Source organism: Thamnophis elegans, chromosome 16, assembly GCF_009769535.1.
Source record: "Thamnophis elegans isolate rThaEle1 chromosome 16, rThaEle1.pri, whole genome shotgun sequence".
Classification (NCBI taxonomy): Eukaryota; Metazoa; Chordata; class Lepidosauria; order Squamata; family Colubridae; genus Thamnophis; species Thamnophis elegans.
In genome coordinates this window covers 1,719,197-1,782,863 of record NC_045556.1, presented here as the reverse complement: position 1 = coordinate 1,782,863, position 63,667 = coordinate 1,719,197, and the positions used below count along the sequence as shown (strand labels likewise).

The following is a 63,667-nucleotide window of genomic DNA, read 5'->3' as shown; positions in this document are numbered from 1 at the left end:
GCTATAATATTGACCTGCTCCAGGCCTTTACTTTGCTCTGAAAAAAAAAACACTCTGTAGAATCACATTTTTCCAGCCCCAGTGAGAGCCGTGAGCCAATTTGTCCATTTCCACAACATCCCCAGTTGGGCTTGGGGTCATCTTTAACTTGCTTTTTCCATGGTTTAGGTTGTGTGAAGACCCTCCGGTGCTTAGTGTTATGAATCAACGTATTGAACAAAGGAAGAATAAGGGTTAACTCAATAACCAGGTTAAGAGGGATCTGTGACAGCAGCCATGCGGGTGAAGCCAAAGCTGTTGTTGGGATAATGGTTTAAGACAGTGGTCACCAACTGGCAATCCATGGACCTCTGGTGGTCCACAGAAAAATTATTTGCATTTTTTATATTGCACTAAATCAGGGGTCCTCTAACTAAGTCCCTTAGATGGATACGTGCAATGAACGCTTGTGTTGCTGTAGAGAGTCTCCCCCTTCGGGGCCTTTTTGTGGGGGTCGGAGGAGGGGCAGAAATTCAGACTTGGGGTCTGCTTCAGCCTCCTGGTGGGGGGCTTTGGGTGAAGGCTGGAGGGAAGAGCCGCTGGTGGCGAAGAGCCGGAGGGCCTCGTTCCAGTGGGATTGCATCATGGCCTGGAACTGGCTGACTATCTCAGCCCACTGAGCCACCAGGCGCCGGTACCTGGCTTTGCACTTCTGCAGGTCTTCCCTCTGCTTGGAAGCCTATGCTCCTAGTCCTCAGTGAGGTGCTTCTGCCGAGCCTCCTTCTCGGTCAGATCCAATTTGAACTGAGCTGTTTTGCCAACTCTTTCTCCTGGGGGCTGCTTAGTTCCAGCAACTGCTTCCTGTGGGGGCCCTAAGGAGCCCGGGCGGAGGGGCGAGGAGTGGCTGGCAAGGCACCCCTCAATGTGAGTGACATTGGGTTGGCCACACCCATCCAGTCACATGACCACCTAGCCACGCCCACCCAACTGGCCATTAGGCAGATCATGTTAGTGGTCCACGGGATTTAAAATCATGGATTTAGTGGTTCCGGAGGTTCGAAAGCTTGGTAACCCCTGGTTTAAGAATTGTCCTCCATGACGTCTGATCTTCCGAGTTTATTTATTTATAAATCAAATTTACCTAGCTGTCCTTCTCGGGAGAGGTTCCAGGGAGGAAGAGTGGAGGCAGGCATGATGTGAGGTCTCCAGAGAGTGTTGATGGAGCCATTGTGTGCAAATAATGCCATTCTCTCTGAATAAAGACCCAACAGCTGGAACTCGAGTGATAGAGCTGTGAAAGGATTCTCTTTGCATTTCCAACTATTCCCGAGGCTGCTATATTAGCAACCCAAAAACTTAAGCAAATGTTGTTATGGCATTCCTCTGATTAGAAGCAATGTTCTAAATTAAACCAGCTTCTCTTGGGAAAGCATAGCAATGCCTGTACCACACCGTGGCTCCCATCCATTTTAAGTACTTGAAGTGGGCTCTCAGAGAAAGCTTTTGATGGCTTACTTAAGGGAACGGAGCTAGCTGGAGATGGTGGCTGGCATACCAAGTTGCAATGATTCATTGCCGATGCAAGGGAGGAGGGGAGGCAGATGGTCTATTGGTGAAGACTGCAAGGGACCTTCCTCCTCTCCTGTGGACAAGGGAGCTCAGGTGTGGAGATGGATCTCCCGTGACTGCTGGCCCACCTATTTTCTCTTTGGTGTCGGTCAGTGTTTCTCAACCTTTCTCAACTTGAAGTTCAACTTCCTGTTGCCGGTTAGGGAATTTTGGAAGTTGAAGTCCTCACAGCTTAAAGTTGAGAAATACTGGTTGAGGGGATAGACTATCACCATCGTCATCGTCATCATCATCAACACCACCACCATCTCTTCTACCAAGGTTGAGAAATACTTGTCTGGAGGACAACCTTGGGTGATGGAAGGCTGAGAAAAGATCTCCATTCCAGCTCTTTAATTGATGTAATTGTTGTCATCTTGCTTTGGATACACAACAAATGGTCCTCAGTGTCTTCAGGCCCAAGGAGAAGGCAGAAGGTGATAGGGAAAGACTGCAATCTTTCCTGCTCAGATGGACTGCCCAAGGGGTCGTGGGGATTAAGACACAGCTGCTTCTTTGGTTATTGGAAAATGGTCCTGGAGGAAGCAAGTACTTCCTAAGCCCTTTGAAGGGCCAGGTTTTTCCTCTGTTGTAGAGTGGACAAGTTGATGTTCCTCCAGAGATTGGACCTCTCAGCTTGCAGGGTTTGAACATGGTTGAAATGCTGCTTGTACATGCATTATCTAGAATCATCTGTTCAATATTAGGACTAGGTGAGAAATGGATGGGGTTGGGTTTACAGAACTCTAGAACAGGGGCCTCCAACCTTGGCAACTTTAAGCCTGGCGGACTTCAACTCCCAGATTTCCCCAGCCAGCAAAGCTGGGAGATGAAGTCCTCCAGGCTTAAGTTGCCAAGGTTGGTGACCCTTGCTCTAGAACAATGTTCTGCAATCAGGTGCCCTGTTGGACTCTTCAGATCAGATGATTCTTGATCCCTTCCAGATCCATAATTGTATCATCTCTACCAGCATTAATGTATTTGCTGGAAGGTTGTTGGTGGTAGAACCCATGTGAAGGCCACTTGTTGAGTTGGGTTACTCCAGATTAAGCTGGGAGATAGAATCCAACTGAATATTAACATGGTTTCAGGATCTTCTGTAGCATCCAAAACACAATGAATACAGAAGCAGAGTAGAGACAAAACTTCATCAGGTGAGAATATCTTATTTCTTAGTGAGTATTGCAATATAAAATAAATCAATCTTCTTCCTCCTCAGATAACCTTTTTCATGCTGCTGTCAGCTGTCTGCGTGATGCTAAATTTAGCTGGATCCATTCTCTCCTGTCAAAATGCTCAACTCGTGAACTCTCTAGAAGGGTGTCAGTTGGTGAGTAATCCGAATCATCTCTCTCTCTCTCTCTTTTGCACGCCGCTGATTTGTTTGGAAGTAAAACATGCTAAAACACATGCTGGCTTTCCAGTGGGAATTCAGATTCGTTCACATCTCAGAGGTCAAAGTGGGAGTCTTCAAATTCCTCTTTGCTCGCTCACTTTCAGAAGTTAGAGGTTAACCTGGCTTCCTTCGGAAGGGTTAGGAGGACATCAGCTCCAGAGGTGGGTTCCTACCAGTTCGCACCTATTCGGTAGAACCGGTTCGTCAAATCTACCGGACTGGTTAGAAGAGATTCCACCAGTGGACCCGGAAAGCAGGCCACACCTACAGAAGAGGTTCCAAAAATTTTTGAAACCCACCACTGCTAAAGGGTTAGGGGTGCAAGGATCTTGTAACTTGACAGCTTTAAGACTTGCATGCTTCAATGCCAGAGTTTCTGAATAGCTACTTGGACCGACCTAAGTACTAATTCATAATTTCATATCCGGTCACATGGGCGGCAAGCCACTCCCATCCAGTCACATGGGTGGCAAGCCACTCCCACAAAGGAGGCCACACCCACAGAGTAGGTTCGAACAGTTGTTGAAACCCACCACTGATCAGCTCCCAGCTGACCTCCAATTCTGGGCATTGAAATCCTAGGACACCTGAAGGGTGTTAGCTTGGAAACATGGTTCTGGCAGAATGGGAACTCTTGAGAGGATGTTAGGAATTCAGTATGGAATATGAAAGTTCTTGTCTTTAGACCAGCCCTGGTCATGTCTTGGCTGGTGTATTGAGAGACATCAAGAGTGGATGATAAGTCTGTTGATTGTAGATGACTCTATGACCTCCTAGACATGAACCCTAAGACATTGTTGAAGCAACCACTAGCTCTGTGATCACCATCTCTGCCTCCTTGCCATTTTCCCTTTAACTCTTTGCCTTCCAAACATTTCTACCTCTGCAGAATCCAAGTGTTGGAAGGGAGGCTCCTATCTATCCATCTTTCTAGGCTCATCTAGTTTGTCTTTCATCCCCTCCCCCTCTTTCTCTGAAATTATTCTGTTCAGTCTCACCGCTCTTTATGGCCCACCTTCAATTCTGATTTATCTGGAACTCAGCGGAGGAGGGGAGAGAGAGGAAAGGGGGGAGGGAGAAAGGCTGCCAAGTTAATTTGCAAATGAGCTTCCGTTTACTCTTCAAATTATTATTTTTTCCCCCCTTTATTCTGTGAAGGATGGACATTCCGGGCAAGTTAATATCCTTCTGACAGTCTGCCTTATTTATTCTTTTGAGACAAGGTGTTAAAGGCTGTTTCCTTCCCCAAGATAACAGGGCAATGCTAATGAAAGGTACCTATGTTACTGATGCATTTATATTTCAGCCCTAGATGGCTCCCCTCTTCGGGGTATGGAGGGAGGTGTTTCACAGAATGTGCTAGTTAATATGAGTGGTTTAATAATATCCTGTTTTTTCACGCTGGTTTGGCATTGGATGCACTCCTTCCAAGCATCAATGTCCATTTGGGGGATGTAATTGGACGTCCCAATTTTATAGAGCTTGTAGAATATGACAGAAGGCCTATAATTTTTAGACGTATTCTCCTCTTCTGATTTCTTTTGTTTCGATGCCTTCTGAATTCACTTCCTTAGAGAGCTCATTCTCAGGAAGATATTACATTTCCCCTTCCCGATGGTTAAGCTATTATATATCTCAATTTTCTGATAGGTTTTCCATTTTCTGAGAAATTTCCTGGCAGGTTGAACAATTAATCAGCGGAACGACTTCCCTCCGGAAGTTGTGGAGTGCTCCAACAAGGGTGGTTTTTCGGAAGAGATTCAGAAGAGCCCTTTGTCTGAGATGGTGTAGGGTTTCCTGCTTGACCAAGGGGTTGGACTAGAAGACCTCCGAGGCCCTTTCCAACTCTACGATTCTGTTACTTTGACTTCTGCTGTCTGCAAACAGAGACTTAAAACAGGGCAAAGTTTTCAGCTTTTCTCTGGGGTGTGTCTATCTCCATGTCCTTCCTTGACCCCACACCTGGTTTCCTCCTTGTGTGCGTGTGTTTGTGTGTCTGTGTGTGTGTTTGTCTCTTTAATAACTCCCGGGGACAAAATGAGATCAGAATCCCTAGTTCCCTTTGCATCCGTGCGTGGCTCCTTAAAATAGAAGCGCGGAAATAAAGAGAGCCAATAAGACAAATCTCATTTTGTTGTTCATGAAAGCTGGCAGGAGCTGCGGTCTCAATGCACAAAAGAAATAAGCCTTCGTCCTTATTTGGCGTATTTCTGTCAGGTTTATTCATTTTTAGAGCTCATGGAAGGAAGAGGCTCCTCTTAGCGGCCAAGTACCTCTATAGTAAGCCATCGCGGCCTATCTCAAATACACATCTGACTTTAAAGAACAAGAGCCAGCCCGGATGATAAATTAGGAGATCCACTAATCCTTTGAAGAGGAGGCGTTTGGGGCTGAATGCAGCACCTTCCCCCTAGCTTTGATTGAGATCCTACTCAGAAGGATCTCTTCGCTGTTATCTACTCCACTTGCAAAATCTCGGACGCCTCCCCCTCTTACGAATGTAGAGAATCACCATCTCACAGGTCGGCCACTGGTACCAATGTTGGTTTTTATTGGTTTATTTATATGTAAGATTTATAAACGGGCGAACTCTACCGGTTGCAGGAGGAGATGCGTCAGATACAGATGTCCTACCCTAAGGGCAGGATTAGGCCACGAAAGGCAGGATAAAAATCACACAAGGAGACAGTCGCATTTGGGACTTTCAAGGGTGGAAGCGATGACCTTTGTTTCTTCTGTGGAGTCATCGCTTCCATTAAAACTCGTTTAACTATTTTGTAACACTGGATTCCAATCTGAGCAATTTACAAGAATGCAAAGATAGAATGAAGAATGTTAAAAGAGGTAAGATAAAGGTAAAAGTTCCCCTCGGATATTTGTACTAGTCGTTCCCGACTCTAGGGGGAGATGCTCATCTCCGTTTCAAAGCCGAAGAGCCACCAGCACTGTCCGAAGACGTCTCCGTGGTCATGTGGCCGGCATGACTCAACTCCCAAAGGCGCACGGAACGCTGTTCCCTTCCCACCAAAGGTGGTTCCTATTTTTCTCCTTGCATTTTTACCTGCTTTCGAACTGCTAGGTTGGCAGAAGCTGGGACAAGTAACAGGAGCTCACTCCATTCTAGGGATTCAAACCGCCGAACTGCCAACCTTTCTGATCCGCAAGCTCAGCGTCTCAGCCCCTGAAGCCACCGCGTCCCTGTTAAAAGAGAAAGAAACCCCAAATCCTAAACCCGGTTAATTTCCAAGCCATGGTTACTTTGAGGGAAACCAACTGCCGAGGAAGGGCCTTCGTGTCATGACTGCTTTCTGGAAGCATCAGCAGGGTTAATGCTTGCTTGACCTGGTCTCGATCTATCCTGATGGCCTCCTCTCCCCTCTGTTCCTTCCACAGATTAAATTTGACAGCGACAGCGTCTGCGTGTGCTGTGAGTTGCAACACCAGGCGTCTGGCTGCAGCCTTGGGGAGATGTTGAAGTTGAACCCGCTGCAGGAGTGCAACACGGTCAGGTTAACCCTTAAGGTAAGTCTCCAAAAAGCCATCTTCTGGGAAGGAGCAAGTCTTGTGGTTGGGCTGCAACCGCCTACTGGGTCACCCCGGATCTTCGAGTCCAATCAAACTGAGACATTGCTGTCTTGTAAGTCAGAGCCCACAAACCAACAATGCAGATGTATCTTTACCAGAGGTGGGTTCCTACTGGTTTGGACCGGTTCGAAGGAGTAGGTAATAATTCGGCCGGACACACGCCCGAACCGGTTCTATTCTCGGTGGCGCCATCTTGATTTTATTTATTTATTTATTAAATTTATAGGCCGTCCAATCCCGGAGGACTCCGGGCGGCTTTCAAAGAAAGAAGAAAAAGAAAAGCAAAATAAAAGAATAGTTTAACAATTCCCAACACGCGCACGTTCTAATCGGGGCTGGACCTTAGCAATAAGGTCAACAGCCCCAGGCCTGCCGGAACAGCCAGGTTTTCACAGCCTTCCTGAAGGCCATGAGGGTGGGTGAGGTCCGGATCTCTGGGGGTAGCTGATTCCACAGGGTCGGAGCAGCCACAGAGAAGACTCTCCTCCGGGGGCCTGCCAGCCGACACTGTCCGGCTGACGGCATCCGAAGGAGGCCCAATCTCTGGGATCTTATCGGCCGTTGGGAGGTATGTGGCAGTAGGCGGTCTCGCAGATACGCTGGTCCTAAGCCATGGCCCCTCCCATAGGAAATAAGAGAGGAGTGAAAGGGGAGAGGGCTTTTGCAGGAAACAATTCGTTCGTTCTGTCGTTAGATTCATTTCAGGAGTGTGAAGATCTGTCCGTGAATCTCAGAGACTCTGTGCCCAGTCTTTCCTTGCACAGCTCCTCACTTGGAAAATATTTACAGGGCAGCTTTCCAAGACAGATAAGGTCTGTGGTCATAAATATTCCTTTGAAAGACTGTTTGACGGGCCTTGGCTGAATGGGAATGAGAGGAATTCACATCCGTTGAATAAAAGGGGTTTTAAAAGGGGACCAGGATTCTGCCTCGTGCTTTTTGGGGAAACCCAAATCAGAACAACTCTCTCCTTGTGGGAGGTCTCTTGTGTAGTTCATGTTGTTGTTTTTTATTATGCCTTTGTTCTGGTAGCATTTAGAACAGTGTTTCTCAACCTTGGCAACTTGAAGATGCCTGGAATTCAACTCCCAGAATTCCCCAGCCAGCGAATGCTGGCTGGGGAATTCTGGGAGTTGAAGTCCAGGCATCTTCAAGTTGTCAAGGTTGAGAAACACTGATTTAGAATGAATATCGGGGTTTGTTAGCAGGTTTGCTTACATGGCTGTCAAGCTGAAAGCTTCTCCTTCGGATGACAAGCATTCTCAGAGATCGTTTTCCACCGAGGGATTTCAGCATCTGCTTTGGTTAATTAGAGATGCATTTTAGCTGGAAATCCTGCAGAAAAAGAGGCAGCACCCTGTTAAATGGCAAAAACCTCATTTCCCCCGCCAGAATATGGACTCTCAGCATTCTTGGTTATAATCAACCCTCTCAGAGAGAGACGTTGTTATGGTACAATAACTGAAAATAGTCTTCCCTCCAGTTCCAACAGGCGTTTAAATACACAATAAGCATATTTTCACCGCCTAAAAGCCATAAAGAAAAGGGGAAAAAAATAGAAAAGAAAATCTTCTGTTGGCCTTGTTAATTCCCAAGGGGTCTTTTCCTATTGTTAAATATTGGATAAACTCTGGAATTTATGCCCCCTCGCTTTAAAAGTCTCATTAAAAGCGTTCCCCAGAGGAGGCGCAAAAAAGCATTGTGTCTAGATTATAGCAAGGACCGGTTTTCAAAATCTCCTGCGCGTTAAAAGCAAAATTAAAACGTGAACGCGAAACGGCCATTATTCCCCCCCCCACACACACTAGAAAAGCTTGAAAAATTATTTCAGCCTGAGATTGCTCTGAAGGAAAGAAGCGGCTTCTGGCGCAGAAGAAGCCTGCTCGGGATTCTAGTCCTCACCATATGTGCCAAAGACCTCCTTGGGGAAAGGTCGAATAAATTCTCCCTTGTTAGAAGAGGCCAATGGTTCAACGGGAGAGCAGAAAAAGCAGATTTTCCCATGAAATGCAGTGCTGAAAACTCTTCTCTACATTTAAAAAAAAAAAAACTACAGGTAGTTCTTAAGTTGTGACTATTTGTGTAGTGACCGTTCAGAGCAGTGGTGGGATTCAGCCGGTTCGCACCTATTCGAGAGAACCGGTTGGTAACTTTCTAAGTAGTTCAGAGAACTGATTGTTGGAAGAAGTCTCCTTTTGTTTTTTTCCACTTTACAGGGCTAATCCTGTAAGTAAGTAAGTAAGTAAGTAAGTAAAGTAAGTAAGTAAGTAAGTAAGTAGGGAGGGAGGGAGGGAGGGAGGGAGGGAGGGAGGGAGGGAGGGAGGAAGGAAGGAAGGAAGGAAACATTCTGGTGTTGTTTCTAGCCTAATCTTTATTGACCTGCTTACAGAAACTGCCTCTCCGGTTAACCCTTATTACATTAAGAGCCGAGGTGGTGCAGTGGGTAGAGTGCAGTACTGCAGGCCACTTCAGCTGACTGCTAGCTGCAGTTCTGCGGTTCAAATCTCACCGGCTCAGGGTTGGCTCAGCCTTCCATCCTTCCGAGGTGGGTGAAATGAGGACCCAGACTGTGGGGGCGATATGCTGACTCTGTAAACCGCTTAGAGAGGGCTGAAAGCCCTATGAAGCGGTATATAAGTCTAGCTGCTATTGACCTACCTACCTACTTACCTACCTATCTGTCTCTGTCTCTGTCTCTGTCTCTGTCTCTGTCTCTGTCTGTCTGTCTGTCTGTCTGTCTATCTATCTATCTATCTATCTATCTATCTATCTATCTATCTATCTATCGGATTGTTGGGGGCGATATGCTGACTCTGTAAACCGCTTAGAGAGGGCTGAAAGCCCTATGAAGCGGTATGTAAGTCTAACTGCTATTGCTATTGCTGTCTGTCTGTCTATCTATCTATCTATCTATCTATCTATCTATCTATCTATCTATCTATCTATCTATCTATCTATCTATCTATCTGGGTGAAATGAGGACCCAGACTGTGGGGGCGATATGCTGACTCTGTAAACCGCTTAGAGAGGGCTGAAAGCCCTATGAAGCGGTATATAAGTCTAACTGCTATTGCTATTATAACAGCTAAGGCAGCATGTGTTGTTTCTCTCCCAACTCCTAAAAAAACAAAGCTTCTTTTGTGGGAACGGGATCATCTGGGGAGATCAGGAGATCAATTTTGAGGCAGATTGTTTCGAAAGGTTGGTCTGGCTTGCTTATATTAAAAAAAAAAAAATCAAGCATGCTAGTCAGTTAGCTCGCTCTTATTTGCAATCTAAAGCCAGGTCTCGAGTTCCTCAAGGTAAAAGAGAAGAGGCAGAGCAATTTCATGGGTGAGAAGACTTTTGCTGTTCATTATCCCCTTTCATCAGGCGATTGTAGGGATCTGAGCAAGGAAGGCCCGTTACCGAGGTCGATCAAGCAGAAGGGAAGCGACCTAGATCGCATCTCCCAAAACCCACTTGCACCTCGGATGAGATGCTAATGAGGCTCTTCCTCATGGCACTGTCAAGTTGACCAAATCATCCAAGGGCCTCTTTATAGCTTCACACCCTAATTTTGCCCTTGGCATGTTGATGGGATGAAGCCCTCAAAAGCTCATGGTGTGCAGAATTGACAGGCGCCTTATTTTCTCGTTTGGAAGCCAATCGGTTATGCATGGAAGCTGGGTGAGATGTTCCTCTAACCGTGTTCTTTGGGCCTTGTTGCACCGAGAGGCAGATGACATGCTTAGATTGACAGCTCCTGTGGATCTTAGTAATGGCTAGGAGAGTGTTAAGAGCTTGTTGGAGTAAACTAAAGGCCATTTAGTCCTCTTCCTGCTTTCCAAGGTAGCCCACTCAGATGGCTCCAGAAAGTCCACCAGTAAGAGACCCACAGCCATTCAACGTTTCCCATTATTGCTCCACAGCACCTGATAGATCTCAACTTTCTCATCAGCCTGTAAATGGGATGGAGTAGTGGGGAATTCTGGGAGTTGAAGTCACGCCATCAAGGTTGAGAATAACTGCTCTAGAGTTGTGCTGGAGAAGCTGAGAATACCATCTCTTGCCACTAATAGCCCTTGGACTTATATCCCGCTTCACAGCGTCTTAGCCACTGAGCCACCGCGTCTTTATTTTCTTTACTCTTATTTCTTCTCAAAACCAATTCTTTGATAGAGTCTGCTCCTTCCCTGGGATCTTAAAAAGAACAGGTTTTGAGAAGAAATAAGAGTAAAGAAAATAAAGACGCGGTGGCTCAGTGGCTAAGACGCTGAGCTTGTGGATCAGAAAGGTCAGCAGTTCAGCGGTTCAAATCCCTAGTGCCGCGTTAACGGAGTGAGCTTCTGCCAAACTAGCAGTTCGAATGCACGTAAAATGCAAGTAGAAAAATAGGAACCACCTTTGGTGGGAAGGGAACAGCGTTCCATGAGCCTTTGGTATTGAGTCATGCCGGCCACATGACCACGGAGACGTCTTTGGACAACGCTGGCTCTTTGGCTTTGAAACAGAGATGAGCACCGCCCCCTAGAGTCAGGAACGACTAGCACATATGTGCGAGGGGAACCTTTACCTAAGAATAAAGAATCCAAGTCGTGGCTCTTGGCCAACATGCCGGACGTGCATGAACATAACCAAGGCCAGATTTAACAGCCGTGCCACAATCACAATATTAAGTTGTCATTTCTCTGCAGAGGAGTTGTTATGGGATGATTGCATTTGGATTAACTGTAGGTAGCGCTTCACAAAACACAGCCCTGTGGAAACGGAGACTCCTGTCTATTGAAATTTCCCAAGCTGCGAAAGACATCTTTGCAATTTGCTTCTTCTTCAAACTATAGCTTGCCCTCCTTGCAAACGTTTAAACTCTTCAAGCCACGAGCTAATTTCAGTTTTCCCTTTGTTGGGCTCTAGTCCTACACACGGCTCTAGTTGGGTACGTGTGTGTGTGTGTATGTACAAGGACAAATTTGAGTGGAGTGGGGTGGGGTGGGGTGCCCATAGTGTGGGGAGACTGCCAAGCTGCATTTCCTGAAGTGCGGTAAAATCAGCAGTGGGATGAACAGGAGAACAGATGGAAGAAACAGCTGCTCTTTATTCCATTTTGACCAATTTTGCACTTGGCTCTGCTTCCAGAACCTCCTTTGGCGAGTCTTCCCTTAAGCCCACCTGGTGGCATTCCCTATGTCTTAATCTAACATCATCCTAGAACATGAGGCTGGTAACCGTCTTGAGTGCCAGGTGCCAAAAGAATGGAAAAGGCCTTCAAGGTTAACAAACAATGACTGGTTTGATACAAGCCTCTTCTGGAGTCTTTCTTGACTCCCCGGTTTGGCCTAGAACCCTGGAATTCTCTGGTAGCGTCTATCCATGTCCTTGTCAAATTTGACCTCATACAGCCTTTGAGCCCAAAGGAGATAGGCTAAGACTGGACGTGTTTCATGGTGTGATCTATTGTGGATCACAGTGTGAGATGGTGTGTCCTTGCAGAGGCCTTAGATGTATCAGTAGAAGCTATCAAAGACAGATAGTATTGACTGAGTCACCAAAGGAAGCTCTTGGTTGAGTTGAACATGACTTCTGGAACAAGATTCTGTCATTTTCTTAGCAACAATCTAGAAGTAATTGTAAGAAATTTGCAATTCCTTCCTTCCTGGAGATTATTTCCAGTCTAGTTTACAGCCCTGGATGTCTCCCCTCCAAGTGGCAACCAGGCTAATGTCTTCTTAACTTCCCAGGTCAAGGTAGAGTTCACAATTTCTCACCTCCTTCAGGTTTTGGGGTTGTTGCTCCTGAATCTTGGACCATTATGGGGAACTGTCCCTGGTGCTGAAGCTTTAATCTCTCTCTCTCTCTCTCTCTCTCTCTCTCTCACACACACACACACACACACACACACACACACACAATCTCTCTCCCTCCCTTCCCCCCCCCCCCTCTCTCTCGGATACTCCTAAGAAGACTCACTAGATTCTGGAGTGAAGCCTCTGAAAACTGCCTATAAAAGAAAGGCACAAATAATTGTTGGGTTCTGATGAAATGCCTGAAGGCTAGTCAAAACCATGATATCATCCCTGCTTCTATGGTAACAGGAGTTTTAAAAAAAAGGAGATTTCATCAACATTGCTTTGGCCCTTTGAGTAGGTACCGAAAGAACGTGTCCGAGCATCTCCTGAGCAATTCCCTTCACAGCTGGATAGCTTGGGTCCGCACCAAAACACATCTGGGGGGTTCCGAGCCTGGATCTACAATAAGTAAACTAGCATCTTGCTTTATTCCCTGTGTTGTGACGGTTAACATCTCTGGGCTGTATGTTGATTTAATTCCGCTTGAGTAAAACTATTAGCTGCTCAGAGTCATTTTTCAGAACAAGATGAGTAGCATACATCTTTAGCAAAGAAATAGTTAGAAAAGTTGCAACCCCTCCAAGCAATTCGAAGAGCCACCAGCTCCAGTTTAATTTCCATCCTTCAGCTTTTATCAAGTTGCTTGATTTCTCCCTCTACTCTTTTTTTTTTAGCCAGCTTCTTCTGATTTATGAGTTTCTTCCAAGTTGCCCTAATGAGGAGGCCAAATCGAGAGCAACCCGGGCCAAGGGGAGCGATCCTTCACTCTGACCATCAGCAGGCTTTGGTGGCCTGGGTTACGCCAGAGAAAGCAATAAGCAAGAAGAAAATTTCACTTAGTTCTCACTGAGCTTTAGAACAAATCCATCATCTCGGACATGACTAGCATAGAAAAGAGGAATTTCATCTAAGACGTTGTTAAGGGTCAGAGCTGCTCTTAAGGGCGGAAACTTGTTGCCTGCAGATTTTGGGGCTGTTTATTTGCCAGAAAGGAGCCAAGTTGATCCAGGACCATCCAGCTTTTTGTCCCTATCTTGGGCAACCAGAGCTCTCTAAATCTACACCAGTGTTTCTCAACCTTGGCAACTTGAAGATGTCCGGACTTCAACTCCCAGAATTCCCCAGCCAGCATTCGCTGGCTGGGGAATTCTGGGAGTTGAAGTCCGGACATCTTCAAGTTGCCAAGGTTGAGAAACACTGCTTTAAAGAGCTCCCCTACAGCAGGATAACAGAATAACAGAGTCCTTGGAGGTCTTCTAGTCCAACCCCCTGCTCAAGCAGGAGGTCTTGTACCATTGCAGGCAAATGTCCAGTCTCTTCTTAAAAGCCTCCAGTGAGGAGCACCCAAAACGTCTGAAGGCAAGACGTCCCACTGATTAATTGTTCTCCCTGTCAGGAAATTTCTCCTCCTTTCTAGGTTGTTTCTCTTCTTGATTAGTTTCCATCCGTTGCTTCTGGTTCCGCTTTTACCTTCTTCCAAACGATTGGCAGTTGTAGCCTTCCTGGCTTTCTCTAATTATTATTTGTTGGCATCTAAGCAGATGATTCACATCACCAATCTGTAATAGGAGAGGATCCATCTCCTTCCTTCCTTCCTTCCTTCCTTCCTTCCTTCCTTCCTTCCTTCCTTCCTTCTTTCCTTCCTTCCTTCTTTCTATCTTTCTTTCCTTCCTTCCCTTTCTTTCTTTCTTTCTTTTTCCCTCCTCCCTCCCTCCCTCCCTCCCTCCTTCTCACCCTCTCTTTCTGTTTTCCTCTTTCTCTCTCCATTGCCTCCTTCTATCGTCCTCACCAGGCTGATCTGGGGTCTCAATTGATATGTCAGGAAGGAAAGACAGGATTTCCCCCCCTGCATTTGAGAAGCCTCAATGCATATGAGAAGCCTCAAAGTGGAGCATTTTTGGCTGCCAATGCTTTGCCTGGTCCTGCAGCTTCCATTCTGCTCCTTCTATCTGAGTTCAGACCGATGATTTCTTGTAAGATACGACTGAAAAGAAGGAAGAACCGCTTCCTTCATCCGGGAAGTGGCATGAGGGTGAATTCCATATTTTTAGGCGCAAGAAAGAGGAGGATGCCATATTAAGGGTAGCTTTAATTTTTCCGGCTGTTTCTCTTCCCTGTCGTGTGCCGGAGAGTGGCGGAGAATTGGGCACCGAAGCCATTAGATATAATGGGGTTAATTCTGTTTGTACGGCCAGGCGTGGCATAGATCAAATATCTTCCTCTGCATCCTGAAGAACATTTATGAGAGCGTCTTTCATAATTATGCTTCCAGAGGTATATGACCCCAAATTAATATGGGCAGTTGTATTCCAGCTAAACCCTGCATTCAGCAGATGGGAGAAAACGGGGGAGGAATTGAACTGGCCAGACCTTCGCTGATGAGAGAGGCATAATAATCAGGACACTGATTGAAACGGCTGCTTGTTTGCAACGGTCTCGCTTAGCCGCAGAGATGTTGGTCTCAAGCGTGGTCATAAGTCGAGGACGACCCTCTGAGATGTCCACGCCGGTTTGTCTCTAGATGCTTTGCGCATCGAGCCAGCAGCTGGACACTTCAGAGTTAGCCCTGTGCAAACTTGAGCCCTGTAAAGCAGTGGTCTCCAACCTTGGCCACTTTAAGACCTGTGGACTTCAACTCCCAGAGTTCCTCAGCCAGCTTTGCTGGCTGAGGAACTCTGGGAGTTGAAGTCCACAGGTCTTAAAGTGGCCAAGGTTGGAGACCACTGCTGTAAAGGACAGCGTGTGACAGAGGTATAAATTCTGCTTTGCTGTGAAGGTCAGAATCCCTTCCATAACTGTGCTGATAGAGAAAAGACGCCAGATAACCAAAATCGATTCCTCATCCTCTCGCCATCAACCGTGGTTCTTCCACGTTGTTCAATTTACCACATAAAGGGTGATAAGGACCCAGGAATACAATTCTGCTCGCTCGAAACCAGCTGATTCGTCGTCTGGTTCCTGCCTTTGCTAAGCTGGGAGAACTGGTTCATGGACATCAGGGGGATTCACAATGGTTGTGTCTCCTGCGGTTCGATTAATTAGACCAGGGGTGTCCAAACGTGGGAACTTTAAGACTTGTGGACTTCAACTCCCAGAATTCCCCAGTCAGCCATGGCTGGCTGGGGAATTCTGGGAGTTGAAGTCCACAAGTCTTAAAGTTCCCACGTTTGGACACCCCTGAATTAAACAGTTGCAAGGTGGAATCAGTTTATATATTTTTCATGTTGACTAAAACTTGTATTGACTAACTCATGTTGACTGACACTTGTATAACACTTCTGCTGACGGTAGTTTATCAGTTCAAATCTCACCAGGCTCAAGGTTGACTCAGCCTTCCATCCCTCTGAGGCTGGATGTCAATAGCAGTTAGACTTATATACCGCTTCATAGGGCTTTCAGCCCTCTCTAAGTGGTTTACAGAGCATATTGCCCCCAACAATCTGGGTCCTCATTTTACCCACTTCGGAAGGATGGAAGGCTGAGTCAACCCTGAGCCGGTGAGATTTGAACCGCTGAACTGCTGATCTAGCAGTAGCCTGCAGTGCTGCATTTAACCACTGCGCCACCTTGGCTCTGCAGCCATCTTTTCTTTTGGGTCTATGGCCTGCCACACTTTCTATTATTCTACTATGCCTTCTCTATGGTGGGGAAATGGGAGGGGGGATTGTGCGGAGTTAGATGCGATGTAGCCATAACAACATTCTTTCTAGAAAGCCAAGGTCATCCTTTGTCTCTGCACCTCTGCACCTGACCGGAACTGGATGGGTGGAACTGCCAGCATGGCAGTGGGAGATTGGACCATAGGATGGACTGGTGGGTGTGGGGGGGCAAGATCTTGAACTTTCAACTGGGTGGGGAAAACGGGGAAGCTTTCAGATTCAAGGTTTCCCAGATGTGCCAATGTGGCTCTCTTCATCAATTGGAACTTTGAGGAATCCTGTGCCTTGGACTCTGATTTAATTTTGGATGCTATTTGGAACCCTGACATTGGGGAAATGAGGACCCAAATTGTTGGGGGCAATATGCTGACACTGTAAACCGTTTAGAGAGGACTGTGAAGCAAAGAGGGCTGCGAAGGGGTATAGAAGTCTAAGGGCTATTGCTATGTTTAGGCCTTGAGGTGAGGCAAATGGTCCTGATGTCCAATTTCCAAAGATTTCTTTTTCGATGCTTAGAGATGAGCCTATCTTCAACTAGATTCCCCCTTGATTCAGGGATCCTGTTTCTGATTGGGATTTCTGATTTTGTGTAATCGGGGTTGAACCCATGACCTTCCTGCTCCTGAAGCAGGATCCCTGGGCTCCAGAACTGGGTCATTCATCCTAAGTTGACCTCTACCATCATGTGGCATTTATTATGCGCCTGATTGTCACTTGCTCTTTAGCTGCCTTCAACCTGGCTGCAAAAGATCTCTTCGTCATTGCTTCTGGATCCTGAAAAAAATAATGATCAAAACTCACCGTTTGGCAAAGCCAAAAATATGGCGCTGTTGCGTCCTCTTGCTAGATAGATTGTCAGTTGATTTCTCCACCTCTAAAGGGTCTGGTTTGATTAGACAGGCTGTAATGAAGAGCTGTATTAAGCTGATAACCATTTCTGGCATTTATTATCCCCTCTGCCAACAGTGTTTTTAGCACTCATTTGCTGTCTTGTTGAGATAAGGAGGAGCAGCCAACCTCTCTGTGTGTGACATTCTCTCTCCCTCCCTCCTCATCCCTCTCTCTCTCTCTCCCTCTCCCCCCCCTCCCCGCACAGGACCTGCTGTTCAGTGTTTGTGCTCTCAATATCATCTCCACCATTGTGTGTGCGTTGGCAACGGCGATGTGCTGCATGCAGATGGTCTCCTCCGATGTTCTGCAAATGGTGAGTGAGATGCAGATGTCCTCTGGCCAAGCCGCAAGGGGAGGGTACAAGCAAGGCACAGAGCCGAGGTGGTGCAGTGGTTAGAGTGCAGCACTGCAGGCCACTTCAGCTGACTGTTATCTGCAGTTCAGCGGTTCTAATCTCACCGGCTCAAGGTTGACTCAGCCTTCCATCCTTCCGAAGTGGGTGAAATAAGGACCCTGATTGTTGTTGGGGGCGATATGCTGACTCTGTAAACCGCTTAGAGAGGGCTGAAAGGCCTATGAAGCGGTATATAAGTCTAACTGCTATTGCTATTGCATGTGGAAGGTAGGATTGGAAGGGGATTTCACCTTGGGATTGAGGAAAGTCATCGTTTCGTTTCTTTCCCAACCACCACGAAGAGCGTTTAGGTGGGGCCCGTGAAGACCCCAAGTTCAAGCCCACCATCAACCATGGACCAGCCACCAGTTCTTTCTCTCTCTCTCTCTCTCCCCCCACCCAAACGGGCCCACGGGGTTCTTATGAAGAACTTGGAGAAGGTTAAACTCTCCCTATTGCCGCTTTGATTTCCCAGAGACATTTTGATATGAACCTATCAAAGAAATGATAAGAAGAACTTGATGCCCTCCAGATGCCCAGGTCACCTTATCCTCAATCCCAATGAACTTTTGAGTCAACCAGTCGTCCCAAGACTTTACATAAAGCAAGCTTTGGTGGGGGGGATGAATATATTTAGTTAGCATTTAGTGTCTCAGTTTTGTTCCTCAAAGTTTTAGGGCAGAATTTCAGATATTAGGACCGTAGAGTTCCAATGCTAGTCTTTTGTTGTTGCTATACTCCATGTCATTCTTCTCCAGATCTTCCTCCACATGGGAAATAGAATTACCCCCAGCAATTCTATTTTGTAAGTTCTCCTAAGGCTGCAGCCATGAGATGAGTTTCTCTGCTTTGTGACAGCAGGTTCCACAACTGAATCCAATTCTCCCCCCCCCTTTTTTTTTTTGAGGAGACTGAATGAATTCTATAAATGATGGGCAACGTTTCTGATTTTCTAGAATTGCTGTTTAAACAATCTTCTAAATTGGAGAACCCAGCAGAGGCCAAGCCTTGACTAAGCTTGCCTCAAATTCTCCCGAGCACCCAGGGAAGATTAGTTTACATTTATTTTTCAAGACCTCCAGGAAAGAAAGATTACTTCTCATTTTATTTTGACCGCAGCTGAATTCCAATTCCCTGCCTGGAAAGGACATTAAACAGCCTTGCTTGGCGGAAACGAAACCAGGGGCCACTTTTAAGATGGCACGTGGCCAGCCTGCGGTGTTCTCTTCGAGACTCTTCCATTTATTGTAAAATTTATGGACCCCACTTTATCCACAAGGGTGCTCTACGTTGCATTTAAGAAGAGGGCGAACATAGGATAGCTCTGATATTGCAAAAGAAGCTGATCAGGCTCCAAAACGGCCACTAAGCTAATTTTCTAAAATGTCATTTGAATTCCCTGAACCCAAAGATATTAGCTGATGAATCCCCAAGCAGAAAGCCTTTGGAACTCCAAAGCATTGGTGCCACCATCAAGAAGGCCCTGCGTTTTCTCAAAGCATCACGTAATTACCCCACCAGGAAGGAGCCTCAACTAAAGCTTTACTCCACATTTTAGAGGCCCTTCCTTCCACCAATTGAGGCCTAAAATGCTTGAGGTTTTAAAACTAAAAAGCTTGAATTACTGTATTTTTCGGACTATAAGATGCACCAGTGTATAAGACACACCACGATTTTGAAGAGGAAAGAAAAAATTTTTGTCCTCCCCGGTCCTCAGGAACACTCTACAGGTTTCAACAGGGCTGGGGGAAGGCTAAAACATGCAAAAAAACAGGCTGTTTTTTGCAAAAACGGGGGCATTTTTGCCTCCCCCCCAGCCCTGCTAAAGCCTGCAGAGTGCTTCTGGGGGCTGAGGAAAGGCGAAAATGCCTCAGTTTTTTGCAAAAATGGGATTCAGGGGTGGGGCGTCAGGAGGTCAAAAATGGCTGTATTCAATGTATAAGACGTACTAACATTTCCACGCTCTTTTGGTGGTGGGGGGGGGAAGGTGCGTCTTATACTCTGAAAAATACGGTAGTCTTCTCAGCACATAAAGGATTTTTTTTTTCAGGTATTACATTAAAAAAAAGGGCGTGCATCCACAAAATGAAATTGCATAAAGCATTCAGGTCAGGGAGAGAGACACATGTGTACAAAACACTCCCATTATTTGTCCAATATATGCTTGACAAATATTTAGATTTGCTGGCAATAACACAACAGCAACAACAACAATAATAATAATGCTCCAGCTCTCTCGTTTATGCCGCCCAGTTTTTGCCACAGAGGTCTCATTCTGCCAATCCAGACTGCATGACTCCTCACGGGACGATCCTGCACCAGACGCTGGACTTCGACGAGTTTATTCCTCCCATCCCCCCGCCACCTTATTACCCACCGGAATATACTTGCACGCCAGCTGCGGAGACGCAAAGGTGAGCCGCCTTTCATCTGAACCGGCTGAGCTACGCAACACTCCTGGGGTGGGGGAGGAGATGAACCCTGAACCTCAGCTGGGGTTCTTAGATCCTAGTTGGGTTTCTACATAATGTTGAGATGTTTGCTTAGCTTTTGGCTTCATTCTTTGCTTTGGAAAAGATGAAGTATTTCTTGGGAGGCCTTTGAATAACCCTCTGAGCCAAAAGCAAACCCAGGTTAAGCCTTCACATTAGTGGATCCAGTGGGTGGACTTCCATGAGTTACAAGCTACAGGTGTCTAAATATTGATATGTTCATTCATTTGGTCTTTGTTGTTAACTGGGAAGACTGTCATTGTACTTATCTGCTATCTATCTTTGTCTGTCTGTCTGTCTGTCTGTTTTTCCCTTTTTTTGGGAGGGGGGAGGGGTCTTAAGTAAATAGATTCCTTGGGTGGAGCAAGTACAGCAAGGGGAAAGGCAAAATGGACTGCTAAATTGGCCACGCCCACCCAGTCACATGACCATGTAGCCACGCCTCACCCAACCCATCCAGCCTCCCAACAGTGTGAGGGACCGTGAATCGGCCCCCTGTTCAAAAAGTTTGAGGACCCCTGGTCTATGTCTTCTTTCTATCTATCTATCTATCTATCTATCTATCTATCTATCTATCTATCTATCTATCTATCTATCTATCTATCTATCATCTACCTACCTACCTACCTATCTATTTATCTATCTATCTATCATCTACCTACCTACATACCTACATACCTACATACTTACCTACCTATCTATCTATATCTACCTACCTACCTACCTATCTATCTTTCTATCATCTATCTACCTACCTACCTATCTATATCTACCTACCTACCTACCTACCTACCTACCTACCTACCTACCTACCTATCTATCTATCTATCTATCTATCTATCTATCTATCTATCTATCTATCATCTATATACCTACCTACCTACCTACCTATCATCTGTCTGTCTGTGTCTTCTGTCTGTCTATTTATCTATCTAACTATCTAACTATCTGTCATTTCTTCATTTTATGCAAGATGCATCAAGCATCACTTGCAAAGAAATATGACTTCCTAGCCAACAAAAACCCTTCCTGTTGAATTCTGACACAGAGACGCTTAAACCCACTGGAATTAGCAAGATAATTAGTCATGTTAGGCTTGACTAAAGCTCTCCCGAACTCCATAGCTCTTCTTTAAGGATCAGTAATTCTGACTCCAATCAATAAATATATATATATATATTTAATTGGCCGCCCAGTTAATTAAGACACCTGATGAATTGGAGAAGTTGTTTTCATTGATCCAAGGGCTTGAGCATTTAAAACACTGAAGCATTGCATGTAGTGGCTCTGTTAACAGCTCTTGATCAGGAGGGAGCAAGATGAGGGACGCCAAGACGGTGGCCATCTTCCTGTGATCAGAAGCTCACCCCATTTTGGAACGTGTTGCTTACGGGACATGCGTAGAGCTTACAGGGTGGAGCTTCAGTCGCACAGACAGGGATGTTGTCTTCACTTTTTTGAACCCCCCCCCCCCCCCCAGACAACCCTGCTCATCATCGTTATCTCATCTGTGCTTTAGGGCATTCCACTTGGACTTCCCACACTCTTCCTTCAGCGCGTTATACGAGGTGACCATCAACAGCCCTGGGATCCTCTACCCAGCCGAGCTGCCTCCCCCTTACGAGGCGGTCGTCGGACAAGCTCCGGCTAACCAGGTTAGAGGGCATTTCTGGGAATGGACCAACTTTGGAAAGGTCTTAGTAAAACCATGGGATCTCTATTCCTTAAAATAGACAACCATTTCAATAGGAGCCAGCCGTGTGCAGCAGCTGCCAAAAAAGCCAACACAGTTCTAGGCTGCATGGATAGAATCAAGATCACGTGAAGGGTTAATACCACTTCATAATGCCTTGGTAAGGCCACACTTGGAATCCAGCATTCAGTTTTGGTCGCCACGATGTAGAAAAGATGTTAAAACTCTAGAAAGAGTGCAGAGAAGAGCAACAAAGAGGATGAGGGGACTGGAGGCTAAAGCATATGAAGAACGGTTGCAGGAACTGGGAATGGCTAGTTTAATGAAAAGAAGGACTAGGGGAGACATGATAGCAGTCTTCCAATATTTGAGGGGCTTCCACAAAGAACAGGGAGTCAAGCTATTCTCCAAGGCACCTGAGGGTAGAACAAGAAGCAACGGGTGGAAACTAATCAAGGAGAGAAGCAACTTAGAAGTGAGGAGAAATTTCCTGACTGTTAGAACAATTAATCAGTGGAACAAATCACCTCCAGAAGTCGTGAATGCTCCAACACTGGAAGTTTTTAAGAGGATGTTGGATAACCATTTGTCTGAAGTAGCGTAGGCTGGAAGTTGGACTAAAAGACCTCCAAAGTCCCTTCCAACTCTTGTTATTCTATTCCTCTGAATGGAGATGGATTTGATTTTCAACCTTCTGAGACGTCTTTAGACTCGATAGTTGAGAACAAGTCTTGCGGTGCACATCCTTTTTCCCTCTCTCAGAGGTTTCCAGAGCCCAAACATGTGGGCAAAACTTCAATTTAGAGAGTATTAAGAAGCAAGAAGGAGCTTCATTCCTGCGCACTTTCGTATTTCTTTAGGTGGATTTGATTTTCAGGCCGCTGCCTCTTCTGTATTCTTTCCAAATTGCACAGTCTGAGTTTTTAACCTGCAAATCTCACAGAGCCTTCTCTGTGGCTGCCCCGACCCTTTGGAACGAACTACCCCCAGAAATCCGGACCTCGCCCACTCTCATGGCCTTCAGAAAAGCTGTCAAGACCTGGATTTTCCGGCAGGCCTGGGGCTGTTGACCTCATTGTTAAGATCCAGCCCCGACTGAAATGAATGTATTTGTGTCGTTTTAACTTGTCTTATTTTCTTTTTATTTTATTTCTTTTCCCTTCTATAAGCCGCCCGGAGTCCTCCAGGATTGGGGGGGGGGGGGGGCTATAAATAAAATTAAACTTACAAACTTACCTCTCCTGGATTCCAAGTTCTGCTTGGGTGCCCTGGTGCATAATTGGATTTATGAAGTTCCTGAATGCAACTCTCTTCCTCGGGGGCAAAACATAAAGAGGCCTATTGAATTGAATTGAATTTATTATATTTCTATGCCGCCCTTTTCCCTGGAGGGGACTCAGGGTGGCTCACAACCCAAGTCAAGGGGTGGGGGGTACAAATAAGGGGAAAAAAGCACGAACAAAACAATACCACAATTTAAAAGCACACAGCAACCATACCATTCGAGGGGGGGACAAAAGCTCATTAGCCCCAGGCCTGTCGGAACAGCCAGGTTTTAAGGGCTTTGCGGAAGGCCTGGAGGGTGGTGAGGGTTCGAATCTCCACGGGGAGCTCGTTGGCAAGTTTTGTTACAATCAGGAAGGAAAAGATCCCCCCGGGGATGGAAATTTCATCGGCCTGCCTCCCTCTTTGTTTTATTGGATTACAATTTTTATATCTCCCCTTTTCCATATTTCAAGCAGAAACATCTTCAGAGCAGGAGGAATTGGCTGCTTAGGAGATTTTTCTAACTCTAAATAAATTAGCTAAAGAGATGTCGCCTTATCTTCTCTTATCCCTTTTTGGGGTTGAGGTTTCTTTCCTATGCTTTCCTCTTTCCTTGCCATTTGACTACTCTTAAAGGTTCCTCTGCTCCAAAATTAGCTCCAGATTCCTTTCCAGATATGTCTGTGGAGAGGCTCAATCATCCAAGTCATGGTTGTCCCACAGGAGCTTCCCCCCCGCCAAAAGGCAACGTTTTTCTTTAAAAACATTTTATTTCTCATCCAAGAAGCTTCTTCCCAATTTTACTGACATTGGAAGAAGAGATATTAGGTTGAAGAAGAAGAAGAAGAAGAAGAAGAAGAAGAAGAAGAAGAAGAAGAAGAAGAAGAAGAAGAAGAAGAAGAAGAAGAAGAAGAAGAAGAAGAAGAAGCTGCTTATTGGATGAGAAGCAAATATTTTCAAAGAGAAAATCAAGGAATTCTAGATATTCTAGATATAAAATTTGGATTTCTAGATATGTTGGGAAATGAAGGAGGGATCATACCAATTTTGGATTGGCTTCCTTCCCAAACTGTGTCTGTATCTTCAATAAACAGCTGCTTTAAACTCTTCATCCATGCACTGAATGACAACCTAGTTGAGTTCTTTTTATTTTTCTCCTAACCTTTTTACAGGTCACCAGTATGGAACAGCAAATCACAGAATCCAACTTGGCAGAGCGAAATGCAGCAGCCGGTTTCAACTGCCAAGGTAGTTTCCACCGCTCTCCATGCGAGTGTTGAGAAAACTTGTGCGGCCCTCTCTGAGTAGAGTTTCTCACCCTCTTGGAAATGGGTTGTTGTTCACAATGGCCCTCTGCCCCGAAGCCCAATTCTGCAGGAGACGAGCAGGCCGAGCTAGGAGTGATGGACTTAAGCGCATCATCATCAGTTTAGAGTTGTTGATTTATTCAGCCTGTGGACGAGAATCAGGTCGACTGAAGTTCAAACCAAAGTTGGCACCAGATAAGGGTCAATGGAATTCGGGGTGGATTGAATTTGGAGAGCTTGTGAGAACGCAATGATTCTAAACTGATGATGCACTTAACGCCACCACCCCCAGCTCCCCCAGTTCTTCTACAAATTCATTGAGAAGATGCATCTCCACAAGGCAATGTAGGGTGCCGAGGAAAAGGTGTTCAGATTACTCATATAGAGGAGAGCCATTAGTTGATGAATGAAATGTATGGCGCCAGTTATTCAGTGGTGGAACCAAGACTATGGAAGGGTTCTTGCCCTGTTTTATTGTTGCCCATTTCACTCAACGTTAGCATCTTGAGATGCTCACCTTGAGTGTTTGGGATTTCACTTTTTCCCCAGCCTTGTCAGATGGCACTTCCCAGATGGCCACCACAGTTGTTCCTCTCCACAATCGTCCCAGAACTCCTCCGAAGACTTTTGTTCTCTGGATGTCCTCTCCTGATCTCTGGTTTCTTTCCAGGTGGTCTTGTAGGAAGAGGGTCAAGAAACAGAAGTTGCTCCAGCCTGAACAACCGCGTGTTGACCCAGACTTGCTTGCCGGATTCTCCAGATGACGAGGTCAGTGGCCACAGCCAGACCACTGTGGACCGGCCTCGTAGCAGGACACGCTCTCATAGCCGGCTCTCGGGCTGTTCCTCAGAGAATGTTGGTGTTTCCGAGAGAGACTCTTTCGGCTTGGCCAGAGAAGACAAAGCCACCCCTTCGTCTAAGCCACTGAAGATGTGCTGTGGGGTCTTCAGCCAGCCAGCTGCCCCACCGACTCCCTGCGCCCACTGCTCAGTGCCTGTAAACAGTTTGCCCCACAGATGCCTCAAGAGGACAGCCCAACAGCGGGCAAGGAAAAATGCCATTTGCAACATTGTCCGATCCACTAGTGACCCGTTGTCCTGTTCAGCTGCTACAGAAGGTAAGGAGTCTTTAGAAATACGGTCCGCTCCTTCCTGGTCATGGTTTCCATCTGTTGCCTCACCATCACTCATCCCAACCCCACCACCACCACTAAGGAGGCACTGTCTCCCATATTCATAGAGCAAGATGATAGTGGAGCTTGTAGGATGTTTCAGATCTTAAACCCCAGGTTGATTGATTTGGGTGTAGAGACTTTTCATTTGTTCTTCTTATACTTCAAGAAGCTCTGGTCAATTCTTGTGATTCCTCTTCCCCAACCCTTTTGTCCAATAACTCTGTAACAGTGAGGGAATCATTGGATTAAGCTCATTCTGGGAGCATCACGGAGAGGCCAAGAATGGTTGACCAGTAATTCAAGTCACCTCTTGGATGTTGGAATGAGGAAGATTAAGATTAGAGCTAGGAGTGGCATTGCAGAACATAGAATGCCACGATCACCCATATCTGTTATGGAATAAGATGTCAAGAGGCACAGAGAATTGTAGAGGAAGGAGAATGTTGCTTCCAAACTTCCCATGGAAGAAGGACTTCCATGTGCTGAGTAAGGGACAAAAAGCATCAAACAGCCCGGAGTCCTCTGGGATAGGGTGGCCTATAAATCGATTTAATAAAAAAATAAATAAATAAATTTAATAAATAAACGTGGACTGCTAATCGGATGAAGCATATTTGAAATATGCAGAGTTCTTTCATGGACAATTGCCAGGTGCCAAAGATCAAGTCCACACATAAAGGTCCGATTAAGTTGATTTACGTTTCTCATGCCTATGGACAGGAATCTTCCCAACTCAGGGTTAGCACCTGTAGGAGTTAGATAAGGGTCAATGGAATTAAAAGGAAGGTTCAACTTAGTTTGCTTGTGGCTACGTAGGAATTCTAAACTGATCCCTCATTTGACTCCACTCCCAGGTTCTGCCAGTCCTCCTCCTACACTTTAAGCCCTGACTTGGGAAAGATCTCCTCACCAGAGGAGACATGGCCTCTTTAGCTGGTGACATCCCCATTTTAGGAGTCGTGAGGTTAAGTCATGCAAGTTGAGCACCATCTCTAGGGTGATTTTGTCACCATAAAACAGGGGTGTCAAACTCAAGGCCCGCAGGCCAGATCCGGCCTGCGGACCACCCTGGAAACTATGAAGGACCGGCCCACCATACCGGTGCCAGGGAAAATGGAGCTCTCAGCCCTCCCAAGCTCCGTTTTCGCTGGCAAAATGCTGCAGGAGGCCACCACAGCCGGAAACGGAGCCTGGGAGGGGTACCCCCAACAAGAGTGATGTGAAGCTGGCCACACCCACCCTAACCACACCCAACTGGCCCCCAAGATCAAACACAATCCTGATGTGGCCCTCAGTGAAATTGAGTCTCAGGCTTCCAAATAGCATCCAAAATTAAATCAGAGTCCAAGGCAAAGGATTCCTCAAGGTTCCAATTTATGAAGAGAGCCATGGTGGCACAGCTGGGAAAACCCGAATATGAAAGCTTCCTGTTTCCCCCCACCCAGTTGAAAGTTCAAGATCTCGCCCCCACACCCACAAGTTCATCCCATGGTCCAATCTTCCACTGCCATGCTGGCAGCTTCCACCCATCCAGTCCCAACCAGGTGCAGAAACAAAGGATGACCTTGGCTTTCTAAGAAGAATGTAGTTATGGCTACATATCACCCAACTCCGTATAATCCCCCCTCCCATTTTCCCACAATAGAAAATAGGCAGTAGAAAGTGCGGCAGGCCTGAAGTCCAAAAGGAAAGATGGCTTGCAGGCATGACGTTGAGTTTGACACCCCTGCCATGAAAGATCCTTTAACCAGCCAGGTGTCCCTTCTCCACTCCCAGTAGCCACCACACTGTGACTTCACTTGGTGTATGTCCAGCTGAGCTACCATTTTAAAGCTCCTTTTCTTCCCCCCCCCCCGTCCCCCCGTCCCCCCTTTTAGTTCCCGTGTCTAGTCCTCATGTGGCTGCCTCTACTTGCCAGGACCCCGGGAACCGACTCGTGCCAACCGGAAAGCCAAGGGACCCCCCAAAAGCCGAACTTTCCCGGAAGCCAAAGGTCATCCTGAGCCTCTGCCAAGAGCGGCCCCATTCCTTGGTGGACCTGCAGACCTACAAGGACACTAAGATTCTGGTGGCCAAATTTTTGGAACATTCGAACTGCAACTTTACCCCGGAGGTGCGTCACGTGGTCAACAGCATCCGCTCGGTCATCAAGTCTGATGAGCGGCATATGGAAGAAGCCATCTTCAGCGCCAACATCATTGACCAGGTGAGGAGCCTCTACGAGGTTCTTGGTGGGATCCGGATGGGTGGAGAAGAGATGGAGCCACGGGCCCCAAATGCCCGTGAGAGAGCCGAGGTGGCGCAGTGGTTAGGGTGCAGCACTGCAGGCCACTTCAGCTGACTGTTATCTGCAGTTCGGCGGTTCAAATCTCACCGGCTCAAGGTTGACTCAGCCTTCCATCCTTCCGAGGTGGGTGAAATGAGGACCCAGACTGTGGGGGCAATATGCTGACTCTGTAAACCGCTTAGAGAGGGCTGGAAGCCCTATGAAGCGGTATATAAGTCTAGCTGCTATTGCTATTGCTATTGCTAATGCAGAGCTGGGCTGCGAATCCCGTCACCACTGCTTTGCCCATGCATGTGTGACTCTTCTGTGCATGCGGGGAGTGGGTGGGCGGAGCCTCCTGCCACCGCCACTACCAGTTCACTCGAACTGGGCCAAACTGGGAACAACCCACCACTGCCTAAATGGCCTTCCTTCCTGCTTTCTCTCCCTCCCTTCCTTTCTGTCTCCTTCCTTCCTCCTTCCTTTCCCCCCTCCTGCTTGCTTCCTCTCTCCTTTCTTCCCTTTCTCCTCTCCTTCCCTTCCTTCTCTCCCTCCCTTCCTTTCTGTCTCCTTCCTTCCTCTTTCCTTCCTTCCTTCCCTTCCTTCCCTTCCTTCCCCCACTTTTGCTTGCTTCCTCCCTCCTTTCTTCCCTTCCTCCTCTCCTTCCCTTCTTTCCTTTTTTGCTTTCTTCCTTCTCTCTCTCCCTCCCTCCCATTCTGTCTCCTTCCTCCCTCTGTCCCCCCCTTCCTCCTTCCCTCTTTCTGTCTCCGCCCTCTTTCTTTCTTTTCTTTTTTTCATTTATATGGCTGTCAAACTCACCATGACTTACAGAAATAAAGCCAATACCCCAATAAACCTCCATCTGCCCTCTGAGGGACAATGATCAACCCAAGGCCTTGGTGGGTTCTCCATCGTCCTTTCTTTCACTTGGCCTCTCTTCCACAGGTCATCACGGGCTCCCAGAAGAATGTGGATACCTCCAGAAAGCGGCTCCAGGAAGACCTCCATCTGCAGAGCTGTGGAGCCCTGAGCTCCCCTGTCGCCTTCTTACGCCGGGCCCCCGTCACAAATGCCTTGGAAAGAGGAAGGCCCCACAGTTTGATTGAAGTGTGCCGAGAGACGATCCTTTGACCACGGGCCTTTGGCTCCACTGGGGGATACAAACTCTGCAGAAGAGATTCTGGGGAACCGGGTAACGGAGGGAGATTCATCCCCTTTTCCATGGCTGTCTTGGAAGAAGCAAGGGGGAAGTCAACAAGGGTCTTCTTCTTGTAGAGTTCCACGCTAGATTTTTATTCCCAGGGCTGAGCACTCAAATCTTCATGACCGCATAATTCAACCAAGACTCTTTTATGGACAAAAAAAAATTTTGCTTCTTATTTAACAATGAAACAAACAGAAAACCCACCGAAGCGTCTCTTTTTCTCCTCCTACTAAGGAATTCAGTTTTTTTTCTAAGCTCTAAAGGGGTTTTGTCTGGGGGGTAAGGGAAACTGGGGAGGGCTGTGGGGTAGAGTGGGGTGGGGGCGAGGGAAGGAAATAAACTTTCTTGCTAAGCCGCAGTGGTCCTTCTGTACAATGTAGGAGTTGCATTTTAATCATTGTACCTCAAAAGTGTTTGCACCAAATCTGAACAGTGTTTTCATAATTAAAAAGGGTATTTCTGGAGACGAAAGGCTTCCAGAACTGATTTTGTCATGGCAATAGATCAGCCTCTTTTTCTCTCTCTGTTGTCATTGTTGAGTTTTGTGAACTGGGAAGAACAACACTGAGAATGCAGCTTCCAATTCCCAATTCCAACCTGGGCGCTAACATCGTATTTTGTTTGGGGTTTATGCAATTCCCATTTTTTCACAACCTAGATTTGGTGGACCTTAGGAAATTCAAGTTGAAAGTTGGACCATAAGAAAAGGCTGAATGCCAAAGAATGGAGGCCTTTGAACTCTGGTGCTGGAGAAGACTCCTGCGAGTCCCTTGGGTTGCAAGGCCATCCAACCAGTCAGTCCTAGAGGAGATCAACCCTGACTGCTCTTTAGAAGGCCAGATCCTGAAGAGGAAACTCAAATCCTTTGGTCACCTAATGGGAAGGAAGGACTCTCTGGAGAAGAGCCTCATGCTGGGAACGATGGAGGGCAATAGAAGAAGAAAGGGACAACAGAGAAGGAGGTGGCTGGACGGAGCCACCAAAGCAGTCAGTGTGAGCTTAAATGGACTCCAGAGGATGGGAGAGGACAGGAAGGCCTGGAGGAACATTGTCCATGGGGTCACGATGGATTGGACATGACTTTGCAGCTCACAACATCTATCTATCTATCTATCTATCTATCTATCTATCTATCTATCTATCTATCTATCTATCTATCTATCTATCTATCTATCTATCATCTATCTATCTCAAGTACTTTGGCCACCTAATGAGAAGGAAGAAGGACTCCCTGGAGAAGAGCCTCATGCTGGGAACGATGGAGGGCAAAAGAAGAAGAAAGGGACGACAGAGAAGGAGGTGGCTGGACGGAGCCACCAAAGCAGTCAGTGTGAGCTTAAATGGACTCCAGAGGATGGTAGAGGACAGGAAGGCCTGGAGGAATGTTGCCCATGGGGTTGTGAGGCGTCGGACAGGACTTCACAACTAACAACAACAACAGCAAGGAAATTTAAGTTCAAACTCCCCACCAATGATTGAAGTTCACGGAGAACTTTGAATTTAGTCACATTCTCCCAATCCAGCCATGATTGGGCAGTTCTTGAGAAGTTTGGAAGAAAAGGGTGTTGGGAAATATCACTGTTAGCTTCCGAAGGAAATGTGGAGCAGGCATCTAACCAATTCCTTTGTTGTTTTGAGAAGGAGCTTTAGATCAGCTCTTTATTCTGCTCACTTGGGGCCCTTTCTTGAGACCTCCCCTCCTACCTCTCCCCAATTGTCTTGAGGAAACCCATGTGAACATCTCCTTCAGTGAAAACACAACTTATATCACCCCATGATGTCTGGCTATGCTGGCTAGAAATCATAGAAGGTGAAATCTAACCCACCTGGTCTCCTCCCCACTCTCTACGGTAGGAGCTTCAAAGGTTTGGAGAGCAAAATAGTCCACCAGACCTCCAGCAAACCACCATGTTTGGAAAGTGCCTTTTGAGCATGAAGCTACAGTGACCTCCAGTGGAGCACCAAGGAAGTTGAGATGCTCACCCACCGGTGCTCCTCAGCAAGGCCAACATCGCAGAGGCCAAACAATGCATTTCTCTACAGCAAGCCTTGCCCTTTGCCAAGACACGGTGTGTGCCCATCAGGGGTGGGTTTCTCGCCCCGTTCCAACCGGTTTGGTTGGAACGGGGCCGGCGGCGTCCTCGTGCACGCGCGCAGTGCACTCATGCGTACTAGCGTCTGTCCGATGCTCCAGCTGCTCCTGGAGGATCGCGCAGGCGCTGTTTGCGTCCTGCACATGCGTGGAAGCGCAGAACTCGTCAAAACAGGGTAAGGAGCACGGGCGGGCGGGCGGGCCCTTCGCCGTTCCCGGAAGTTACTTACTTCCGGGTTCGCCGACCAACCGGTTCGCGGGGACCGCCGCGAACCGGTTGAAACCCGCCCCTGGTGCCCATCTTCCCACGTGTTCTTTCAAAGGGGGCTTAGATGCCAGCAGCCTTGCAAAACAACCAAGCAAAGCTGCCTTGTTTCATTACTCCAGGTTTATTAGTGAGTATAGATTAGTTCTCTCCTAAGGTCCCTTGCATGCAAAACAGCTCTACTTTAGAGTAGAGTAATGGTACGGTTTTTGTTACGGTAGGCAAAGGCTTTCCTTTTTTTTTGGTCACAGTGTCATTTTTTTTTTTTCTTCGACCACAGGAGAGGGGAAAAGAAAATCCAGACGAAAAGAGTTACATCAGTTGACATTTATCTCGTAATGAACACATGGGTACTATTCCTTGGCGTATGGCTGCCACAAATCTTAATACTGCAGATGGCAAAAGATTCTGCATTCGGCCTCACCGTTTACATTCAGACATGTTGGCTCAGGAGAATCGAAGACAGACAGAACGATATTAAACATTTCGATATAAAAAAGTCGCAGTTAAGCATGGCTTTCCTAGAGCGAGCTGAAGTCCAGCGAAAGGGTGATATGGAAGGTGGTGGGACGAGAAAAAGAGGACCCTTATTATTTCCCTGGTTTTCCCGGACTTGCCAAAAAAACCCCTCTAGGAACGGTATTCTCAGCGTTAAAAAGGTTTGGGTTCTCCAAAAAACAGAAATGTATCTCATTGAAATAAATATCCCCCATTCGTATTGCAAAGATTCTTTCGCTTTCTTTTTGTTTTCTTGGCAGGGATATTAAGAATTCCCCCCCACAAAAAAATGTGTTGTTATTGTAGGTTTTTTTTTTCCATATCACTCACATTCACTCTGAAATCTTTCTACTTCACATACAAATCACGTCTCATCAAAAGTCACGTGACAATAAGGATACCAATGACAACAGCAGGGTATTTTTTCTCATTTGATAGCAATGGACATTCTCCCACCGTGAAACCTCCCTCCTGCGCCCCCCACCCTTTGAAACCGCACCCCTTCTCAGTCATTGCAACAACCCCTCCCCGGCGCCCACTGTGTTGGGAAGGTGCAGTCCAGCGGGAGCCTCCCCACGGGGAAAGAGCCGCGTAGTTTCCGTAGGCGCGTTCACGCGTGCCTCGTGGCTGAAGGTGGCAGAGACGGACAGAAGACGATGGACATGCTGGAATCACCTTAAGAGTAAAGCATTCGAAGTACGTAGTAAGTGTTCTCTCTGCAGCCAGAAGGTTCAAACAGCCATGGGACTTGATCAGCTTCGTGGTGGACTTCATCCTGAGTCGTGAAGATGGAGATTGCCGATCACGTGGCTGGGGAGATGATGTCTGTGGGTTATTGGCCATAACAAGAACGTCATCATCTCTTGGCGAGGTTTTTAAAGGAGAGGCGGAGGTAAACTAAGAAACAAATTCAACAGAAAAAAGGCAAAGGAACTGGATCCACCGAGTGTCCAGCATATCCAGTTTTGGGTTCGAACCGTGCCCTTTTCCTACAAAATACAACATTTCTCTGGAAGTTGAAGCTGAGGCAGCAGGAGATGGTTTGCTGGAGGAACAGCCGAGCTCCCCTTTTAGATGTAGAGGGGAGTTTCTTGACCGGTCAGCAGCCGGAACATGGCGGCAGGCATTGTCTTCATGTGAATCTGTTGGGAAGAGAATTGGGGGTGATGAGGAGGGACTGGAGGCTTCATTCTTCATGGTTGCTGTGGACCTTGGATGTGGCGGAGCTAACCATCAACAACCAAGGCAGAGATGGAAAATACGTCTTCCTAAAGCTATGGCCAGCCACAGTATACCTAACACCTAACGGTTATCATCCCCCTTCTGAAGTTCTGATTCCCAGGAGCTCAAGGCAGGCTATGCAGGCCAAAAAAAATGTAGGGGGAACAGCTAGTTTCCCCCTGAGGGACCCAATGCTGACCTTGATGGACAGATATGGATAAAGGTGGAAAGACCATTTCCAAGGTTCTGAAGTATCACCCCTAAGTAGAGGACCCTTCTTAATGGGATCTTGGAGCTGTGGTGGTGCAGTGGTTAAAATGCAGGATTGCAGGCTGACTGCCCAGTGGCAGGAGTTCGATCCTGACCGGCTCAAGGTTGACTCAGCCTTCCATCCTTTCGAGGTGGGTAAAATGAGGACCCAGATTGTTGGGGGCAAGAGGCTGACTCTGTAAACCGCTTAGAGAGGGCTGTAAAGCAGTATATAAGCCTAAGTGCTATTGCTTGTGTCCTTCCTTCCATCCTTCCTTCCATCCTTCCTTCTTCCATCCTTCCTTCCTTCCGTCCTTCCTTCCTTGCTTCCCAGTGGCTAGAATGCAGCATTGCAGGCTGACTCTGCCCACTGCCAGCACTTTGATCCTGACTGGCTCAAGGTTGACTCAGCCTTCCATCCTTTCGAGGTGGGTAAAAGGAGGACCCAGATTGCTGGGGGCAAGAGGCTGACTCTATAAACCACTTAGAGAGGGCTGTAAAGCAGTATATAAGTCTAAGTGCTATTGATAGTGTCCTTCCTTCCTTCTTTCCTTCCTTCCTTCCTTCCTTCCCAGTGGCTAGAATGCAGCATTGCAGGCTGACTCTGCCCACAGTCTGGAGTTCGATCCTGACTGGCTCAAGGTTGACTCAGCCTTCCATCCTTCCGAGGTGGGTAAAAGGAGGACCCTGATTGTTGGGGGCAAAAGGCTGACTCTGTAAACGGCTTACAGAGCATTGTAAAGCATTGTAAAGCAGTATATAAGTCTAAGAGCTATTATTATCTTCCTTGATCTGCTCTGCCATCCTAACTATGGGGCAACTTGTGAAGTTTGGTTTAACCTTTCTGGTCCGGTTGCCTAGCCTGGAATGTACTGATGATAACAAGGGATCAAAAACACTTCTATCCCTATCACTGCCTTAAAAACAATGCTGGGAAGACTCACCTCTCCTACGGAGTTGGACAAGGCTTGGACAATCTTCTCATGAGCCGTAGCGACGACACTTTGACCGTTGATCTCGATAATGCGATGTCCTACCCGGACCCCTCCTCTCTCTGCAATCCCACCTCGCATCAAGCTGCAGATCTGGGTGGAGGAAAGGAGGGATGTTCAATGAAATGGAAAAGGGGCAATTTTGGCCGGAAGGGTTAGAAATAATAGGAAGTTCTTTTTTTTCTTCTTAGCTATCACGCTACAGAAATTAGGCACTTCCCTTAGTTGATGGATTCAGTATTCTGCCATCTATACTCACTTTTACCGCCGTCACCCCCTGCTTTCGGAAGGTGGACCAGGAGAGGACAAAAGCTACTCAACGTTAGAAAACTGAGATGGTCTCAATGAGCAAGGTCAACCCAACGTCGACAGGGAAGGAAGTTGTTGAAGCAGAGTTTATCTTAGGTTTCAACGTTCGCCAGGATGGTGCCTGAAGCCATGAAATGGAGCACTGATAAGGGAGCACTAGTTGGGTTGCCAGCCAACAACCAAGCTCAGAGATCACCAAGGCCTCCCCAAGCTCTGATGGTGCCTCCTTAGCACAGCCCAGAGCTCCTGATTGATCAGGAAATGATCTCCCAGGTTCCAGCCCTCCAGGGCCTCTCTCCTAATTGAACAGAATTTCTAATCTGCCTTCATCTGCTCCGTGCAGTGAAGGAGAACGAGAGCCAGGGGCCTCTCCTAAAGCCCCCTCATCCTCGTGCTTTCAAATGTGTGCTTTCCCCAAAGGAAACCCCACACTTCCTGTGAGTGCCAGCTGTAGAAGAGCGTAGAAATGGTTGCTATGGGAATAGGTCCCTATGCAGACACAAAGTGCATACAAATGGGCTTTAATTCCTGTTCTTGGATGCATCCTGACTTTTGAGAGAAGCAGCTTCTTTTAAAAAGCCTGTTAGGAAGTCGATACGGTGCACCAAATAGGCTTGAAGGTTTGAAGCAGGTTCCTGGAGAACGTGGACCTTCCCGCGGCCTGGCACCCAATTTTACTGACATTGGAAGAAGAGATATTAGGTTCAGGAAGAGGAAGAGGAAGAAGAAGCTTCAAGGTGCTATTAGTCACCCATAAAGCCCTGCATGGTAGTGGATCTGGATACTTGAGAGACCGCCTTCTGCCAATTACCTCCCTGCGACCAATTAGATCTCATAGATTGGGCCTCCTCCGTATTCCATCGGCCAGCCAGTGCCGGCTGGCAACCACAAGGAGGAGGGCCTTCTCAGTAGTAGCCCCGACCCTTTGGAACGAACTCCCCGTGGAGATTCGTACCCTCACCACCGTCCAGGCGTTCCGCACAGCCCTTAAGAACTGGCTAGCCCGTCAGGCCTGGGGATAAGGATAGCCGCCCCTCCCGAATGATGAATGTATGTTGCTTATTACTTTTATTCTATGTGTCTACGTCATTGTTTGTATTCCCCCTCCCTGATTTTATGTGAGCTGCCCTGAGTCCCCTCAGGGAAAAGGGCGGCCTACAAATGTTAATAAACATCTACAAAACAAACATCTACAAAAAACAGAAGAAGAAGAAGAAGAAGAAGAAGAGGAGGAGGAGGAGGAGGAGGAGGAGGAGGAGGAGAGAGAAGAAGAAGAGAGGAGGAGAAGGAGAAGAGAGGAGGAGGAGAGGGAGAAGAAGAAGAGAGGAGAAGGAGGAGGAGAAGAAGAAGAGGAGGAGGAGAAGGAGGAGGAGAAGGAGAAGTGGAGGAGGAGGAGGAGAAGGAAGAGAGGAGGAGGAGGAGGAAGAGAAGAAGAAGAAGAAGAGGAGGAGGAGGAGGAAGAGAAGAAGAAGAAGAAGAGGAGATGGAGAAGAAGGAGGAGGAAGAGAAGAAGAAGGAGAAGGAGGAAGAGGAGGAAGAGAAGAAGAAGAGGAGAAGAGGTAGGAGGAAGAGGAAGAAGAGGAGGAGAAGGAGAAGAAGAAGAAGAGGAGGAGGAAGAGAAGCAGAAGAAGAAGAAGAAGAAGAAGAAGAAGAAGAAGAAGAAGAAGAAGAAGAAGAAGAAGAAGAAGAAGAAGAAGGAGAAGAGGTTAAAGAATGGGTGATTTAGGGGGCAAAGAATTCAGATGATCATATACAGATGGACCCATGGAAAACACATGATCAAAAGGCTTGATTTTTACATTATCTTAGGATCTGCAATTTCTTTTTTTTTTTCTTTTTTCTTTCTTTTTTCCTTGCTTACTTTATATTAGTTGGTATTCGTTTTTATCTTCTTTTTAAAACATTTCAATAAAAATCCTATTTATTAAAAAAAAAACCATCTGGCTTTTCCTGTTATTCTAATAATGCAAGAAATTTTAAAAAATGGTTTTGTTTATTTGCGAGCCAAATTTCCTACGGAAAAAACTCCAAGCAGTGTGGTCTTTATAGCAACCCCTCCCCGGGACGGGGGGATTTCTCAGCTCCTGAAGTGCTGTAGAAATCCCGTCCTATTGCAGGACATCAATCTGAGGTTGCCGTGTAGAAGTAACAGCTGCAAAGAGCAAATTGTGGGTTAGATTTCTGCGCCAGGAGCCGATGCCTATTTTCCTTAATTGTGAATATATGTTATAGCCACTAGATGGTACTAAGCGACAATTAAAAAGAGGGCTAGAGGATGATAAAGACCATCTTGAAGCCATCTGGTGATTCTATATGGGTGGCCAAAGCTGCATAAGACTTCTGGCACAAACATCTGGACTGGAAGCATCTCCTTTTAAAGGGGGAGGAGCCAGTAACCTCACCTAAAGAACCAAATGTGAGCCTCAATGGCCCCCCTCTCCCTATACAGTAAAGGTTCCCCTCGCAGACATGTGCTAGTCGTTCCTGACTCTAGGGGGCAGTGCTCATCTCCATTTCAAAGCCGAAGAGCCAGCGCTACTGAAGACATCTCCGTGGTCATGCGGCCGGCATGAATCAACGCTGAAGGCGCACGGAACGCTGTTCCCACCAAGGGTGGTTCCTATTTTTCTACTTGCATTTTTTTACGTGCTTTCGAACTGCTAGGTTGGCAGAAGCTGGGACAAGTACAGGAGCTCACTCCGTTACACGACACTAGGGATTCGAACCGCCCAACTGCCAACCTTTCTGATCGACAAGCTAGGGACTTTCAATTTCCTTCAAATTGTAGCTTTCATTAGATGTTGTGGCCCGGCAGGAGCCATTGTAGCTGCCACCAGACTCTGACAGCGAGGGGCCCTATGAGTCAGCCCTGGAGGATGTGGAGGACCCTGGACAGGGTTCCGACTCCGAGCAGGCCACAGAGAGACTGGTTGGCCACCAGGTGGCGCCTGAGGGGAGGAGACGAGAGAGACTGATCCAGAAACGAAGGGCTACTCGGCGTCAAGAACAACTACGTAATTACAGGAGGTAATTACGCTCAGCTGATGCTCATTAAGATCCTCTCCCGATTATAAAAGAGACTGCTTGGGCCACGCCTTTCTTGCAGAAGACTAACGAGAAACAAACTTGGCAGGCTGGATTGCTGCCAGAGTTTGTTTGCATTGCTGCCAAGGTTTGTAGGACTTGCTGCCAAAGTGCTTATCTCTTTGTTTATTTGGCTTTCAGCCAACGAGAGTCTGGCCTTATTAAAAAAAACATTCTCATTTATGTTTGTCTCGGCTTTCGTTCCTGAACGGAGGAGGGGGGGGGTCAGAACAGTGCCCTTTCGCGGTTCCTTTTCAGGAACCAGCCAGTTACCCTAGATGTGATCAAGAGCTTAAGGAACCTCCCAAGGTACCTATATCAGGAGGCAGGGGGAGGAGAGAAATACATGTGATGACCTAATGCCAACGCCACAACGTAGATGACCTCAACAGAAGACATCAGGACATAACTGTGGCCATTGCATGATGACCCCACTTGGCTATGGAGTCTTTTTGGTGTCGTGATAGTTGGCCATGGGCCATGCTGGACCTTCTTTGAATGCTCCCACATGCTTTATTCTTCCTCTCATGTGGGTGAATGTTACAAATGCAATGACCAAACTTGGAATCTGTTGTTCCTGATCAGGTCAGAACTGTAAATAAAAATGTGGATTTCTTAATTCTGACCTGTTTAGGATCTAGGACTAAAACATCACCTGAACCTGTTGTGACTCAGCAGATGTCTTCTGTGAGTCTTTTCAGGATGCAAGATTAACACTGCAGCTGGGGCTCGTGAGTGGCGTGTTCTGGGGATAAAAGGACGGATGGTGCCACGCCCTAGTTGCAGGAGTCAACGTTCCTTGGTTCGTTCAACATCGTTTGATCATCAGTCGTGGTTTATGTAAGATTCACTTGGATAAGTGCTTTGTATTTCTTTAAACCTGATTCATAGAGACTTTGGAAGAAGTGCTTTGCTTTCGTTTTGTTCAACTTGAGTTGCCGTAAGAGGGATTTTTTTTGTATTCTGTTATCTGGTCAGAGACTGTATTTATGTTATTTTTGGGCTTGAAGCCAGTCTGAGCCAAGAACTGATAAAGAAAAGTCCTTTTAAGTTTGTCTGCCTGCCGTTTGTTAACGAGCCGTGAAGGGGGGACAGAACAGAACCCAACTGTTAATTGACTTACTCTACCCACTGGAAAGAAAGTGGAGAAGGCACCAGCTCTGAATATCATCCAGGTGCTCCCTGCAAGACAGGTGAAGGCACCAACGATTGTGAGGACACCTACTTTCTGTGGCAGACTACCATGGCTTCTCTTCCAGGATTTGTCCACAAGACAAGAATTGGGTTGCCCTCTTCTGTGGAGGAAAAGTTGCTTTCCCGGCCCAACTTTTCATACCCAGGACTGAAAGAATGAAGAGACTCACAATTCCATTCTGAACACTGAAACCCAGCTGGTATTTCAGATCCGGGCGCTTGATGAGGACAGTGGTGACAGGAGGGCAACTGACAATGTTCAACTTCACTTGCGTCTGATTCTTAAGACCCTGCGGAAGATACTCAACGTTAGCAATAAATCTCATCAAGCAAAGCAAGTTAGACCAGGTGGCCATCGAACTCCAGACTGTGGGCAGAGTCAGCCTGCAATGCTGCATTCTAGCCACTGGGGAGAAAGGAAGGAAGGAAGGAAGGAAGGAAGGAAGGAAGGAAAGGACACTAGCAATAGCACTTAGACTTATATACTGCTTTACAGCCCTCTCTAAGCGGTTTACAGAGTCAGCATATCGCCCCCAACAACAATCCGGGTCCTCATTTTACCCACCTCGGAAGGATGGAAGGCTGAGTCAACCTTGAGCCTGGTGGGATTTGAACAGCCGAACTGCCGAACTAGCAGTCAGCTGAAGTAACCTGCAGTGCTGCACTCTAACCACTGTGCCACCTCGGCTCTTATAGGAGGGATTAACGTTGGAAGCCAACTAGAGTCCTTCCATCCTCCCAGATGACACAGATAAGGACAGACGGGGTACCTTAATGATTCCTTGGCAGGTTGCTAAAGGAAGGCCGACTAAACTGGTCCCATTAATGGACATGATCTGGTCTCCGATGCTGAGCTTTCCTGAACGGGCGGCTGGCCCTCCATTCATCATGTTGGCCAGGATGACTGTGGGCAAAATGGAGCCCCAACCAGATTCCACCACCACCACACCAAGGATCTCCCCCTTGTGCTTGGCCAGCTGCAGCTGGAAGGCAAAAGAGCAGAGCGAAGGAATGCTTCTTTTAAAAAAAAAGTTTTAAAAATTTTTTTGTTCTCTTATATATAGTTACAGGTTACACATTCACATCGTAATTATTGTTATTTATCTTTCTCCCTTTTACATATTTGTTTTTCCATATAAAAGGTTAAGATTTACATTCTGGGTGGCTTTGCTTACACCTATTTTGTATTATCACCACTCTATTTTTCTCTTTTCTTTTCACCCTTCTTTACTTCCTTCCTCCTCTCCTTTCCCTTTCCTTCTTCCCTTGCCTCTCCCCTACTCCTCTCTTCCTCTTCCTCCTCCTGCCCTCTCTCCTTCTCTTTCTATCCCTTCCTCTCCTTTCCTCTTCCTTCCTCCTCTCCTTTCCCTTCTTCCCTTGCCTCTCCCCTACTCCTCTCTTCCTCTTCCCCCTCCTACCCTCTCTCCTTCTCTTTCTATCCCTTCCTCTCCTTTCCTCCTCTCCTTTCCCTTCTTCCCTTGCCTCTCCCCTACTCCTCTCTTCCTCTTCCTCCTCCTGCCCTCTCTTCTTCTCTTTCTATCCCTTCCCTCCTTCCTCTCCTTCCCTCTTCCTTCCTCTTCTCCTTTCCCTTCTTCCCTTGCCTCTCCCCTACTTCTCTCTTCCTCTTCCTCCTCCTGCCCTCTCTCCTTCTCTTTCTATCCCTTCCTCTCCTTTCCTCTTCCTTCCTCCTCTCCTTCCCGTTCTTCCCTTGCCTCTCCCCTACTCCTCTCTTCCTCTTCCCCCTTCTACCCTCTCTCCTTCTCTTTCTATCCCTTCCCTCCTTCCTCTCCTTTCCTCTTCCTTTTCTTTTCTGTTGTTGTGGTTATCTCTTTTCAGCTCTCAACTGGTGTATTTTCGGGATGGTGTTCCTGCAAACCCTGTTATGATTTCATGCTTCTCCCTTCCTATTCCCTTTTCTTCATTATCGTGTCCTAACTATTTTTCCCCCTCTATAGCAGAGGGAATGAATGCCTGTGGAACATCTGGGGAAACAGATGTTTCTCCAGAAGGGCCTCCTCTCTGCCGGTGGTCCATAATCTGCAGAGAACTCCTGCAGGATGTTCATTGCAGAGACCGTCTTCTGCCACATATCTCCCTCAGGCCAATAAGATCGCACAGGATGCGACTTCTCCGGGTACCTTCAGCGGGACAATGCCGGCTGGCGACGCCTAGGAGTAGGGCCTTCTCTGTTGCTGCTCCGGCCCTCTGGAATGAGCTGCCCCCAGAGATCCGGGCCCTGCCCACTCTCATGGCCTTCCGCAAAGCCATTAAAACCTGGCTTTTCCGGCAGGCCTGGGGCTGTGGTGGTCCAGCCCCGTCTGATTGGGTGTCTGTTGTGTTCCTTTTTAACTTGTTGTGTTCCATTGTTTTTAATAATTCTTTTTAATTCTTTTTTCATTTCTGTAAGCCGCCCGGAGTCCTCTGGGATTGGGTGGCATAGAAATTCAATAAATGAAATGAATTGCATGCCCAGGCTCAACTGAGGTTGGCTGCTATTGTCTTGAGAAGAAGGAAAATTGGTTGTTGGGGGAAACTAAAGAAGTGACTTCTTTTGGCTGGCCTGGGAAGGAAGCAGGGCTCTTTCCAGAAAAATGTCGCATTAAGGAAGGTGACTTCCACCCTGCCTCGGTTTGGCAAACATTTCCACCCCTCAGTTCATTCTCCTCCTCACTTTGCCTTGTGACTCCTTCAAACCTCATTTTTTTTATTGACTTTCTCCAATAATGCAAATAACGGTCAAAAACAGGCACCAGGGAGCACGCCTGCTCTCTCTCTCTCCCTCGTCCTGCCTCTGAGTAGATTACAATTTATTTACCCTTCCCCCGGTATTGATTTAAAATCCAATTTCCACCTGGCTTGTATATTTTGGCTTCGCTTCCCATTCCTTTGGCTGCGTCTCAACGTCCAAGGATATTGCTTATACGCAGCCCGAGCAGTCAGGGTTATAGCACTGACTTGCCTCGGGTGATATTTATGCAGCTCGGTTCAAGAGCAGGGTTTTCTCCTCTAAAACGACTTTTCAAGTATTAAACACCTTTGGTCCTCCAAGGCCTCTTAAAGCAGGTACTGTAACTGTGATATTTCAACCTTTTGTTGTCCAAAAACAACAGCAGAAAACCTGTCCACCCATCCATCCATTGATCAATTGATCCATCCATCCATGCATCATCTATAACAGTGTTTCGCAACCTTAGCAACTTGAAGATGTCTGGACTTCAACTCCCAGAATTCCCCAGCCAGCGAATATAACCCACATAACCCTGGGGTGAAATCCAGCAGGTTCTGAAAGGTTCTGGAGAACCGGTAGCAGAAATGTTGAGTAGTTCAGAGAACAGGCAAATACCACCTCTGGCTGGCCCCTGAGTGGGCTGGGAATGGGGATTTTGCAGTTTCCTTGCCCACCAAGCCACGCCCACAGAACCAGTAGTAAAAATAATTGAATTTCACCACTGATCTAACCCACAAAAAATGACTCTGAGTGATGCACAACAATGAAACAAAGAGATCCAGAAAAAGTGTTGCTTTTTTTCCTAAAGGATGCTGTGGATTTAATGCCACTCAGATGTGGTAGCCCGGGCCAACATCTCAGTGAACTTAATTTCACTCTACTATCCTGAAGGCTAAAAACCAGATTTGCAAAGGACCTCTTGAAAACTCCAGCGGAGTTCTCAGCCGTCACCTTCTGTGTAAGGAAAGGTTGAAGGAGCTTCCAATGATAAAAACCTCCCCCCCCCACGAACCCCAAAATAGCCCAGTTCAGGAAAAAGCAATCACCTCTTTGCAGTTCTCCGAGTTGGAGAAGTGAATCAAGTCATCGTTATACATTTCCTGGGTGTTGATGATGTCGCTGTATTCCTTCTGGCTGAGATCTTCGGGGTTGATGCCGTTGGCCCGGAGAAATTCCTGATAGACCACGCTGAAAGCTTGTCCGATCGATTGAGCGATCAGCTGGGCCTTCAAGAGAAGGAGAAGAAGGAAAGGGATCGGCAACTTTGGAGAGGGACAACATACTCGTTGGCCAACTGAAGGGACTGAACTCATCCTATTCTTGAAACTGGTGGAATTCCCCCGTGGACAATGCTGTAGAAGTGGGACCTGTTTGGATGAGGACTTGTAGGAAAAAAAAAACATTGAACTATGCAAACTTTGCAGGACTGGCTAATAAGAACAGCGTGGTGGTCCCAATTATTCAGGGTTAGAAAGTAAGACAAGACAAAGAAACTCAACTTGAGCAACTTCCTTAAATAAAGATCACCTTATTTTTTTTTAATCCTTCACCACCAACGCTACTTGGGAGAAAACGGATTTCTCTGTTTTTAAGACGTTGAAGCTTTCTTTCAACCAATATTCTCCAGGAGTCCAAATAAAAGAGGAACCTTTTTCTCCCATATTGCATAATTGGGTTTGGAAATGGGCTGTCTTCAGTTGTGGCGGCAGCCGTAAGATGAGACGCATTTCCAAGCCCATTAGACTCACTCTTGGAGTATCAGATTATCAGAGGCAATTAGTTCTGATGGCTCTTGCAATCACCTGATGGATTAGACAATACAAGACAACCTATCATTCCACAATCCTATGGGAGCTCTTACTCCAGATTCCTACTCTACTCAGCTATTCTTTGAGGTTAGTTGGATTTCAGTCCCCATAACTGCAAAGAGGTTATGAGTTATGAGTTATGAAAGTTTATTTATATGCCGCCCTTTTCCCTGGGGGGACTCAGGGCGGCTTACAACTCAAAGGGGGGGGGGAACAAACATTTGACACGTAAAAACAATACATAATTAAAAGCACAACATTCATACCATTCGGGTGGGTTACAATCTTTAGCCCCAGGCCTGACGGGATAGCCAGAGTTTAAGGGCTGTGCGGAAAGTCTGGAGGGTGGTGAGGGTACGAATCTCCACGGGGAGATCGTTCCAAAGGGTCAGAGCTACCACCGAGAAGGCTCTCCTCCGCATAGTTGCCAGTCAGCATTGACCGGCAGATGGAACTCGGAGGAGGCCTAGTCTATGGGATCTAATCGGTCGCATGGAGGTAATTGGCAGTAGGCGGTCTCTCAAGTACCCAGATCCACTACCATGTAGGGCTTTATGGGTGACAAGTAGCACCTTGAAGCGTATCCGGAGATCGACAGGTAGCCAGTGCAGCTCGCGGAGGATAGGTGTTATGTGGGTGAAGCGAGGTGTACCCACAATCGCTTGCGCGGCCGCATTCTGGACTAGCTGAAGTCGCCGAACAGTCTTCAAGGGCAGCCCCAAGGGCAGGTCTGCCATCCAGGATTGAAATTATAGAATGTGGAGTCCTATCCCTGTGGAGAATATTGGACCAATATCTGGAAGGCTTCTATCCTGGAGAGAATTTATGGGAATTGGGGTTCGGAATATATATATAAAAAAAGCTAGGAGATCAATCAATCTGGAGGCCTGGAATTTATGGAGAGTTGGACCATAAAATTTGATGCTGTAGAACTCCTCCTGCCCTCAGTCCTTTATGCCAAGTTTTAAAATTCCAAGTTCTAGGTCAATGTTTCTACAAGCTGGCTGGGGAATTGAAAAAAAAAACCATTGTGCTAAGTGTACCACTAGAATATTTTGACCTTCATAGAAGTGGGAGAGGAGGACAATTCATGGTTTTCAACAGTTGGGTTCAACTCTGCCTTGGCCAAAGGTTGTGACATGGATATTTCTCAAAGCGAGGTCCTAATTGTTCACAATGGTATCTTGTCTGGAGTTTCTGTGTAGTAAGATAGGGAAAATAGGCAATTCTTGACCACTAGATGTCTCTACAGCAGAGATATTATAAGTGTCTCTGGCGGGACATAACATGGACTTCTAATTTTAAAAAGCACCTGTAAGAAGAACCAGAATTAAATGCTCATTGAAGCTATTTAACATTATTCATCCTTCTGGGTCACTATTCTGGAACCAAACCATAACTTTTAAAATTCAGACTCCAGTGCTGCAACTGTATGGATTGACTGGTTAATATTTTAGCTCTTCTGCAACCCTTCTTCACCACCATAAAGCTGTTCTGACTGAGGCTTCCCAAGAGCACGAAGCAAAATCCTCATCCCAACAAAAAACCCTTTTATTAATTTTCCGTGAATTCTGCTCCTTCACCCCCAGCAAAGCCTTTCCAGGGAGGATTTACAGTCACAGACCTCATCTGGCTTGGAGAGCTGCCAGGACGATATCTGCAAAATTTGGCAAGGAGTCTCTCTGAGAATCACGAACCAATTAAGCGAACTAATTGTCTCCTGCAAACTCCACTCCCCTTTCGCTCCTCTTTTATTCCCTCTGGGAGGGGCCATTCACCGTCCACCTGTGGCCTTACTCCTAAGTCAACCCCTTTTCCTTAGCTCTTCCCTTCGTCTGGCAGCTCTGTGCATGCGCACACTGGGAACAGGCTCCAGCTGTTCTTCTGCCCCACTGATGTCTGACTCTGAAGGCAGCTGATAACTGGCATATGGCCCTGGCCTCCTCTCTGCCTCCGGCTCTGAGGAGCCTTCCCCGGACTCCAGGACTGGCCCATCTTCCTCCCCAACCTCCTTACTGTCCGACTCTACCACCAACTCCACTGGCTGCTGGTGGACCACAACACAACCGGCAGCAAAGAGAAATCTGTGTGAAGGTGTAAAAGAATTACTCCTTTATGGCATCTTGAATTTAGAAGATCAGGTCGGAGGCGCGCAAGAAACATCTCCCTCGGAGAATCGCCAAGGGTCAAGTCAACGCGACCTTCACTCACATCCTCAGATTCGAAAACGTGGCAGATCATCTTGTACTGTTTCTTCCCTTCTTGCACCCCAGGAGTCGTCTCGATGCAGTCCTGCGACGCTGATCGAGGCATTCGACGGCGGGCCATCAGGACCACGATGTTGCCGATGTCCGCAATGTAAGAGATGGTGCGCAGCGCATGGTCCATCATAGTTTCCTAGGAAAAGGGGACAAAGAAAGCAAACAGCAGATCCCTTGTCACTCCAGAAAGGCTGTTTTCGTTCCCAGTTCATACAAATTAGTAATAATATTTTTTTTAAAAAGGGTTCAGAGAGGAAAAAAATACAATACAAATGGTTCGTGACTTATGGCGGTAAAGGAGCCTGGAATCTCCGCCGTAAGTCGGTTGTAAGTCATGGCAGCCAAGGGATTGGGCCCAGTTTATGACATTTTTTTTGAAATGGTCATTAAACAAATCATTGTATTCCTATAGGTTATTTTTGCCCAGAAACCAGCTAAAAAGGCCAGAAATTGGCAAATGTAATAAATCCCAGCTGCATGACTGCAGAACAACTGGCCGTAAGGGTGAACCAGTAGCCAAGTGCTCAGAATGGGGTCATGTGACCCCCAAGGATGTGTGCAGCCATTGGAACTCTGGAACCAGGTCATAAGTAGCTTTTAGATGGTTGCGAAACAAGGACTGCCTTGATGGCAAAGTGGCAATGGCTAAGCACCAATGATTAATAGCCCTAACTCTAATAGGGGCAACTGGGGTGCAGGCCCCATATTTCAAATCATGGGTAGGTCTGCCTGATGTCCCCTTTTTTTCTGCCAATTCAAAAATGAGTAACAGAATGACTGAGTTGGAAGGGGCCTTGGAGGTCTTCCAAGCAGGAGAACCTCTTCCATTTCAGACAAAGGGCTGTCCAGTCTTTTCTTAGAAACTTAGAAACTTCCCATGATGGAGCACCCACAACTTCTGGAGGCAAGTTGTTCCATTGGTTAATTGTTCTTCATTAAATCATTGAAACTATTGGCTATGGTTTTCCCAGTTGCCATGGATGGCTGTGAAAGTTGCACCATAAGGAAGGCCGAGCGCCAAAGAATGGAGGCCTTTGAACTCTGGTGCTGGAGAAGAAGACTCCTGCATTGAGTCCCTTGGACTGCAAGGCCATCCAACCGGTCAGTCCTAGAGGAGACAAACCCTGGCTGCTCTTTAGAAGGCCAGATCCTGGAGAGGAAACTCATTTCATTTCATTTTATTAAGTTTGTATGCCGCCCTATTCCCGAGAGACTCAGGGCGGCTAACAATAAAAAAAGGGAGGGGATACAAAAAATAAAATAAAAAACAACGATTTAAAATTCTACAACAGCCGTAACCTCGAATGGGGCTGGATAGTTCAACAGCCCCAGGCCTGCCGGAACAGCCAGGTCTTAACCGCTTTGCGGAAGGCCGGAAGGGTAGTAAGGGTCCGGATCTCCACGGGGAGATCGTTCCAGAGGTCCGGAGCAGCCACAGAGAAGGCCCTCCCCCGGGGAGTCGCCAGACGACATTGGCCAGGCAGATGGAATTTGGAGGAGGCCTAGTCTGTGGGATCTAATAGGTCTTTGGGAGGTGACTGGCAAGGGGCGGTCTCTCAAGTACCCAGGTCCGATACCATGTACTCAAAGACTTTGGCCACCTAAGGATAAGAAAGGACACTGGATGGAGCATTCCTCCGATGAAGATCCACAAGTTCATCTGGAATGAGGGAGAGCAGCTGTCCTTAAACCAGTCTACCTTTGGACAAATTCACAGCTAAGTTTGGTCAGGGAGTTGGTCTCCTCCATCTTCTTTTTCCTCTGCTTTTCCTGTCCAACCAACAGGCTGGCAGAAGAAAAAGCCTTAGCTCTTCTAGGACCTCTGAACGGGACGCTGGCAGAAACATTGCTGAGATTAAAACTTTGACCCATCGAAAATCATTTCATGGCCCTGTGATCAATGCTGCAGTGATGGGTCTGTTTGCTTACCTGGGTATCTGCATTAAGAACTTTAATCCTCTGGGTGGAGATGAACAAGTCCACCTCTGTCAAAGCATGGGCATCCCCTTCAGAAGTCTAAAAAAAAGACAGAGTAGTAAATTCACTTCAAGAAGGTCCTGGGAAGAGCAGGTTCCTCACAGACTACTTCTGATATGATGGGACGTACAACAGGCACACTGGGTGACTTACTGTGACACAGAACAACTATTTGGAATGGTTTGTTTTCAACAACAACAAAAAAAGACATGCAACGGTACAAATTAACTTTCCAGTTTCGGAGTCCTGCCTTCAGCAAAGACGGGGAACAAGGCAAGAGAGATTCTAAGTTGGAAGTTTTTGCTTCTGTAGTAGTGATCTCCAGCAGGAATGGTTATATTAATTGGATGAGGCTGAAACCCAGGAAACTTTTTAAAGATCAAGAGGTGACTTATATAAAGAGGACATTATTCCACAGAGGTTTAGTATAATCGCCAAACTTAAAAATCACAATCATTTTGGCTGTCTTTCCTCCTTTAGATCACCAATGGGTAGATACGGGATTCGTTGGATCTACTCTGATTTATTTTTGTCATTAAAAACCCAAAGTTAATGTAGGATGAATGTGAAGCACCCGTGGTTCGCCCATGAGGCCAATGTTGAGAAAAGACACGGACACGAGCTTTCTCGGGATGAGGTGACCCAGATTGGGCTCTGGGAGCCCCTTTTATTGAGATAGGACAAAGGCAGGAGGAGCAATCAGCATGTGATTTAAGACAGCCTGTCAAACTACAATTGCTAATCTACTGCTCAGGGAAGTTCTGTCTATATATGGTCAAATCCTGGGCGTCGTTGGGTAAGGCACATCTAGAGTGAACTATCAGGATGTTATGTCTTTTAGGAGTTTGTTTTTTCCTGTGTAGTTCAGCGTGGCTGTGCATGCCCTGTTATGCGCTGGGCTATGGGTGACCGCCACACCTACACAAGGAGTTATATGACAACAGATGCATAAAATTGGAGTTTAGCATTAACGATTAAGCTCCATTCAGTATGGGTTTTTTTCCCCCCAGCAGCCATTTCGCTCAAAAATCCGTCCTGGGTGCTTTTTTTCCTCCTACTCGTCCATCAACCTAATCTTCAGAACTAAGGCAAGTTGACCTTAAGAAAAGAAAAGCTGGCAGACTGAAGAGATACCATTGTGAAATGAAAATAAATCGTGGCTGTTCCTCTGAGCCGTTGGGAGGGAATCAACAGAAAGAAACTTTTGCCGAAGAAAAATATTGTGTTTATTGAAGCATAGCAAAAATTTAAAAAGAAAGGAAGGAAAAAATGCAGAGAGAAGACGTGGGGAGGGATGGAAAGTTCTCCGATGAAACCAACTGGAATCCATCGCTCAAACCAGACAGATATATTTTAGAATATGTTTTGATACAGACACAAACACAAAAGATTCATATTACGGTTTCATGAACTTCCACACAGAGAAGCACAACAGGATGCACAAGGACGATTAAAGGAGGGGGGGGGGATGAAAAAGCCAAAAGCAATCCAAAGAATGTGAAACAGACATTAGAATTCAAGAAAAACAGTTTACACACCGCTTTTTTCTTGATTTTAGCTGCCTTTTGCATCCTCTTGGGGAGAACGAGAAGCATTAAAAATAAATAAATAATACATAAATCAAAGGGAAACAGACAAATGCATAAAAGGAGAGGGGGAGGGGGAGGAGAAGAGAGGCGGGGGGGGAACCATCTTAGGGAGTTAGCAAAATATTTTGGAAATCACTCCTTTTGGGGATCCCAAAAAATTCAAGGGGGAATTTAACAGAAGAGTATCCTGGGGGGGGGGGGCTTGGGGGGGTGGGATCGCAGGCACCATTCTGAGAATGAAGCCAGCATTTCAGAGGGAGGCAAAACTCACTGTTCTTTTGTCTTCTTCTCCAACATTAACTGATCTTCTGATTTCTCTAGAATATCTTTGCTTGCTTCTAATAAACCAGAATTTCAGGGTTTTTTTTAGGAAAGAGGTCTCCAAACTTGGCAACTTACGGACTTCAACTCCCAGAATTCCCCAGCCAGCGCATGCTGGCTGGGGAATTCTGGGAGTTGAAGTCCTCAAGTCTTAAAGTTTGGTGGCTTCAGTTCTAGAACATTAAATATGACAGCCACCTGTGAGATGAGACCAATCCGAGCCACCAAAACCTGGGAGATATTTACAGAGAATATTCTTTCGGGGAATATTCTATTATAATAATTGTTTGAAAAGTTATTGGCCACCCAACTCTAGTGATGCTCAGTGGAAGAGTTCAAGGGTCCTAGGGCAGAACATGGCTGCATGCATTGCAACTAAGAAAGGTGTGATTGCTACCAAAAACAGCGACCACACTGAGTCCAGGAGTCCAGAAAACCTAGTAGAATTTATTTTTGTGGTCCTGTTGTCTTGCATTTCTCCAAACTCATTGAGAATCAGTTACAGTGGGGACGTGGAGAAGGGCAGCATCACAGCCCCACAACCCAAGTGTGTTAGACAGTGCAAAGAGGGGAAGAGATGGCACTCCATATAAACAGCTTGAACTGAATCACGACCATCCATGAGAGTGGTTGGTTACAGGAAGGGAGGTGGACTAAACATTACGAGTTCACCCACAGAGTTAGAATCAGTGCATCAAATTGGACTTAAGAAATATGAGGGCGATATTATGTTCCCTCCATATCCTTACATAGGAAAATCTACAGCTGTCTCATCCAGCCTGCCACTTTCTAGAAAAGTTAGGTTGAAATGAGTTTGAGAAACTTGTCACGTAGATTTACCCAATATTTACATTTTTTCACGCATTTGCAAAGACCACCACATATAATAAAACGAACCTGGATTTTGACCACATTTCAAACACTTATTAGAAATCCCTTTATACATTTTCACTAGTCTACTTGGAGTCAGGTACCAACAATACATCATTTTATAAAAGTTTTCTCTCGAGCTATAACTTAATGTAAACTTTAGCCCATTCGTCCATGCGTTCTCCCGTTGATTTAGCATTATATTATACCCAAGGAATTTTGCCTGTTTTACTATACACTCTTTAACATATTCATCTGTTGACTTCATCTTGAGTTATATGCTTTGAGTTATATGTTATATGCTTTAGAAATCAAGGGCTCATCTCCAGAACTTAAATGAATGTCCCATTCAGATTTAGTTCTGATTTAGAGCTGTATTAGCAAAAGTAATAGCACTTAGATTGTACATATCGCTTTACAGTGCTTTATAGCCCTCTCCGAGTGGTTTACAGAGTTGGCATATCACCCCCAACAATCTGGGTCCTCATTTTGCCCACCTCGGAAGGGTGGAAGGCTGAGTCAACCTTGAGCCTGGTGAGATTCGAAGTGCAGGCAGGCAGGCAGCAGGCAGTAGAAATAGCCCGCAGTACTGCACTCTAACCACTGCGCCACCGTGGCTCATTACAAACCCAGATCCCTGAACCTCGTCTTGATGGTGATGCCAAAGTCCTTGGAAAGCTATTGTCTGCATTGATTGTCTGCAGCAAGGGGATCCCTACTACACTTACCGAAGAGGGAAAGCACAATCATCAAAGGCTGTTGGTCCTTCCCACCCTACCTTGACACGGCTGACGGCCTCCTGGGCTTGCATCATCCGGATGTTTTTGGATGGGTTGCGTTCGGAGAGCAACTGGGTAGAACCCAAGTAATTTGCTGCGAAGATGATGCCATCAATGAGGTCCTCGGGCTCGCAAGGACCTGGAACTAAAAACAGAGAAGAGGCCATTACGTCTGAAGCAGAAGCATCCAAAGAGGAAGAATGAGCTACAAGGGAGTCTTGGTGGCGCAGTGGTTAGAGTGCAGCATTGCAGGCAAACTCACTGCCAGGAGTTCGATCCTGACAGGCTCAAGGTTGACTCAGCCTTCCATCTTTCTGAAGTCAATAAAACAAGGACCCAGATTGTTGGCAGCAAATATGGTGACTCTGTAAGCCGCTTAGAGAGGGCTGGAAAACACTATGAAGTGGTATATAAATCTAGCTGCTATTGCTAATGGCTACAAATCCTATACCCTCTTCTCTTAATAGACATTAATGAATTAATAATAATTAATTCATGGACATTTTGTACCTTTGTTCTGGATAATAAATACCACATCACCTTTTTTTTTGTTTATTAAAATTATCATTGCAAAAAAATAGCACAAATTATCAAGTTTCATCTTACTCAAGTTTTGTTCTTGCTTATTTCCATTAAATCTGTGGCTGTAAGACCCCGAGCCTCAATTAAGAAGAGATCCTTGAGACAGTCATGAAATGGAGAACGTGCAATCTTGGGATGGCTTGGAGCTTGATTTTTATTTTATGTTTTTTTCCACACTGGCAGATCTTGCCATCATCCCTCAATCTAAGACTGTGACAAGGCAAGGAAATTTCTTCCCTTCAACAATGCAACCGTAGACACAGGGAGGCATGCTGCAGGAGCAGCCAAACACTGTCCTCATAAGGAGAAAAATAAAATAAAGCCACAGGGGAAGAGACATGGTAAATGAAGAGACCGATTCCAGCTGGCTGTGCGAATGGGTTCCTGAAAGTACATATTTTCCCCTCTCTTAAACTCACAACAAGCTCAGGGCTTGTTCCTATGCGAGGCACATGCTTTCCCCCAAGGAGAAGTAACAGCGCGGGAAATTCCCCCGTTGCTTAGCTGGTTATTGTTCCTGTTAATTTTAAGCATGTCAAAATTAGAAAAAGAGGAAATATAGTATGTGCTAGATTTTAAAGTAACATGATTGCACTTGTATACTGTTGTGTTTTTAATTCTAGTGTAAAAGTAGGAAGCTGAATATATTGATAGATAGTAGAAATACACGGAAGGAAGAAGTAGAGGGAAAGAAGAAAGAGGGGTAGAGAGGGTGGGAGAGAGGATCGGAGGGAGGGTGAGAAGGAAGGGAGGGAGTGTATTGGGAGAGAGGAGTGATAGAGGGGGAAGGGAAGTAGGAGTAGAGGGAATGTTGGAGGGGAGAAAGGAAAGTTGGAGGGGGGTGAAAGAAAGGGTGTATGGAGGGTTGAAGTGGTATATTGGGCTTGTATTTTGGGGAGCATTGTTGACAAGGATGGCTGTGTTTATTGTTCAATGTTATATGGCCCCGGTTATGCACAGTATATATGTGACTGTATGAAATGAAAATGAAAATGAAACATTTTTAATAAGAAGATTAGAAAAAAAGGAGCAGAATTCACCTCTGTTGGACTTGGGTTTCCTAGTTTTCTAAAAGAACCTTTGCAGGAGAGCATCGCCTGGCACTGACCGCCTGGCAAACAGCAGGACTGGGCAGCTTGAGAGACCAGGGTCAATGGGAAAGCAGTAAGCAGGAGACATTCTCAAGAATCGAGGCTCTGTATCTCGGAGAAAAGGAGAGGCAGGCCAAGCTTTGGCTGATGCTATCCAAGCAGATCAGTTGCTAGGGAGGTTGGTAGGTCTCATCCTGAGCTCGCTTATTTGCTGGTTGGTTGGGTGCATTTATAGATGTCAAACCCTGGAGTGCACCGCAGAGTGAAGGAGTGGTGAGGACGCTCAAAGTCTTGGTTTCCCCCCCCCCCCTCATTTAGGAATATTTCTAGGCCACCTTCGTGCTGAGGAGAAAGCTTGAACGAAGGAACGTTATCTCAGCCTGGGGCTAAAATGAGATCTGAGGAGAGGCTCAACCGAGCCGTTTGGGAGAAATACAGCTCCCACTCCCAAGATGGCACCCCCTAGAAGTCCTTGTTGACCAAAGCAACAAGGATGGAGGCAATCAAAGATCTCTGAAGATCACAAGCTCCCGAGGTAGAGGCAAAGAGAAGCAAGCCTTCTTAAAGGACTTGGAAAACCAAAAACCATTCTTCCCACCCCAACCACTGGAACCGATGAAGCAAAAAGTGGGGAATCTTTGCCAAACTATTTGGGCGAGTCTTGTAAGTCTTTTGGCTCAACGGATTGGGAGACCCACCCTCTTTCTGCACAGCGTGGAAGATCAAAGGGGGGGGGAGTTCTAGAAGACATTTACTGATTCTGGCCAAGCTGTGTCCCAGCATCAGGGGAGACCTTCATCCATCTCTACCACAATGGAAACAGGTGGCTACATCAAGAGCTTCTAAGCCTCCGTGTTGTGAAGTACGAGCATCATCCAAAGAATCCAGGGTATCAGGCTTCCTAAAAATGCCCTAATTGATTCATGAGTATCGAGCCAAGTTTCAATACTAAAACTAGCCATTTATTAGGATCACCATTAGGCAAGGCCGACTTTTCGCAGTCAGATCTAAGCTTTGTTTGAGTTACAGCTGAACCTTACCCCTCTTCCTCCCCTCCCCTCAGTCTGTGTCATAAATCACATTCTCCAATGAGGTGCACCCCTCCCGAGCCTGCTGCAGTCATCTGAGATCCGACTTTAGCCCAAAGTATGCATGGAATGCGCTCCCCACTTCTCTCACTATGGCAACTTTAGGAGTTGACACGGGGCCTTTTCAGCCAATGTTGCAAAAACCCCCCCCCCACATTTCTACCCAGGAATCAGCCTCTCTTACTCTCACTGGGGCCTCCTTCCAATCCAGGCAGCCCTTTCCACAATTACGTCCATTTATCTTCTTGCAGAGAAGGAGGGGGGGTGATGAGAGCGTTTCCTTCAGCCAACTTTAACATGAGAGATAAATCCTCTAGCATTGCAAATGAGGCATGAGTGAAGCGAAGCATGCCACAAGCCCCCAGATTCCCAGCAAAGATCCATCAGAGGGATACATTTAAATTTCATTAGGCCACATGCCTGCGCCGGTTATTAAAGTAATATTTAAGCACCCTGGATGGGGAGGGGATACGGAGCCTTGGTCTCAACCCCCTCACAGTGGGAGAGTTCTGAAAAAGCCCGTTTCTTTGATGTACAGTTGCATTAAGAGCTAGGTTTTAGGACCAAGAAGGGAACTCTTTCGGTTACAGAATCAGGGCTATTGAGAACTTTCTAAATCCCAAGGGAATCTCTTTCGCAGGGGTGGGATTCTTAGAGGCATAAACATTACAATCAGGAGGGTCCTTACCATCCACAAAGCTTGGGAAAGACGGTACCTTCTTGGTCTGTGAGGGGATAAAATTGATAAAAGAGGGATTGATCATTTTGAATCTTAATATCATGCCAGACAATGAAGCTGTTTCTCTCTCTCTCCCTTTCCCTCCCTGCCTCCCTCTCCCTCTTTCTCTCTCTCTCTCTCTCTGTGTCTCTCTCTGTGTATCTCCCTCCCTCTTTCTCTTCCTCCTCCCCCTCCCTCCCCCTCTCCCTCCCTCTCCCCTTCCTTTCTCTCTTAGTCTCTTTGTTTTTCTGTCTTTGTCTCTGTCTCTCCCTCCCTCCCTCTCCCTCTGTGCTCTTCCTCCCCCTGCCCCTCCTCCCTTTCTCTTTCTCTGTTTCTCTGTCTCTGTATCTCTCTCCCTCCTTCCCCTCTCTCCTCCCTCCCTCTCCCCTCCCTCCCTCCCTCTCTCTCTCTTTATTTTTCTGTCTCTGTATCTCTCTCCCTCTCTCTTCCCCTCCCCTCCCCCCTCTCTCTCTTTGTTTCTCTGCCTCTCTATCTATTTGTTATTAACAGATAACATTACACTTCTGTTTTGATCAATTTAGGTCCCACTGCGCCCCCACCCCACCCCCGCGAGTGGTACATCCTACATCTACACACACAAACACAGGTGCAGGTGGACCAACAATATTTTGCAGCTTCAGAACAGCACAAAACAGAGAGGAGGAAAAAGAGAGATCTACTTATATTCCAGGACTTGCCTCCGGCATATTATTGTTGTCGATGGGCCCATTGAGATCACAACGCTGTTGCTTCCTAGGTTGTTCTAAGCCGTTGCATACCTACAAAGGGGAGGGGGAGAGAGAAAGAGAGGGAGAGAGAGAGAAAGAGAGAGAGAGAGGGAGAGAGAGAGAGAGCATGGTGATCAATAATGTAGGAGGAAGGGAATCAATGCTAACATCATTTATCACTGCCTCTCGTCTGTGAGTTTTATTGCTCCTGCTGTGGAAATAAGAACTGATTTATGCATTGACTGGTTGGGCAGCACAAGGAAGATTTAAGTTTCCATCAAGCGCTTGGATAGATGGCCGTTTCCACTAGTTCTGAATTCCATATTTCCCTGTGGATTTGTCGAATGGATGCTGGAGCAGTTCAGAGGGACACAACCCGCACTCTATTTGGGAAGGAGCAAATTAAAGTGTGGGTCAAGGAGAGATACACCAAGGAGTTACTTTTGCCGGGCACGATCCACGGAGGTCTTCCCCACCCGAGTCGTCCAATTGTCTATAAGGCGAGGAGTTGTTTCCTCCATCCATGCCTCTCGTGTGAAGGAGGATTTTCAACCAGAGTTGTGTGAACATATCCAGCAGTGCCCCAGAACAATTGCCATCTCTGATGGACCCCAGCTAATCCTCAATTTACAACCACAATCAGGACAAGAATGTCTGTCCCTGTTGTTAAATGATCCTTGCCTGACTGACAATCCTTCCCCCGCCCGTTGGTCGTTAAAGGAACCCAGCTTCCCCCATTGACACTGCTTGTTGGAAGCATCTCGGAAGGTTGCAAATGGATCACATTTATGATATGGTCGGACAATCACATCATAAATGAGCCGTTGTGCATTTGGATCATGTGAATGCATTGGCCATTAAGTGCCAAACCAGTCATAAGTCACTGTTGTCAGCATTGTTGTAACTTTGGTCACTAAACAATGGCTATAAGAACCGTGGTGGCGCAGTGGTTAGAGTGCAGTACTGCAGGCTATTTCTGCTGCCTGCCGGCTGCCTGCAATTTAGCAGATTGAATCTCAACAGGCTCAAGTTTGACTCAGCCTTCTGTCCTTCCGAGGTGGGTAAAATGAGGACCCATATTGTTGGGGGGCAAGAGGCTGCCTCTGCAAACTGCTTAGAGAGGGCTGTAAAAGCACTGTGAAGTGGTATATGTCTAAGTTCTATTCCTTCCTTCCTTCCTTCCTTCCTTCCTTCCTTCCTTCCTTCCTTCCTTCCTTCCTTCCTTTAGAATGCAGCATTATAGGCTAACTCTGCTCACTGCCAGAAATTCAATCTTGACTGGTTCAAGTTTGACTCAGCCTTCTGTCCTTCCGAGGTGGGTAAAATGAGGACCCATATTGTTGGGGGGCAAGAGGCTGCCTCTGCAAACTGCTTAGAGAGGGCTGTAAAAGCACTGTGAAGCGGGATATAAGTCTAAGTTCTATTCCTTCCTTCCTTCCCAGTGGTTAGAATGCAGTATTGAAGACCAACTCTGCCCACAATATGGAGTTTGATTCTGACCCACTCAAGGATGATTCAGCCTTCCATCCTTCCAAGGTGGGTAAAATTAGAACCCAGATTGTTGGGGGCAAGAGGTGGATTCTGTAAACCACTTAGAGAGGGCTGCAAAAGCACTGTGAAAAGGTATATAAGTCTATGTGCTATTGCTATAAGTCAAGGACTGCCTGTTGAGATAACAAGGGGGCACCAATCCTTGGCAGGCCTTAAGTAGAACCCAATCAACCTCTTGCTCTGTCCAGGGTCCTGAAATCTCCTTCCTCTGAGGATCCCCTCAGCACAAAACTGAAGGAGCAGATCTCCCCAGTGAAAGTCCATTTCTGTAGAACGATCCTGAGAAGGATTTCCAAGCAGCATCCTTCTCACCCGAAGGTAGGGAGGGGGTAAATTTATGCAGAACATCTAGGTCTTAAAAGATTTGCATTAATTGAAAGCCACACGCTTTCCGCCAAGGCAGAGAGGCGGAATCCTGACACACTTTCCTCCAGTTCCTTGATCATGTTTATCCTCGCTTGGGAGTAAAATAAAATAAAAATCTAAGCCCCCCGCTCGGTTGTAAGTGCAACATGTACCAGCATGCACGGGAAAAACTCCCCATGCAACAGAGGTCATATGCAGAAGACGTCTACCGCACTGCCTGGCAACCGCAGATTACTTTGAGAGCAGGGGAGCATTAGATCAAAGAGGCAGGTTGACTGCAGAAGGAGGGAATTATTTACAGGATGGAGTGACAGCAGATATATTGGCCTTGGGGTGCCCAACAGCCGAGTTTCTCCCTTTCTTTACCAGCCATGGCAGGCTGGGTTATAATTCATTTGGTGTGCCTTTATAGACCAAGTTTAGAAACTTGGATTCTATATGAAATCACCATTTTCCCCCCAATTGGAATTTTACAACCTGCAGATCCATGGATCCACACACACACACACCCCTAAATCTGGAGTGTTAACAGATGACTTTGAGATAACGCTGGCATTAACTGGGTTCAACTTAATGTGTTGCATAAGCCCAGCCATTTATGGCTTACTCAATAAATTGTGGTTCAATAAAGAATGGCTTCACCCTATCTGTGATCCAAGCCACCGATGTCCTCAAAACAGATAAGACGGACAGAGAAAGAACAAATACATCATATCAGCTGCTACCAAACTTGGCATAATTGTAATTAATTAATTAATGGATATATAACAAGATGACAAACGTACCCGATTCTCCAATCTACCCATGGGAAACTCAACATGTCACACATTATTGTAAAACCAAGGCTGATTAATAGGTGCAATTTCAAACCGAGTTCTTCTCTCTTTGCTTTTAAAAAATAGGGCAATTTTTTCCCTTGCTCCCCTCCCCTCTGTTTGCTCTGTATACGGAATGTCATCAAGCGATGATTTGCTATTTCCAACAAAATATTATGCATTCAGGCTGTTAACTCTCTTGGGACAGCCCCCCCCCCAATGCTCTATTTGGAAACTGGGCAACACCTTCCATTTTCCGAAGGCTCCTTTCGGTTTCCTTGTTATCCTTTTTCAATTAATTTCTTTGTAGAGCTATTTTAGAGATGGTGAAGCTTCCTTTTTCTGGGGCAAAAACATGTATTTAAAGCATGGTGGTCTACATATCAAAATAATTGCTGGTAATTCCTCCCTAGATAGCACTTTGCACCGTAATGTGAAGAAGGAGGAGGAGGAGGAGGAGATGGAAAAGGAGAAGGAGATGGACGAGGAGGAGGAGGAGGAGGAGGAGACAGAAGGGGAGGAGGAAGAGAAGAAGAAGAAGACAGAAGAGGAAGGAGAAGGAAGGAGGAGGAGAGGAAGAAAGAAGACGAGGGGGAGGGGGAGGAGGAGATAGAAGAGAAGGAGGAGAAGGAGATGGAAGAGGAGGTGGAGGAGAAGGAAGAGAAGGAGAAGAAGACAGAAGAGGAGGAGGAGAAAGGAGGAGGAGGAAGAAAGAAGAGGAGGGGAGGAGGAGACGGAGACAGAAGAGGAGAAGGAGAAGATGGAAGAGGAGGAGGAGGAGGAGATAAAAGAGGAGAAGGAGATGGAAGAAGAGGGGGAGGAGGAGGAAGAGAAGGAGAAGAAGACAGAAGAAGAGGGGGAGGAGAAAGGAGGAGGAGGAAGAAAGAAGGGGAGGGGGGAGGAGAAGGAGACAGAAGAGGAGGAGAAGGAGAAACACCAAGGAGCTGAGAGAAGACTCTTAGAGCTACTCCATCATTTTGCCATCCTTGAAGTTCACCTTAGAAAGAACTTGGACTCAACATTCTGGGGAATAAACTTCCTCGCTGCAGATGAAGTGATGGGAAGTCACCAAAGAAGGCTGCAGGTTTTCCCCAGCACAGACCACCACCTACCTTCCCCCTCCCTCCCCTTAATTCCTTCTTGCAGCCTATCCATTCTCCTGCATCCCAGGAATTCATGATGAGTCCCAATGATGTACAGAGTGGAAATTCCACCTCCGCTGAGCAGCGTCTCAAGCGCAGACAAAAGACATCCAAATGCAATTACAGCCTTAATAATCATTAGGGGAAATTCAGCCTGGCTTCCCATGGATAAATAAAATGAGAATTGGAGGGCGCAGATTTCATCAGGCCCAGCTCAGCTCAGCTCAGATCGCCCGGAATGCGGACATCTTCCTTGGGAGCGGGAGCTGCTCAACTCAATACGACTGCCTTCGAAATAAATGTTCCATAACCGCAATCCTAATAAACTGACTACAGATGTTCCCCAACAGCTGCACATGCAAAAATGGATGGCAAAATTCTGAGCATCCTTTTTTTTTCTAACGGGGAGCGGGGAAGCTGGCTCCATTTTCCTGAATGTTTGAGGACCCAGAAGGACTTCCATTACATGGGTGAACATAGGAGAACAAGCCCAATTGGATCCAGCAGTCCCTCTGCGCTTAAAAGACAAAGCCCACTCTTTTGAAAACAGAAAAGTCCACATTTTAGACATAGATGAAGGCTAGTTTGAAAGAAAAGCCATCGATGTCAAAACTGAACAGCCCTCTCTCAACAGAGGGGAGGGGGGAAGATACAACCTCATCTATCTCCAGTCTGCAATACACTCCTTTCAGCAGTTCCGGGAAGGTGCTCCATCCTTCCCAGCAAGAGGCTCTTCTGCATTGAGTCCTTCCTCCTTCTCATTAGATGGCCAAAGTCTTTGAGTTTCCTCTTCAGGATCTGGCCTTCTAAAGAGCAGTCGGGGTTGATCTCCTCTAGGACTGACCGATTGGATGGCCTTGCAGTCCAAGGGACTCAATGCAGGAGTCTTCTCCAGCACCAGACTTCAAAGGCCTCCATTCTTTGGCGCTCAGTCCAATTTTTTTTAAAAAGACCTTCAAAGGGAACATTTGTAAGTTCCTTAAGGGCAGCCTTCTGATTGATTATAACATTTATATTCCCGGGAGATCTAGAAGATTGACAGCAGTTAAAAGGTAGATTAACAACCCCGCCTCTCTTTTCCAGAAGGACATTTTTTTCTAACACATGAAAAGAAGGTAGAAAGACCCTCGCAGAGGGAGCAGGTTGGTCCTTGACTTAGGACAATAAGTGAGTCCCTAATTATTTCCATTGCTAAACAAGGCCGTTGTTGTATGAGTTTTGCTCTGTTTAAGACCTTTCTTAAGGCCATGGTTTTTAAGCAAATCGCTGCGGTCATTAAGTGAAACTGGCTTTCTCCCCCACTGACTTTGCTTTGCAGAAGCCAACCTGTGAAGGTCACCAACAGTGATCAATGATGCCAGAACAATTTTATTTATTTAGAAAATTGATATTGCTGCCTGCAGGGTGACTCAAGGCGGCTTACAGGACCTAAAAGCATGAGACAGAAGAAATAAAAATAATAAAATAATAAAAAATAAACCTTCCTCCATCCCAATGGGGCTTCCACCACACAATGTGACTTTATAACTATGTGCCACTTGCCAGGGAATTCGTTGGAAATTCGTTGTGATTAATCTACTGTAGCTATTTTGCACACCTAATGTGGCAAATGCTTTTGCATTACTGGTCTTTTGCATTTTTAGTATTTAATAACTTTTAAGGATTGATACCTTCATATAGTTAGGCCATGCAACTGACAGATTGGATCAGTGGTGAAATTCTTTTTTTTTTTTTACTACCAGTTCTGTGAGTGTGGCTTGGTGGGTGTGGCAGGGGAAGGATACTGCAAAATCCCCATTTCCTCCCGATCATCTGGGACTCGGGAGGCAGAGAATAGATGGGGGCGGGGCCAGCCAGTGGTGGTATTTGCCGGTTCAAAATCTCCGCTACCGGTTCTGCAGAACCAGTCGGAACCTGCTGAATTTCACCCTTGGGACTGGATGCCAAATTACGATTTTAATATAGATTTTATCTCTTGCTCATTATTTTATTCTAGAATTTTTAACTGGATAAATTCCTGGGGTGTTTTGATTTGTTCTGGTCTCTGGTCTTTGACTGTAATAAATTTGATTTGATTTGCCTAGGGCCCGGATTTTGATCACAGAATTGCAATGGTCATAAATCACCTTTCTCAGTGCCGTTGCAACTCCGAATGGTCACTAAATGGATGGCTGTAAGGGCTATTTGTCAGCCTCTACTTTGCCTGCTTGCTATTGGCTGCCATAGTAACGGGGAGGGTGGGGGCTCCTGGTATTTTTTTGGGGGGGGAATAAGTGCTGGAGGAAATATTGCAGGGGGAGTTTTGTTCTTACCATATTCTGTGCATGCTGATGGCTCGTGTTTGGGTTTGGTCAAGGCCAACCGTCTCTGCATACCAACTGAATGTGGCCGTTCAAAGATGCGCCCCACATGACACCTTTGGGAGCTGGAGATTGGACATTGGGTTGGGGTAACTGGGGGGGAGGGATTTGGATAAACGTTTGATATGCACAAGTTCACGCTTTTTTGCTTCAGATCTTGCCTCACTTTCACTGTTTTCATTTCATGTCCAGTAAAAGTACCTTTTTCTCTAATAAAATAGCAATAGCAATAGCAGTTCGACTTTTATACCGCTTCATAGGGCTTTCAGCCCTCTCTAAGCGGTTTACAGAGTCAGCATATCGCCCCCAACAACAATCCGGGTCCTCATTTCACCCACCTCGGAAGGATGGAAGGCTGAGTCAACCTTGAGCCGGTGAGATTTGAACAGCCGAACTGCAGAACTGCAGTCAGCGGAAGTGGCCTGCAGAACTGCACTTTAACCACTGTGCCACCTCAGAAGTCTCTCTCTCTCTCTCTCTCTCTCTCTCTCTCTCTCTCTCTCTTTTTAAAAATAATCTTATAATATTTATAATTATATAATTAATTTATAGCTTTTATTAAGGCTGTGAAAGAAACTTCTTATGAATCCCTATATAGCAATAGCAGTTAGACTTATATACCGCTTCATAGGGCTTTCAGACCTCTCTAAGCGGTTTACAGAGTCAGCATATCGCCCCCACAGTCTGGGTCCTCATTTCACCCACCTCGGAAGGATGGAAGGCTGAGTCAACCTTGAGCCGGTGAGATTAGAACCGCTGAACTGCAGATAACAGTCAGCTGAAGTGGCCTGCAGTACTGGCACCCTAACCGCTGTGCCACCTCGGCTCCTTGGCGGTTGTTCTTTCTTGGATTTTGAATGAGGCACACCTGGCACTGCCTGTGTTATGCTACCAGGAGGCCTGAACCCCCTCGGCACAGAAGGAGGACCTCCGACTCACCTGTTCTTGTGGCCAGCTCTGCCTGTCCTCCGGAGTCTTGGACTTGGTTTTGAAGCCTCTCGGGGCATCTCCGAGTTGCTTGGAGGCCGGAGGGATGTTCAAGGATTTGGGCCGCCCCAGATGCCGGTTGGCCGCATGGCCGGACTCTCCCTTGGGACACGTCTCTGCATAGTCATTGGGCACGTTCTCAGTCCCATCGTGTTCCGGGCTCATTTCCGATGCGCTGTTAATGCTGTTCATACTCATGCTCATCTTGATCTCCGCCACAATCTGGTCGATGTCTTCCTCCTGTTCTTCCAGATCCCCCTCTTCGCTCCTGCCACGGTAAGGGGACATCCGGCGGGAGTTGCCGTTGGCTTCCGGGGAGTAGTAACCCCCTTCACTGGGATGGCAATACTGGAGGCTCTCGTCTTGATCCTGGATTTCTAGGCAGGCCACCTCGCTTTCCAAAATCTGGATGCAGCCTTCGTGGTAGCCCACCGCTTCGGCCACGTTATCCTGGTGCTGAATCTTGGTCTCCACCCATTCTCCCTCCTCAATAGCTTCCTGGCACTCGTCCGTCTCTACGTGATGCTCTTCTTGGGGGACATATTCTTCCCCGTTGCAGTCCATCCCTTCCAGGTAGCTGTCATCCTCCGGACAATATCGGATATAGTAGGTGATTCCTTCCTCTTCCTCTGGAAGTCCTTCATCGTAATCCTCCTCTTCCGAAGTGTTGTTGACATAATCTGAACTAGAGTCCCCATCTGCGCTGTTGTCGATATGCTCAGAGTCGACTGGGGGGAAGCCACCTGGACCAACTGAGATCGCGTCCATCACCTTCTCCACATAGTCTTCCCCAGGCAAAGGACTTTTGGCCTTTTCAGCTGCTTGGCCATGGGGAGAAGAAGGGCAGGCTCTTGTCCGGTGATCCAGCATGGTCGCCGTGGTGCTTTGGCATTTCCTGCTTGCCATGGTGGACATCTTAAACGGCAGTCATGTCTTTGCTCTGGCTGCGGAAAGAGTGAAATGGAAATAAGAATTACAATTAAGAATTGCCCAAAACGAAAGCAACAACAGTACCAGGCGGTGCTAAAACAAAGGGTTTCAATTTATCCAGGGTGGTGGGTTGCAATAGTCATAACCAGGTTTCATGACTTACTCCAATACTTGGGTACTTGAGAGACCGCCTGCTGCCAATTACCTCCCAAAGACCCGTCAGATCACACAGGGTTGGCCTCCTCCAGGTTCCATCTACCAGCCAATGTCATCTGGCTACTACCCGGGGGAGGGCCTTCTCTGTGGCAGCTCCGGCCCTTTGGAATGAAC

The 63,667-nt window shown here is 46.6% G+C and overlaps 3 protein-coding genes across 4 annotated transcripts in view; 1 reads left to right on the top strand and 2 right to left on the bottom strand.

The window, feature by feature from the left end:
- LOC116519264 (amyloid-beta A4 precursor protein-binding family A member 2-like) overlaps positions 1-1,931 on the bottom strand; it is a 9,470-nt gene extending 7,539 nt beyond the window's left edge. Inside the window, exon 1 of the mRNA XM_032233100.1 lies at positions 1,821-1,931. Coding sequence (XP_032088991.1) covers positions 1,821-1,931 — 111 coding nt within the window. The remainder of the gene's footprint in view (positions 1-1,820) is intronic.
- Positions 1,932-2,239: 308 nt separating this feature from the next.
- Positions 2,240-28,882, top strand: LOC116519263 (protein FAM189A1-like). Its single transcript, XM_032233099.1, has 10 exons — positions 2,240-2,257; positions 2,807-2,917; positions 6,377-6,505; positions 17,152-17,259; positions 19,594-19,754; positions 21,352-21,487; positions 23,964-24,039; positions 24,769-25,215; positions 27,150-27,478; positions 28,484-28,882. Exons 1-10 carry the CDS (start codon positions 2,240-2,242, stop codon positions 28,667-28,669), a joined length of 1,701 nt encoding a protein of 566 aa, XP_032088990.1. The 3' UTR covers positions 28,670-28,882.
- A 3,785-nt stretch (positions 28,883-32,667) lies between these two features.
- Positions 32,668-63,313, bottom strand: APBA2 (amyloid beta precursor protein binding family A member 2). Of its 2 annotated transcripts, XM_032233423.1 has the most exons (12): positions 62,360-63,313; positions 55,157-55,237; positions 54,429-54,465; positions 50,979-51,124; positions 48,959-48,994; positions 47,373-47,459; positions 45,394-45,579; positions 42,421-42,600; positions 39,417-39,629; positions 38,817-38,936; positions 34,012-34,152; positions 32,668-32,739 (listed from the first exon to the last, which is right to left on the bottom strand). In XM_032233423.1, exons 1-12 carry the CDS (start codon positions 63,311-63,313, stop codon positions 32,668-32,670), a joined length of 2,253 nt encoding a protein of 750 aa, XP_032089314.1. The 2 variants fall into 2 exon arrangements, with proteins under 2 accessions (XP_032089314.1, XP_032089315.1); XM_032233424.1 differs by lacking the exon at positions 48,959-48,994.
- Positions 63,314-63,667: the final 354 nt, after the last annotated feature.

Bases quoted from the DNA above. Each gene is read 5' to 3' on its own strand.
- LOC116519263 (XM_032233099.1), top strand. The intron at 6,506-17,151 runs GTAAGTCTCCAA...CTCCCCGCACAG, and splicing joins CGGTCAGGTTAACCCTTAAG to GACCTGCTGTTCAGTGTTTG. The intron at 27,479-28,483 runs GTGAGGAGCCTC...TCTCTTCCACAG, and splicing joins GCGCCAACATCATTGACCAG to GTCATCACGGGCTCCCAGAA.
- APBA2 (XM_032233423.1), bottom strand. From the start codon at position 63,313: ATGGCAAGCAGGAAATGCCAAAGCACCACGGCGACCATGCTGGATCAC. The intron at 55,238-62,359 runs GTGAGTCGGAGG...TCCCCTTTGTAG, and splicing joins AGAGCTGGCCACAAGAACAG to GTATGCAACGGCTTAGAACA. The intron at 51,125-54,428 runs GTAAGGACCCTC...CTCTGTTTTTAG, and splicing joins TTTCCCAAGCTTTGTGGATG to TTCCAGGTCCTTGCGAGCCC.